Raw genomic sequence first — 72,089 nt, forward strand, 5'->3', positions numbered from 1 at the left:
ATACCTCTATATAGTCCTGTATATAATCACTTACATGGTATACAGAACCCATGTACAGCTGGTATATACCTCTATATAGTCCTGTATATAATCACTTATATGGTATACAGAACCTATGTACAGCTGGTATATATATATATATATATATATATATATATATATACACACCTCTATATAGTCCTGTTTATAATCACTTATATGGTATACAGATCTGTATACAGCTGGTATATACCTCTATATAGTCCTGTATATAATCACTTATATAGTATACAGATCTGTACAGCTGGTATATACCTCGATATAGTCCTGTATATTATCACATGCATGGTATACAGAACCTGTGCACAGCTAGTATATACCTCTATATGGTCCTGTGTATAATCACTTATATGGTATACAGATCTGTACAGCTGGTATATACCTCTATATGGTCCTGTATATAATCACTTACATGGTATACAGATCTGTACAGCTGGTATATACCTCTATATGGTCCTTTATATTATCACTTATATGGTATACAGATATGTACAGCTGGTATATACCTCTCTATGGTCCTTTATATTATCACTTATATGGTATACAGATCTGTACAGCTGGTATATACCTCTATATAGTCCTGTATATAATCACTTATATTATATAGAGAACCTGTGTACAGCTGGTATATACCTCTATATAGTCCTGTATATAATCACTTATATGGTATACAGATCTGTACAGCTGGTATATACCTCTATATGGTCCTGTAAATAATCACTTATATGGTATACAGAACCCATGTACAGCTGGTATATACCTTGACATAGTCCTGTATATTATCACTTACATGGTATACAGGTATACGTTCACTATGGCGGCACATGTCATGGGCCAAAATCGCCATTCCGGCTGCTGCATTGCTGCTAATACAGGGGAACGTGGTCATGTTACAACACACAAGTTCCCACGACACGATATATGCCAGGTATCCAGGGTGGATTTCTGGTTGCAGTCTTGGCAACTTGTGGGACACGACGCAACCGCATTTACAGTAGAAGCGATGCAGCACAATTTTTTGCCATGACATTTTGGGGGTCATTTACTAAGGGGTCAGTGGCGTATAGGCTTAAAGGAGATGTCCGGTGCAGACTTTTCTTATTCCATCCTACCTGGGCTGCAAAAAAAGAGAAAAAAACTGTCACTTACCTTCCTACGTTCCCCCGGAGCTCCGACACCTCGGCCAGTGATAGGCTGTAGCACCATGTGACGTACCAGATTAAGGGAAGTAGGAAGTAGACAGCCCGGCCCGACCGATCAGCTGTTGCGGAGCTCCGGGGGAATGTAGGAAGGTAAGTGAAAGTTTGTTTTCTCTTTTTTTTTTTTTTTGCAGCCCGGGCAGGATGGAATAGGAAAAGTCCGCACCGGACATCTCCTTTAAAGGGAACTCCACTGGAAAACATTTGTTTTTTTAAAATCAAATGATGTTAAACAGATTTGTAAATGACTTCTATTAAAAAATCTTAATCCTTCTAGTACTTATCAGCGGCTGTATGCTCCACAGGAAGTTCTTTTCTTTTTGAATTTCCTTTCTGTCTGACCACAGTCAGGAACTGTCCAGAGAAGGATAGGTTTGCTATGGGGATATGCTCGTACTCTGGACAGTTCCTGACATGGACAGAGGTGTCAGCAGAGAGCACTGTGGTCAGACAGATAGGGAATTCAAAAAGAAAAGAACTTCCTGTGGAGAATATAGCACCTCATAAGTACTGTAAGGATTAAGATTTTTTAATAGAAGTCATTTACAAAACTGTTCAAAACTTTCTGGCACCAGTTGATTTAAAAAATAAAAATGTTTTCCAGCGGAGTACCCCTTTAATAGTCACAGAATTTGCACAAAAATTTTTTTTTTGTGTGTGTGCAAATTTTACAATTCTTTAGCATATACGCAAATTGCGCCAAGGGGGAGGGAATCTGGATGGGGCTTGGCCTTGCATGGAGGTGTTGTGTTGGGGGGGTGTACCCTCTGCTGCCACCTCTGTCTGTGTCAGGAACTGTCCAGAGCAGGAGAGGTTTGTTATGGAGATTTGTTCCTGCTCTGCACAGTTCCTGACACGGACAGAGGTGTCAGCAGAGAACACTGTGGTCAGAATGGAAAGAACTACACAACTTCCTGTGGAGCATACAGCAGCTGATAAGTACTGGAAGGATTAAGATTTTTTTACATAGAAGTAATTTACAAATCTGTAGAACTTTCTGACATCAGTTGATTTGAATTTTTCCCCCCCACTGGAATCCCCCTTTAAAGGGGTACTCTGCCCCTAGACATTTTATCCCCTATCCAAATGGGTTGCATTGAGGGGGCGTGGCTGTGATGTCACGAGCAGGGCATGACCGTGACGTCACAAGTCTCCGCCCCACCTCGCTAGTCATCCGGCACGGAGCGAAGTTCGCTCCGTGCACCGGATGTCTGGGGTGCGCAGGCGAGATTGAGGGGGTCCCCAGCGGTGAGACCCCCCCACAATCAGACATCTTATCCCCTATCCTTTGGATAGGGGATAAGATGTCTAGGGGTGGAGTACCCCTTTAAGGCCGACTTGTGACACCAAAAGTTGCAGAAATCTATGTCAGCTCATAGACGTCTTAGATTTCTGCGCCTGGCACAAGGGCAGCCACTGGATTTACTAAAAGACGCGACCAAAGCGCTGCACATATTAATTTCAAAGGCTAACATATTGCTCTATCTGTACACATGACTGCAGGATCAGACTACATTGAGGTTTGTTTGTAGTCTGTTACCATGGAGACACATAACTCTGCATAGGAGCTGTATACAAAGTGGCAGAAGATTTGTTTCCCAGTTGTCTGTCCCACAGAACATTTTACATTCAGAGAATAAAAATAACTGGATGTGGTGAAGGCCGCTCGAGGCCATGGAGCAAATGCCCTTGTTGCCCCTTTTATACATCAGCCCTGACTGCAATATTGAGAATGAACAGAAATTTCCCACGTAATACTTTGTACCGTACCCTCCAAATTTACAGCCCGGAGCTGCCCTCTGCGTTACAATGGCCCTCATTTACTAAAGTCCAACCGACACTTTTTCTCGGTTATTGCGCCAAAATTTTAGTCGCAACATCTGTGCGACTATTTATGCGACCAAATTTTAGTCCATTTAAATTTTAGACCATTTTAGAAAACACTCGGAGTGGATTTTTTTCACTCTGAAATGGGGATGTTTTCTGCAAAAATGGGCGTTTTACCGACAAAAAACAAAAAATACTCGGAGTACTTCCAAAATCACTCGAGAAAAAGTGTGAGTTTGTCTCCCACAATAACCGACAGCCAAGAGGCCGAGTGAAATTCCAAAAATGGAGCCATTTCTAACAAGGGACTGTTTACCATTGTGTTTTGTGTGAAAGTACCGTATTTTTCGCCCTATAGGATGCACCGGCGCATAAGACGCACCCAATTTATAGGTGCAAAATCTAAAAAAAGAAAGATTTTGAACCCAATAGTGGTCTTCAACCTGCGGACCTCAAGATGTTGCAAAACTACAACTCCCAGCATGCCCGGACAGCCGTTGGCTGTCCGGGCATGCTGGGAGTTGTAGTTTTGCAACATCTGGAGGTCCGCAGATTGAAGACCACTGCATAGGAGGTAATACTCACGTGTCCCCGCCGCTCCGGACCCGTCACCGCTGCCCTGGATGTCGCTCCATCGCTGTCGCCGCGTCCCCGTTGCTCCAGAACGTCTCTGCTACCGGCCGGGTATCCTCGCTCTCCGTCGCCGCCATCACGTCGTTACGCACGCCGACGCACATACGCGACGACGTGATGACGAGGAAGGAGAGCGCCGGCCATACAGGGGATCCCTGAACGGAGAAGACACCGAGGAGGCAGGTAAGGTCCCTCCCGGTGTCCTGCAAGCACTAACCCGGCTATTCAGTCGGGCTGTTCGGGACCGATGCGGTGAAATCGCGGCGGTCCCGAACAGCCCGACTGAACAGCCGGGTTAGTGTCACTTTCCCTTCAGATGCGGCGGTCAGCTTTGATCGCCGTGTCTGAAAGGTTAATACAGCACATCACCGCGATCGGTGATGTCCTGTATTAGCCTCAGGTCCCGCCCGTTGATGGCCGCAGGGACCGCCGCGATAGGGGTGTATTCACCGTATTTTTCGCCGTATAAGACGCACTTTTTCTTCCCCAAAACTGGGGGGAAAAAGTTGGTGCGTCTTATACGGCGAAAAATACGGTAACTTGTTTTGTAACCGGAAAACGTTTTGTACAGTTAAACACTTTTATGAATAAAGTATTTAATGTTTTGGCGATCATTTTTTTACATTTATTTTTTACATTATGACACCTGAATAATTTTAATTAATGAAACTGTTTATAAACGAACCAGTCCAAAACCTTTTGACTCACACAAATACATCTTTATTTATAAATGGTCTTTAACCCCTTAAAGGAGTACTCCGGTGCACACTTTTCTCATGTTATCCCGTCCGGGCTGCAAAATAAAAGAAAACGCACTTTATCTTACCTGCCAACGAGCCCCCGGAGCGCCGGTACAGGTGTTCGGTCCCCGGGCTGTATCCTTCTTACTTCCTGTTAGCCCGACACGTCACACGGAGCTTCAGCCTATCACTGGCCGCAGCGATGTCCCGCCTCCGCTGGTGATAGGCTGAAGCTCCGTGTGACGTTCCGGGCTAACAGGAAGTAAGAAGAATACAGCCCGGGGACCGAACACCTGTACCGGAGCACCGGGGGCTCGTTGGCAGGTAAGATAAAGTGCGTTTTCTTTTATTTTGCAGCCTGGACGGGATAACATGAAAAAAGGGTGCACCGGAGTACTCCTTTAAGGACCCGGGCTTTTTCCATTTTTTCATTTTCAATTTTTCCTCCTTAACTTTAAAAAATCATAACTCTTTAAAATTTTCACCTAAAATTCTATATGATGGCTTATTTTTTGCGTCACTAATTCTACTTTGTAATGACATTAGTCATTTTACCCAAAAATCTACGGTGAAACGGGGAAAAAAATCAATGTGCGACAAAATTGATGAAAAAAACACTATTTTGTAAGTTTTGGGGGGCTTCCGTTTTTACGCAGTACATTTTTCGGCAAAAATGATACCACATCTTTATTCTGTAGGTCCATACGGTTAAAATGATCCCCTACTTATATAGGTTTGATTTTGTATCACTTCAGAAAAAAATCATGATTACATGCAGGAAAATTTATACGTTTAAAATGGTAATCTTTTGACCCCTATAACTTTTTTATTTTTCTGTGTTCAGGGCGCTATGAGGGCTCATTTTTTGCGCCGTGATCTGAAGTTTTTAGCGGTACCATGTTTGTTCTGATCAGACTTTTTGATCACTTTTTATTCACTTTTTAGTGGTATAAAAAGTGATCAAAAATGCGCTATTTTGGACTTTGGAATTTTTTGGCGCGTACGCCATTGAACGTGCGGTTTAAAAAGCGGTATATTTTTACAATTCGGACATTTCCGCACTTGGCGATACCACATATGTTTATTTTTATTTACACTGTGTTTTTTTTATTCTTGGAAATGCCGGGTGATTCAAACTTTTATTAGGGGAAGGGATAATTGAAAGGGTTAATGATTTTTTTTACACTTTTTTAATGCAATATTATAGCTCCTATAGGGGGGGGGGGCTATAATATTGCATGTACTGATCTTTAACACTGATTGATGCATCTCCATAGGAATGGATCAATCAGTGTTTTCGGCGATTGATTGCTCAAGCCTGGATCTCAGGCTTGAAGCATTCAATCGGCGATCGGACTGCAGGAAGGAAGGTAAGAAGACCTCCTCCTGTGCTACAGCTGTTCGGGATGATGCCATTATACCGCGGCGATCCCGAACAGCTCCCTGAGCTAACCGGCACATTTTACTTTCACTTTTAGCCGCGTGGCTCAGCTTTGAGCGCGCGGCTAAAGGGTTAATAGCGCGCGGCACCGCGATCAGTGCCGCGCGCTATTAGAGGCAGGTCCCGGCTTCACTATGACACCGGGCCCGCCGCGATATGATGCGGGGTCACCGTGTGACCCCGCGTTATATCGCAGGACCGGGACCCAGGACGTACTCATACGTCCTGGGTCCTTAAGAGGTTAAGGTCCAAAAAAAAGTTTGTTTTACGTGTTTGGAGTTTGTGCGACACAATTGACTAGTGCGACACAAAAAAAACGTGCGACACAAAAATAACCGACATGTGCGACAGATTAGTAAATAAGCCTGGAAAAAAAATGTAGTGATATAGAAAACACTCCACAATAAACACTCCACTTTAGTAAATGAGGGCCAATGTATCAGAATAGAAATATATCGGGTTATTAATACATTTTCATAATAATAAAGTGCGGCGCTAGGAAACCGCGTATAATCTTTGTGCTTCCATTTCAAGCCTTGATCGCCTTTGAGGGCTTAATGCGCCTCCTATGAGGCAAAGAGCGGCGCTTGAATCGAGGCGAAATCAAACATTTCTGTCCCATAGAGATAGAAGGGAAAAATCTCCAGCAAATGGGGCCCATCGGGACGGCATCAAACGTCGGCTGTTTCCAAAGCGAGATCCCCCCCCCCAGAGTTTGAAGATACAATTAAACGAATGTCTGGTTTGTTGGGTTCGTCTCACTGACAGAGGGGGCAGGGATAAAGAACAGCAGAATGGCGTAACGTGCAGGAGGGGGCGCCGCGAATCAAAGTTCACTCTGTGATCAGGAGGAATCGCTGAGAGGGCGAGGAAGGAGTAATTGGTTTAGTATTTGGAAAACATCACAGAGATTGTATTGGATAAAGCAGTGGGAGGCCTGAAAAAGAGCAACACATGGCGGCACGCTGCGGCCCCTGGTAGGAGGTCGACTCCACGCGTTTCATGCGGCTTTGACAGGTAGTGTGTTCTGGTTGTCACATAAAATCATCACAGGATAATGATGACTGAAGATGCAAGAACAGCTTAAAGGGGTACTCTGTTGCTAGACAACTTTTCCCCTATCCAAAGGATAGGGTATAAGATGTCTGATCATGGGGGTCCGGCCGTTGGGACCCTTGCGATCTCCATGCAAACACCCGGCGTTCTGAACATCATGCTAGGTTCGGGAAGCCGTGGCCGTGATGTCACGCCACGTCCCCTTGTGACATCACACCACGCCCCCTCCATTCATGTCTATGGGAGGGGGCGTGACGACCGTCACGCCCCCTCCCATAGACATGAATGGAGGGGCATGGCGTGACATCACAACCAAGGCCTCCTTGACCACCACGATCTCCGTGCAGACACCCGGCCTTCTGAACATTATGCTAGGTTCGGGAGGCCATGGTAAGGACGTCATGTCACGCCCCTTCCCATAGACATGAATGAAGAGGGCGTGGCGTGAACTCATGAGGGGGTGATACGTGAAGTCAAGACCACGGCATCCTGAAACCAGCGTTCTGAACATAATGTTCAGAACGCCAGGTGTCTGGCGGACGGACCCCCGCGATCAGACATCTCATCCCTTATCCTTTGGATAGGGGATAATATATCTAGCTTAGCAACAAAGTACCCCTTTAAATAGGTGGTCTCCATAATGTCTGCTGCCATGATAGGATTATGTTTACTCCACTGCATCATGGGAACAGGCAACAGGTGCACAATGCAACCAACATGCGATTGCAGATCTGGATGTGACTATGGTAGAAATCTGACGCCTCATAAGAGGTTTTGGGGCAGCTCTGGGTTCAAATATGACCAAGTGCAACATCTGCATGGACATCCGGAATCATTCGATGTTAAGGAAACAAATCCTAAAACATCTTAAATCCTTAGAAAGAAATCCTGGCACAAGTCTAAGAATGAGAATTATTCTTTAGATAAAAGAGGAAGAGCTACAGACCTTACCAAGAGGTAGACCTGGATCACAAAACACATGGCCCCAACTAAAAAATTTGCCAATTTCATCAACAGAAAGGATTTTACAACTCCTGAAAGACGGAAATCCAGTGTAGAGTGCAGCAGAAGATGTTGGTTGTTTCCAGCTGATACCAAAATATGGTATATGTATAAAGAAGATGGGAGGGGTATAAAAAAAAAGGAGAATATATGGGAGGAGCAAGGAAAGAAAACTTACATAAATGTGGTTTAAAAATAGAAAAGGCAACTTAGAGTGTGGGAGAAGATGTTGGTTGTTCACAGTCAGCTGTATACAAAATATGGTACAAGTATAAAGAAGATGGAAAGGATATAAAAGGAGAACATTTATGGTGAGAGCAAGGAGCAAAAACTCACATCATTATTTCTGGAAAAATAAAAATCGAACCTAGAGTGTGGTAGATGATGTTGGTTGTTCCCAGACAGCTGTGTACAAAAATATGATAGAAGTATAAAGAAAATGGGAGAACATTTATGGCGAGAGCAAGGAGAGAAAACTCACAGCAATGTTCTTGGAAAATAGAAAATGCATCTTAGAGTGTGGCAGAAGATGTTGGTTGTTCCCAGCCAGCTGTGCACAAAATATTGTACGTATAATAAGAAGACAGGAAGGATAGACAAGAAGATGATATATGGTAAGAGCCAAGAGAGAAAACTCACATCAATGTGCCTGGAAAAGAGAAAACACAACCTAGAGTGTTGCAGAAGATGTTGGTTGTTCCCAGTCAGCTGTGTTCAAAACATAGTACAAGTATAAAGAAGATGGGAAGGATATAAAGAGGAGAATATACAGAGAGGGAAAGAGAAGAAACTCAATGCAAAGTGTCTAAAAATATAGATAATGGACAACGCAACAAATGAGAAACAACTGGAGAAATGTCAATTTCATTGTGACGGAACTGTAAGAAATGGATGAATAAAATATGATTTATATATAGAAAAGCCAAAAGGGAAATAGCACTAACACTAAAGCCTTAATCAAAAAGAACAGAGTTATGGGGGCTACAAAGAAGCATACGGAATGGGAGTGATGAGTGATGTCACTGATCAGAACTTCTGTCTACAGTTACACAATATACATTTTTATCCTTGGAATCTGAGTCGAGGGGGATTCTCACAATTTGGCGATCCCGGCGGGATGTCAGGTACAGTGTGTGTCTGCGTATTGTATATTTACAATTTACCATAGATCGTTTTCATTGTCAGTTGTTAAAGGGGTACTCCGCTGCTCAGCGTTCGGAACAAACTGTTCCGAATGCAGGAGCCGGCGCCGGGAGCTCGTGACGTCATAACCCCACCCCCTCACGACGTCACACCCCGCCCCCTCAATGCAAGTCTATGGGAGGGGGCGTGGCATCGCCACGCCCCCTCCCATAGACTTGCATTGAGGTGGCGGGGTGTGATGTCATGAGGGGCCTCGGCTATAACGTCACAAGCTCCTGGTGCCGGCTCCAGTGTTCGAAACAGCTTGTTCCAAACGCTGAGCAGCGGAGTAGCCATTTAAGTGAAGAATGCTAAGGTGCTTGTAAAACAATTTGGGGTCTATGGGTTGATATTCACTGATCTGAAATGTATAAAGGTGATTCCTAAAAGAAGAAACGCGGCAGCAGGGGTGAGGTCAACCTCAGCACATCAGCAGTCAATCACTAGGGCATTAAAGCATTTATTAGATTTTTCATTATTTTTTATTACTTATTTATTAATAGAGATGAGAGAATCAGTTCATTCTGAACCGAAATTGCTTTGAATTTCCCCATATGTTTGGGATTCGTCAGAATTTTTTTGAGCAGATCCTGCCATGTTACCATTTGCTGGATGTATGTCACCTAGAGGTAAGCCGTTACTGCTTACTCTCATAACATTGGCTGGGTCAGTCAGTCTGCCAAATTTTAATGGGATATTCCAACCTTTAAAAAACCATATAATATCCTACTGGGGCAGAGGTGGGAGGTGAATAGACAAAAAAAACATACTCACCTTTCCCCAGTCCCCTGCAGCTCCCATTTGCCTCCATCTAGTCCGCCCCTTTTGGCTTCCCAGATAAGGAGGTTGGAGCAGGACCTGCCAGCTCAGCCAATCACTGGTCCAGATAGGACACCACTGCAAGTGATTGGCTGAGCCGGCAGGTTCTGCACTCTTGTCCTGGAAGCGGCAAGAAGACAGAAGATCAGGGGAGGGGACAGAGGTGAACAGGAGCTGCAGGGCATCTAGGTAGGTATAGTACCCCCTTTCCACACCCCACCACAGCAGCGTATTATAATTTTTTTTATTAAAGGTTAGAATATCCCTTTAACTCCATACCTCTAGCAGGAAGGACTCCTGTACTGGACAGGAGTCCCAGCTCTTTTATATAGTTTCCATGGTGCCCTACCATAGAGGAACAGGGAATAAAATAAAAGACAAAATAAGTCCCTGCTCAAAATTAGGAGTCCCTGCTCAAAATTAGGAGTCCCTGCTCAAAATTAGGAGTCCCTGCTCAAAAGAAGGAGCCCCTGCTCAAAAGAAGGAGTCCCTGCTCAAAAGTAGGAGTCCCTGCTCAAAAGTAGGAGTCCCTGCTCAAAAGTAGGAGTCCCTGCTCAAAAGTAGGAGTCCCTGCTCAAAAGTAGGAGTCCCTGCTCAATAGTAGGAGTCCCTGCTCAAAAGTAGGAGTCCCTGCTCAAAAGTAGGAGTCCCTGCTCAATAGTAGGAGTCCCTGCTCAATAGTAGGAGTCCCTGCTCAATAGTGGGAGTCCCTGCTCAAAAGTAGGAGTCCCTGCTCAATAGTGGGAGTCCCTGCTCAAAAGTAGGAGTCCCTGCTCAAAAGTAGGAGTCCCTGCTCAAAAGTAGGAGTCCCTGCCCAAAATAAGGAGTCCCTGCTCAATAGTAGGAGTCCCTGCTCAATAGTAGGAGTCCCTGCTCAAAATAAGGAGTCCCTGCTCAAAATAAGGAGTCCCTGCTCCTGTACGCTTACTGAGTACACTCACACGGTACACAAGCTGAGCGGCGAGGCAAACAATGTATATGACGTCACTCAGTGTATAGAAGCAGGGACTCCTGTCTTTTAAATCTGAATCTAATTCGACAGCAGTTTCGAGCGAGGAGGTGCGCTCATCTCTAGTATTTAATATCTTTTTTACATTTCATTATGACTGTTTACTTGTTTACTGTTCTATATTTTATTATCAGTCGTCCCCTATCCGTCCTTTCTGCCCCCTTCCTTTGGTAGATGGCAGCCACCATAATTCAGCTAATGCAGGTTTGTGCGCAACCCCACAGAGGGGCAGAATTGTCAGCTGCGCTACGGAAACAGTTGCCAAGCAACACCTCACATCAAAGAAACCTGCAGGTGATGAATTCGAGGAAGAACCCAAGTCAAAAAACATCTATTTTTGTAAATTCTCAAAATCATCTACTTCGTGTTTTGCAAAAAAAAAAAAAATTGCGATAAAAAAGAATGTAATTGTAAAATAAAAAGTTTAAAAATGTTTTAGAAAAGTTTTAGACAGGACTTCAGGCCTTATTTTTTCTGCACAGTTTGCTGAAGAAACAAAATCCAAATGATAAAATCCAAATGTACGTTAACATGGTCGGTGCTGAAACAGCAGAAAAATCTGCGCACCTTCCATACAAATGAGTTTATTTTCCCCAAAATTGGTTCATGAGATTAAGAAATGATTAATTCTCCGTGTCACTTCACTTTGCCTTCGCAGAAAATACATTTTCCTAATTTGGTTTTTGCTTTGTTTAGTAGACTCAGAATTTCATAAAAGTAAGAATTTTTCATGGTGTTTCCCAACCAGGTTGCCTCCAGCTGTTGCAAAACTACAACTCCCAGCATGCCCGGACAGCCAAAGGCTAGTGTTTCCCTACCAGTGTGCCTCCAGCTGTTGCAAAACTACAACTCCCAGCATGCCCGGACAGCCAAAGGCTAGTGTTTCCCTACCAGTGTGCCCCCAGTTGTTGCCAAACTACAACTCCCAGCATACTCGGACGGCCTTAGGCTAGTGTTTCCTAAACAGTGTGACTCGTGCTGTTGAAAAACTACAACTCCCAGCATGCCTGGACAACCTTAAGCCAGTGTTCCCAAACCAGTGTGCCTCCAGTTGTTGCCAAACTACAACTCCCAGCATACTCGGACGGCCTTAGGCTAGTGTTACCCTACCAGTGTGCCTCCAGCTGTTGCAAAACTACAACTCCCAGCATGCCCGGACAGCCAACGGCTGTCCGGGCATGCTGGGAGTTGTAGATTTGCAACAGATGGAGACACACTGGTTGGGAAATGTTACCCTAAGTAATTGGATTTTAAAAAGGTTTCATGCAATTACAGGGATCTAGCAGAATTCTGAATGTTGCCCTGGATGAAAAAAACATACAAGCCCAAGCCCCGAGACACAAGTTTTGTCAAGGGTCCTCATTATGATTGGTGTAGCTATAGGGGTCGCAGAGGTCGCAGTTGCAACTGGGCCCACTAAGCTGGGGGACCCAGTCACAACTGCGACCTCGGCGTCCCCTATAGATGTGCCACTGATAATGAGTACCCTTGATGTGGAAATATCAACTAATACCTCATGTTTAACATGTCTACAATTCTTTAATGCTGTTTTGCTTTGTCATTCTGCATTTTTGGTTTGTGTGCACCTATAATACTAAGTAGCTACCCCCCTCATGAATGGTAGGTGTGTGAGTAGCTGTCTATCAATTTTTTTGCACCCCATATAGCATTGTGGCTGATCTGCATCGTGATCCACCTAGGTATCAAGTCTTACAGGCAATGCGAAAAAAAAAAGTGTGCAAATTAGCTCTCCTCAGCGCCACCTATAGGTGTATATCAAAAAGCCAATTAGCTAAAACATAACTTTTTTTATAAACAGCATTAAAACCCTATTAACTATTATCACAAATACCATATGAAAATTATATAATACTCTCCAAATGAAGATGTTATAATGAGTAACCAACAGTTCTCCTGATGTACACACCTACAAATCCCGACGCGTTTCCCCATCTGATATCATACAACGGTTCATCAGGGGATCAAAGAATAATAATATACGGGTAAGGGGAAAAATACATTGACAGACAACAAGAGATACATCAGATAAATACACAGCAACAGAGGGTACGATTAGTTACAAGATGTTAAATGTACACTTAGCACTCCACATAGATCACATTGAAGTGCTGGGCAGATTGCTCGTAGTTCCTTGACTTGAACAACTTTTTAGTCCTCCCAGGGTTAGTAGATTAGTCTTGGATATTGAAAGATGAGAGAAGAAGAAACTGATGTAATCCATCATGTGTGCGAGGGAATCAAATCATCCATATCATATTATTGCTCTCCAATGCAAGTATCCAGCTATGCAAATAACCCCTCAATGTCAAAATGTGCCTCTTAAAGGGTGCCTTTCATTAAAAAAAAAAACTTTTGATGTATTATAGATTAATGTATGCAGAATAACTTTTCAATTGCATGTTATTAAAAAATATGCTTCTTTCTATTTAATTTTCCACTTTGAAAAAAATGACCACTAGGGGTCTCCCTACCAATCCTGGCCGCAAGTCCTTTTTATAGATTTCAGACTCATGCTGGAGTCCTAAATCTCAGACTGCAGCCGGGACACAGACAAGCTCAGCTGGCAGCTCTAAATCTTCTCCTCTCTGTTTACAACTGCATGTGCAGAGAGAAGAAAGATCGGAGCTCAGATAGTAAAATGAATGAGGGCATGCAGTAAGAAAGAGTCAGGAGTATGCCCTGCTGTGCTATGAGCACAGTGCTGGCTCCTGCCTGTCTGACTGACAGGCAGGGAGCAGTGCTGAGCTTGTCTGTGTCCCGGCTGCAGTCTGAGATTTAGGACTCCAACATGAGTCTGTAATCTATAAAAAGGGCTTGAAGCCTGGACTGGTAGGGAGACCCCTAGTGGTCATTTTTTGGAGAAGTGGAAAATTAAATAGAAAGAAGCATATTTTTTAATAACATGCAATTGGAAAGTTATTCTGCATACATTAATCTATAATATATCAAAAGTTGTTTTGATGAAAGGTACCCTTTAACTCAGATAAACACAACATCCTGCTTCCTCTAGTCCAGTGGTCTTCAACCTGTGGACCTCCAGATGTCGCAAAACTACAACTCCCAGCATGCCCGGACAGCCAACGGCTGTCCGGGCATGCTGGGAGTTGTAGTTTTACAACATCTGGAGGTTGGCTGTCCAGGCATGCTGGGAGTTGTAGTTTTGCAACATCTGGGAGGTCCGCAGGTTCAAGACCACTGCTTTAGTCAAATAGATATAGATGGCCCGGAGTTTATTGATTCCACCTACAGAACTATCCCTGCAAATGCAACCGATCCAAAAAGCTGCCCATTAAGATGTCTTATAACAACCTCCAACCTGTATGTACTGTAGATAACGCACATTGCAGTTGCCGATCCCCACTGCAGGTGTTATAGGTGTATATCAGCATAAGTGTGAATGCAGCTTTGGATGTGGCTGGAGTAGAAGATAAGAATTAAAGGGGTATTCCAGGAAAAAACTTTTTTATATATATCAACTGGCTCCAGAAAGTTAAACAGATTTGTAAATTACTTCTATTAAAAAATCGTAATCCTTTCAGTACTTATGAGCTTCTGAAGTTAAGGTTGTTCTTTTCTGTCTATGTGCTCTCTGATGACATGTGTCTCGGGAACCGCCCAGTTTAGAAGAGGTTTGCTATGGGGATTTGCTTCTAAACTGGGCGTTTCCCGAGACAGGTGTCATCAGAGAGCACTTAGACAGAAAAGAACAACCTTAACTTCAGAAGCTCATAAGTACTGAAAGGATTAAGAATTTTTAATAGAAGTAATTTACAAATCTGTTTAACTTTCTGGAGCCAGTTGATATATATATATATAAAAAAGTTTTTTTCCTGGAATACCCCTTTAATATGATAAGTGCATGATACAAGTCAAGTGTTTGCAAAGTCACTGAGGAGTTTATGTAGAGCCGCACTTTAATCAAGGTGTAGTCGTGTCCTATGACCTTGTGCGGAGGCAGCGAGAATATAAAGCGTCTTCTGCATTGACTGGAGAGTAAAAAAAAGAAACTTAAAGGAAATGGAGATGAGGAGCTGTCAAACCAGGTATCCTTCAGCTCTGCATAAGAAGTGGAGGAAATCAGGGCTACCATTGAATTGATGGCTGATCAGAATGCTGGAGGGGTAAACCATGCGCCGCAGCACGGGGGGGGGGGGGGGGGGGGGGGGCGGGCGGCGCCACGCTGAACTTTCAGCAGTGCAAGACGCAAGTTTTTACTATAAGGGCCTCAGAGATAGAAGAGAAAGGTCATTGGCGCCCCAATGCTGCGCCGACTTTACCCGGCAAATGTCAGCTGGCCCGGAGCTGGCGTCAGCACAAAATCCGGCCTGACCGCTTCTTTTTGGCAATGACTGCGGTAATTCCATGTTATTAAGGCATTCGGCAGAAACTTCACCCCATTGGCAGGAGCAGAACCTTGGACCGAGCCCGCGCCGTAAAGTCTGTGAGAAGTGAATATTTTATGGTAATTGGAGCATTCGGAATATGTTAGCGAAGTAGAAAAAGTTATCAATGGTAGAATGATAGGACGCAGGGAGCCGCACGATTACATCATCATGAAGAACAGCGCAGTAATACCTTGCGCCATATTTTATTCACAGAGGAATTGATCAAATAGCATCTATGAGAAACTGCGAGCAGAAATGGCGACTTTTACCCATGCGTTTTCCTGCAGGATAGATATCCCGGTATCGTATTGCATACCGTACCTTGGTTAGGGGTCCCCAAAGTCAGAGTTCCTAGAAACTGTGGGGGTCCGCTTCTTTAGTCATCCCCTAGTCACCGCTTAAATAGTTAATATTCTAGTGAATTATATGTAAATGCTGTATATTATATGTATGCTTACCTTCATAGCGTCGCAGGACCTTAGGTCATGTGATTCGGGTTAGTACTCTATGGTAGGTAAAAGGACCATTGGAGGTTCATGGGTCAGGTGATTACCCATAAGACTTTGTAAAGCTGAGTGACAAATGGTCTGGACCAATCCTAAAACGGCTATCCCCTGCCCATATGAGGGAGCTTCAGCCAATAGACGCTCTCTTGGGTTGCTGACACTTCATGAGGTCAGACCTCCGCAACTTACAACGACTGCTACTAGACCACAGACTGCCGACCTCGGCCTGAAACGAAACAGTGAGTTCTTACAAACTTCCCCGCTACTTCTAGCAAGGACCCTGGACCTAAACATAACCATAAATCCAGTGGATCTGCGCATACTAAATCCTACTAATCGAAAGAACTTACAAAAGTCCCAACCATACGTCAATCTCAGCTGCGCTGTACATAGACTTTGTTATAAGGACTGTTCCTGTTATCCCATGTTACAGAAAATCTTCAGTAAAGTTTCCGAAAGTTTTCAGCAAAGCTCTGGTTGTGGACATTGCATTTATTCTACATCTCCTTATCGCTTTTGGGAAGGGTGGCGATAGGCCAAGCATCACAGTATTAACCCACACCCTGGCGTCACGACTGACAAGAGTTAATTATACCCTTGATATCCCGCACAGCAACACCCCAACTGCCATACACCCCCCCAAGGCACCAAATATGAACCTTGTGGAAAAAGTGCAGAAACTCCATTCCCAAGGCTTTCCTGCAGGACTTCAGCCCTGTCTGTGACTTCTTGATATATTTTCTTTCACTGAACATTTTCAAGAACTCTGTTTGCCGATGAGAATAAAAAACATTCTTGACAATAAGAGGCTTTAATTTCTGCTGTTATTGAGGGTCTATGAGTCCCCTCCATTGTGCACAGCTATTTCTCATACTTTATATTTTAGGGGGTCAGGAACAGAGCAGTTTGCCAGAAGTACACACACAGGGACTTTGTTTCCCTTACTTGTCTGGCCAATCACAGCACAGCACCTACTTCTTACTGCTATGCCATCACATAGAGCTGGTGAAGGGGCACGAGCCTGAACATAATTGGGGATTATTTACACAGCACATTACTATAGATGGAATTTGAGTGGAGGAGGAGTTACTGACAAATTAGGTTTGCCAGGTGCTATGTAAGCAGAATAGAAAACAAAAACAGTACAGAAAGGAAGGGATGACACTAAGCACTGAACTGCTGCTGACAAGCTAAAGAGAAAGGGCACCTTGTATATTCAGGAGTAGATATCTACACAAGGGACAACAGCCAAGAACTTTATGTGTGGTCATAGATGAGAGGGAAACCTTGATTTACCTTTCATGGACAGTTTGGATATTCTGGAGGATGGAGACAGGCTCAGGTTTCAGGAACACACCACTGAGCAGTAGCTTAGCCCTGAAACAATTTCCTGTGTTAAAGAGGTACTCCACTGCCCCAGTGTTCAGAACAATTTGTTCCGAACACTGGGTACGGGCTGTGGAGGTTGTGATGTCACGGCCACGCTCCTCGTGACGTCATGCCACACTCCTTCAATGCAAGTCTATGGGGGGGGGGGTTGGGCAGCTGCCACACCCCCTCCCATAGACTTGCATTGAAGGAGCATGGATGTGACATCATGACCTCCGCAGCCCACAGCCAGCGTTTGAAAAAAAAAGTTCTGAACGCTGGGGCAGTGGAGTACCTATACCCCTTTAAAACGTACCTGTCAAAAAAAGAAAAAAAGTGACATGTTACTCAGGACCCAATCCTGATCATGTGCATATAATTATTATGTGTCTCGGACCTATATATCCAGAGATATAAGCATTTATCTGCTGGTGAGTTACTTTTTCATTGTGCAGGCTGGAGGGGGCGTGTCAGTCTGGGTTGGAGGGGGCGTGTCAGTCTGTCTCCCTCACAGGAGCAAGTCTGGGCAGTCAGCCAATCAGTACTCTCTACTCTGTAACCCTTTCCTCTCTGGTTTTATGCTGTGTCATGTTACACAGAGGAAGATGCTTGTAGCTTGCCTGCAGTAATCAGAAGACATTATGGTGAATTCATAACAGGATAAAATGTATAAATATAAGAATAGATCTTTATAAAATTAGTGCAAGGATTTTTTAGATAAAAGTACAGCATTTTTATGAAAACATGTTCTATCTGTTTTATCTTCTCCTAGTAAAGCTGGATGCTAATCAGCATAGCTGTCACTATGTGTGTCATTCATCTTTCACAGACTCCTGAATGTCTGATCAACTTCTTTGTCATTCAGGAGTCCGAGAAAGCTTTGACTATTTCAGCATGCTGGGAGTTGTAGTTTAGTAACAACTGAAGCTGCAATGTTTGTAAATAACTGTGTTAGAGCAGTGTTGCCTCCAGCTGTTTTAAAACTACAGCTCCCAGCATGTCCACACATCCTTTATCTGTAGTTTTGCATACACAATAGAAATCTCCTATACTGGATACCGGCATGCTTTACGGCCGGTATCCAGTATGCTGTAAAATCTAGACTAGTCTGTCTGGCTAAAAGACAGGCGACCCCTGGTGGTGGTTATTTTGAGCTTGAATTTCAGGTGACATTTTTTTTTTTTTTTAACAGGTGTATATTGTGAAATGTCATATTATAAAGAGTCCTGCAATATATGAAAAGTTTTTAACAATGACAGTGCCTCTTTAAGTCCTTGTCTCTCTGTTACTAAGAAGTGAGACTCCTAGTGGCCAAGACTTTCGAGCATTTTTTCAAGTTGAGGGATCATTTTTGGCTAATGAAGGGGTAAAAGTCTGTTAGGAAAACCCAGAAATGTACTGCCCACTTACAGTATACTTTGGAGTTCAGGACATGATAGGAGTTGTAGTTTTAGAACAGCTGGAGGGCCACACGTGAGGAATATGTATATTTGCATAAAAGGGCTATTTGTTTTTATGCAGAACAGTGCGTGGGAAGGTATGCAATGTCTTAAAGGAACATTTAACAGCTCTGTTTCTATCTTTGCAGATGACACCAAGCTTTGTAGCACGGTACAGTCTATAGAGGATGTGCATAAGTTACAAGATGACTTGGATAGACTAAGTGTCTGGGCATCCACTTGGCAAATGAGGTTCAATGTGGATAAATGTAAAGTTATGCATCTGGGTACTAATAACCTGCATGCATCGTATGTCTTAGGGGGGATTAAACTGGCAGGGTCACTGGTAGAGAAGGATCTGGGTGACTTGTAGATCACAGACTACAGAATAGCATGCAATGTCAGGCTGCTGCTTCCAAAGCCGGCAGGATATTGTCATGTATCAAAAGAGGCATGGACTCGAGGGACAGGGACATAATACTCCCTGTCACGATGCCGGCTGGCAGGTAGTGGACCCTCTGTGCCAGAGAGGGATTGGCGTGGACCGTGCTAGTGGACCGGTTCTAAGCCACTACTGGTATTCACCAGAGCCCGCCGCAAAGCGGGATGGTCTTGCTGCGGCGGTAGTGACCAGGTCGTATCCACTAGCAACGGCTCACCTCTCTGGCTGCTGAAGATAGGCGCGGTACAAGGGAGTAGGCAGAAGCAAGGTCGGACGTAGCAGAAGGTCGGGGCAGGCAGCAAGGATCGTAGTCAGGGGCAACGGCAGAAGGTCTGGAAACACTGGCAAGGGACACACAAGGAACGCTTTCACTGGCACTAAGGCAACAAGATCCGGCAAGGGAGTGCAAGGGAAGTGAGGTAATATAGGGAAGTGCACAGGTGATAACCCTAATTGGAACCACTGCGCCAATCAGCGGCGCAGTGGCCCTTTAAATCGCAGAGACCCGGCGCGCGCGCGCCCTAGGGAGCGGGGCCGCGCGCGCCGGGACAGAACAGACGGGGAGCGAGTCAGGTAGGGGAGCCGGGGTGCGCATCGCGAGCGGGCGCTACCCGCATCGCGAATCGCATCCCGGCTGGCAGCAGTATCGCAGCGCCCCGGGTCAGAGGACGTGACCGGAGCGCTGCAGCGGAGGGGGAGAAGCGAGCGCTCCGGGGAGGAGCGGGAACCCGGAGCGCTCGGCGTAACAGTACCCCCCCCCTTGGGTCTCCCCCTCTTCTTGGAGCCTGAGAACCTGAGGAGCAGACTTTTGTCAAGGATGTTGTCCTCAGGTTCCCAGGATCTCTCTTCAGGACCACAACCCTCCCAGTCTACTAAAAAAAAATTTTTCCCTCTGACCTTTTTGGCAGCCAAAATCTCCTTGACCGAGAAGACGTCCGAGGAGCCGGGAACAGGAGTGGGAGGAACAGATTTGGGAGAAAAACGGTTGAGGATGAGTGGTTTGAGAAGAGAGACGTGAAAGGCATTAGGGATACGAAGAGAAGGAGGAAGAAGAAGTTTATAAGAGACAGGATTAATTTGACACAAAATTTTGAAAGGACCAAGATAGCGTGGTCCCAACTTGTAGCTAGGGACACGGAAGCGGACATATTTAGCGGAGAGCCATACCTTGTCTCCAGGGGAAAAAACGGGGGGAGCTCTTCTTTTCTTATCCGCGAATCTCTTCATGCGTGAAGAAGTCTGTAAGAGAGAATTTTGGGTCTCTCTCCATATAATGGAAAGGTCACGAGAAATTTCATCCACAGCGGGCAGACCAGAGGGCAAGGGGGTAGGGAGGGGGGGAAGAGGGTGACGGCCGTACACCACGAAAAATGGGGATTTGGAGGAAGATTCAGAGACCCTGAAGTTATACGAGAATTCGGCCCATGGAAGGAGATCTGCCCAGTCATCCTGGCGGGAGGAAACAAAATGTCGCAAATAATCACCCAGGATCTGGTTAATTCTTTCTACTTGTCCATTGGACTGGGGATGATATGCAGAGGAAAAATTTAATTTAATCTTGAGTTGTTTACAGAGAGCTCTCCAGAATTTAGACACGAATTGGACCCCTCTATCCGAGACAATCTGCGTAGGCAACCCGTGAAGACGAAAAATGTGTACAAAAAATTGTTTAGCCAACTGAGGCGCAGAAGGAAGACCAGGAAGAGGGATGAAATGTGCCATTTTGGAGAATCGATCAACGACCACCCAAATAACGGTGTTGCCACGGGAAGGGGGTAAATCAGTAATAAAATCCATACCAATCAGAGACCAAGGCTGTTCGGGGACAGGCAGAGGATGAAGAAAACCAGCGGGCTTCTGGCGAGGAGTCTTATCCCGGGCACAGATAGTGCAGGCTCGCACAAAGTCCCCAACGTCCGTCTCCAGAGTCGGCCACCAATAGAAGCGGGAGATGAGTTGCACAGATTTCTTGATGCCCGCATGACCTGCGAGATGGGAGGAGTGACCCCATTTGAGGATTCCGAGGCGTTGGCGTGGAGAAACAAAGGTCTTTCCTGGAGGAGTCTGCCTGATGGAGGCAGGAGAAGTGGAGATCAGGCAGTCAGGTGGAATGATGTGTTGCGGAGGGAGATCAACTTCTGAGGCATCCGAGGAACGAGAGAGAGCATCGGCCCTAATGTTCTTATCGGCAGGACGAAAGTGAATCTCAAAATTAAATCGGGCAAAGAACAGAGACCACCGGGCCTGGCGAGGATTCAGCCGTTGGGCCGACTGGAGGTAGGAGAGGTTCTTGTGGTCGGTGTAGATAATGACAGGAAATCTTGATCCCTCCAGCAGATGCCTCCATTCCTCAAGTGCTAATTTAATGGCTAGAAGCTCTCGATCCCCGATGGAGTAGTTCCTCTCCGCTGGAGAGAAGGTCCTAGAGAAAAAACCACAAGTGACAGCATGCCCGGAAGAATTTTTTTGTAGAAGAACAGCTCCAGCTCCTACTGAGGAGGCATCAACCTCCAATAGGAAGGGTTTGGAAGGGTCAGGTCTGGAGAGCACGGGAGCCGAAGAAAAGGCAGACTTGAGTCGTTTAAAGGAGTCCTCTGCTTGAGGAGGCCAAGACTTGGGATCAGCATTTTTCTTGGTTAAAGCCACGATAGGAGCCACAATGGTAGAAAAATGTGGAATAAATTGCCTGTAATAATTGGCGAACCCCAAAAAGCGTTGGATAGCACGGAGTCCGGAGGGGCGTGGCCAATTTAAGACGGCAGAGAGTTTGTCTGGATCCATCTGTAGTCCCTGGCCAGAGACCAAATATCCTAGAAAAGGAAGAGATTGGCATTCAAACAGACATTTCTCAATTTTGGCATAGAGTTGGTTATCACGAAGTCTCTGAAGAACCATACGGACATGCTGGCGGTGTTCTTCTAGATTGGCAGAAAAAATTAGGATATCGTCCAGATATACCACAACACAGGAGTATAACAGATCACGAAAAATTTCATTGACAAAGTCTTGGAAGACGGCAGGGGCATTGCACAGTCCAAAGGGCATGACCAGATACTCAAAGTGTCCATCTCTGGTGTTAAATGCCGTTTTCCACTCGTCCCCCTCTCTGATGCGGATGAGGTTATAGGCGCCTCTTAAGTCCAATTTAGTGAAGATGTGGGCACCTTGGAGGCGGTCAAAGAGTTCAGAGATGAGGGGTAAGGGGTAGCGGTTCTTAACCGTGATTTTATTAAGACCGCGGTAGTCAATGCAAGGACGTAGGGAGCCATCTTTTTTGGACACAAAGAAAAATCCGGCTCCGGCAGGAGAGGAGGATTTACGGATAAAGCCCTTTTTTAGATTCTCCTGGACGTATTCAGACATGGCAAGAGTCTCTGGGGCAGAGAGAGGATAAATTCTGCCCCGGGGTGGAGTAGTACCCGGGAGGAGGTCGATAGGGCAATCATAAGGCCTGTGAGGAGGTAGAGTCTCAGCTTGTTTTTTGCAGAAAACATCCGCGAAGTCCATATAGGCCTTAGGGAGACCGGTTACTGGAGGAACCACAGAGTTACGGCAAGGGTTATTGGGAACCGGTTTTAGACAGTTCTTGGAACAAGAGGACCCCCAACTCTTGATCTCCCCAGTGGACCAATCCAGGGTTGGGGAATGAAGTTGAAGCCAGGGAAGTCCAAGGAGAATCTCCGAGGTGCAATTGGGGAGGACCAAAAGTTCAATCCTCTCATGATGAGATCCGATGCTCATAAGAAGGGGCTCCGTGCGGAAACGTATGGCACAGTCCAATCTTTCATTATTTACACAATTGATGTAGAGGGGTCTGGCGAGACTGGTCACTGGGATGTTGAACCTGTTGACGAGAGAGGCCAAAATAAAATTTCCTGCAGATCCAGAGTCCAAGAAGGCCACTGTAGAGAAGGAGAAGGCAGAGGCAGACATCCGCACAGGCACAGTAAGACGTGGAGAAGCAGAGTAGACATCAAGGACTGTCTCACCTTTGTGCGGAGTCAGCGTACGTCTTTCCAGGCGGGGAGGACGGATAGGACAATCCCTCAGGAAGTGTTCGGTACTAGCACAGTACAGGCAGAGGTTCTCCATACGGCGTCGTGTCCTCTCTTGAGGTGTCAGGCGAGACCGGTCGACCTGCATAGCCTCCACGGCGGGAGGCACAGGAACAGATTGCAGGGTACCAGAGGAGAGAGGAGCCGAGGAGACGAAACGCCTCGTGCGAACAGAGTCCATATCTTGACGGAGTTCCTGACGCCTTTCAGAAAAACGCATGTCAATGCGAGTGGCTAGGTGAATAAGTTCATGTAAATTAGCAGGAATTTCTCGTGCGGCCAGAACATCTTTAATGTTGCTGGATAGGCCTTTTTTGAAGGTCGCGCAGAGGGCCTCATTATTCCAGGACAATTCTGAAGCAAGTGTACGGAATTGTACGGCATACTCGCCAACGGAAGAATTACCCTGGACCAGGTTCAACAGGGCAGTCTCAGCAGAAGAGGCTCGGGCAGGTTCCTCAAAGACACTTCGGATTTCCGAGAAGAAGGAGTGTACAGAGGCAGTGACGGGGTCATTGCGGTCCCAGAGCGGTGTGGCCCATGACAGGGCTTTTCCGGACAGAAGACTGACTACGAAAGCCACCTTAGACCTTTCAGTGGGAAACAGGTCCGACATCATCTCCAGATGCAGGGAACATTGGGAAAGGAAGCCACGGCAAAACTTAGAGTCCCCATCAAATTTATCCGGCAAGGATAAGCGTATCCCAGGAGCGGCCACTCGCTGCGGAGGAGGTGCAGGAGCTGGCGGAGGAGATGACTGCTGAAGCTGTGGTAGCAACTGTTGTAGCATAACGGTCAGTTGAGACAGCTGTTGGCCTTGTTGCGCAATCTGTTGTGACTGCTGGGCGACCACCGTGGTGAGGTCAGCGACAACTGGCAGAGGAACTTCAGCGGGATCCATGGCCGGATCTACTGTCACGATGCCGGCTGGCAGGTAGTGGACCCTCTGTGCCAGAGAGGGATTGGCGTGGACCGTGCTAGTGGACCGGTTCTAAGCCACTACTGGTATTCACCAGAGCCCGCCGCAAAGCGGGATGGTCTTGCTGCGGCGGTAGTGACCAGGTCGTATCCACTAGCAACGGCTCACCTCTCTGGCTGCTGAAGATAGGCGCGGTACAAGGGAGTAGGCAGAAGCAAGGTCGGACGTAGCAGAAGGTCGGGGCAGGCAGCAAGGATCGTAGTCAGGGGCAACGGCAGAAGGTCTGGAAACACTGGCAAGGGACACACAAGGAACGCTTTCACTGGCACTAAGGCAACAAGATCCGGCAAGGGAGTGCAAGGGAAGTGAGGTAATATAGGGAAGTGCACAGGTGATAACCCTAATTGGAACCACTGCGCCAATCAGCGGCGCAGTGGCCCTTTAAATCGCAGAGACCCGGCGCGCGCGCGCCCTAGGGAGCGGGGCCGCGCGCGCCGGGACAGAACAGACGGGGAGCGAGTCAGGTAGGGGAGCCGGGGTGCGCATCGCGAGCGGGCGCTACCCGCATCGCGAATCGCATCCCGGCTGGCAGCAGGATCGCAGCGCCCCGGGTCAGAGGACGTGACCGGAGCGCTGCAGCGGAGGGGGAGAAGCGAGCGCTCCGGGGAGGAGCGGGAACCCGGAGCGCTCGGCGTAACACTCCCCCTTTATAAAGCATTGGTACAGTCTATAGTGTATAATACTCCCCCTTTATAAAGCATTGGTACGGCCTCACCTGGAATATGCTGTTCAGTTTTGGGCACCTGTCCATAAAAGGGACACTGCGGAGTTGGAAAGGGTGCAGAGACGCGCGACTAAACTAATATGGGGCATGGAACATCTTAGCTATGAGGAGCGATTAAAGGAGTTACAATTGTTTAGTCTTGAGAAGAGACGTTTAAGGGGGGATATGATAAACGTATATAAGTATATTAATGGCCCATACAAAAAATATGGAGAAAAACTGTTCCAGGTTAAACCCCCCCAAAGGACGAGGGGGCACTCCCTCCGTCTGGAGAAGAAAAGGTTTAGTCTCAAGGGGCGACACGCCTTCTTTACCGTGAGGACTGTGAATTTATGGAACGGTCTACCTCAGGAACTGGTCACAGCAGGAACAATTAACAGCTTTAAAACAGGATTAGATACATTCCTGGAACAAAATAAGATTAATGCTTATGAAGAAATATAAAATCTCATCCCTTCCCCAATATCGCGCCACACCCCTACCCCTTAATTCCCTGGTTGAACTTGATGGACATATGTCTTTTTTCGACCGTACTAACTATGTAACTATGTAACTATACACTGATTAATTTCTAGAGGGAGGGGCCTGACACAGAGAATCAAACTGAACACAAAGGAGAAGTAATGATCCTTTCCCTTGACCGATCACAATGTATCAGTTTTCCCGGACTTTCCCTTTAATTGTCTTCCTAAGCGTGCGCTGTGAGATAGGAAAACCGCGAGCCCCACCAGGGACGGATGTGAGCGACCGCGCTGGGGAACGTGTCAGTAAATGATCAGTAAATTCCAGGCACAGAATAGTCACCGGTCATGAAGTTTGTGCGTTCAGGTCTGACCTGGAATATTCAGGATATTCAGGACATGGCCGCCGACGGCTGCGAACACGTTTTTTTTTTCTTTTTCCTCCTCAATTATTTTGCTTTGTTTGAAGCCGCACATTAATAGGACAAGCTCTGAATGCATTATGTGCTCTCCATTAATTGAATAGATCAAAAGCAGCTCATCCCGGGCCCCTCAGGGGAGTCAGGACGGCTTCGGAGGACCTCGCCTGCATAGTTCACCGCAGCGCCGCGCCAGCAGAGACCACGGGCTCCGGCTGTTTTATGCGTTTCAATTTCTCATCTGGTTTTCGGAGTAAGGTGAAAAAAAAAATTATCTGAAAAGGAGAATGAAATCCAGAGGAACGTCGATTGGAATGAAGGCCGAACATCTGACTTAAAGGGGTACTCCGGTGGAAAACTTTTTTTTTTTTAAATGAACTGATGCCAGAAAGTTAAAACAGATTTGCAAATTTCTTCTATTTAAAAATATTAATCCTTTCAGTACTTATTAGCAGCTGCATGCTACATAGGAAATTCTTTTCTTTTTTAATTTCTTTTCTGTCTTGTCCACAGTGCTCTCTGCTGACACCTCTGTCCGTGTCAGGAACTGTCCAGAGCAGCATAGGTTTGCTATGGGGATTTTCTCCTGCTCTGAACAGTTCCTGACACGGGCATCAGGTGTCAGCAGAGAGCACTGTGACAAGACAAAAAAAGAAATTAAAATAGAAAAGAATTTCCTCTGTAGCATACAGCTGCTAATAAGTACTGGAAGAGTGAAGATTTTTTTTAACAGAAATAATTTACAAATCTGTTTAACTTTCTGGCACCAGTTGATTAAAAAAAAAAAAAAAGGGGGTTTGAAGGGGTCCTCCGCTGCTAGACATCTTATTCAAGGATAAGGCATAAGATGTCTCGCGATCTCCTGCAGCACCCAGCGTTCTAAACATACGGCGGGTTCCTGCAGCAGTGGTCGTGACGTCACGGCCACGCCCCCTTGTGACGTACACCACACCCCCTCCGTTCATGTCTATGGGAGGGGGCGTGTCAACACGGAGGGGGGGTGGCAAGACGTCAAGAGGGGGCGTGACTGTGACGTCATGATCACGGCCTCCGGCTCAGAGCTTTATGAACAAAATGTTCAGAACATCGGAGCACTGGAGTACCCCTTTACAGTTACAGCCAGAGCTGCATTCACAACTCTGCAGCTTTTTTTTTTTTTAATCAAATTTTCAAGCTGAGCTTATAAATCCCTGCAGCCATATTTGGTCACTGTCCCTTTAATTGGTGCTTTTATTGCAGCTTTACTGAATTTAGGAATCTTAAGGTACTTTCTAGCTCGTGTATATGTAATGTCTCATGCAGATGTACATGTTCTCAGGTTCTGAAGTTCTCGGTCTAAAGTTAGTGAAAATATTGAACTTGATGCAGTTGGTTCGCTGTGGTGCAATGTGTAAACAAGTGTTTTCCAACTTAGGGTGCCTCCAGCTGTTGCAAAACTACAACTCCCAGCATGCCCAGACAGCCTTCGGCTGTCTGGGCATGCTGGGAGTTGTAGTTTTGCAACAGCTGGATGCACACTGGTTAGGAAACACTGACCAATAACTGTCTGGACATGCTGGGAGTTGTAGTTTTGCAACAGTTGGATGCACACTGGTTGGGAAACACTGACCAATAACTGTCCGGGCATGCTGGGAGTTGTAGTTTTGCAACAGCTGGAGGCACACTGGTTGGGAAACACTGACCAATAACTGTCCGGGCATGCTGGGAGTTGTACTTTTGCAACAGCTGGAGGCACACTGGTTGGGAAACACTGACCAATAACTGTCTGGGCATGCTGGGAGTTGTAGTTTTGCAACAGCTGGATGCACACTGGTTGGGAAACACTGACCAATAACTGTCTGGGCATGCTGGGAGTTGTAGTTTTGCAACAGCTGGATGCACACTGATTGGGAAACACTGATCAATAACTGTCTGGACATGCCGGGAGTTGTAGTTTTGCAACAGCTGGAGGCACACTGGTTGGGAAACACTGACCAATAACTGTCTGGGCATGATGGGAGTTGTAGTTTTGCAACAGCTGGATGCACACTGGTTGGAAAACACTGACCAATAACTGTCTGGGCATGCTGGGAGTTGTAGTTTTGCAACAGCTGGATGCACACTGGTTGGGAAACACTGATCAATAACTGTCTGGACATGCTGGGAGTTGTAGTTTTGCAACAGCTGGAGGCACACTGACTGGGAAACACTGGACTGGAGCATAAGACACAATACAAAGATGAAACAGGATACGATATGTAACTATCAGCTTAAACTGCAACAATGTATTTGAATCCTCTCTGTCTGTTCACTACACATAAAGCTGCTCCCTTGTCTTGGGGGTATCTCATGGCAGCCATATTTCTTTGGTCTGTTAGGGGATGACAAGTCACCATAACACCCCCTGTTACATTCATGCTGGGAGTTGTAGTTTTGCAACAGCTGGAGGCGCTCTGGTTGGTAAACACTGGACTCGAGTATAAGACAGGATAGGAAGATGAAAGGTGATACAATGTTTAACTATCAGAGGAAACCGCAACATTGTATCAGACCCTGTTACACCCCTGTTACATTCATGCTGGCAGTTGTAGTTTTGCAACAGCTGGAGACACACTGTTTGGTAAACACTGATGTAGACTTTAATGTACTCACTAGGTGGTGGTTCTGCGAGATAATACCCAAAAGGATGTATCCTGGGAAATCTTCTTGATGTGGGAATCACATAGCACTAAAGAGAATAATGTAACCAAAGGCTGACAAAGAGATCAATGTATTTAGAGAGGTCCTTGTTCAGCCTTTTTCTCTCTGGCATAGATAATAAACTCTATCATGGAAATGTAGGTACTTGTAGAACTTTTATTGCAGACAGGTTGTACCTAGGTAGAAGACAAATGGCCAATGTGTAATTGTGACTAACAATAGCAGACGTGAGAGATACACACTGCCTAACACAAGCCTAGACTTCTGACTAACAGGTTTTGGGTCCACCCCTTCTCTCGGCATAGGGAGGTTAGAGGGGCACTCTTCTCTAAACATCTTATCCCCTATCCAAAGGATGTTTGATCACAGGGGGTCCCGCTACTTGGGACACCTGTGATCTCCGGGCCGGCAGCTTCCGCGTTCATGATGTCAAGCCACGCCCCCTCCATTCATGTCTATGGGAGAGGGTGTGAGGGCTAGTACATGGCCGTCACGCCTCCTCCCATAGACGTTAATGGAGGGGGCATGGCGGCTGGTATCATCAGTAATCGGGCACGGAGCGGAGTTGGCTCCGTGCACCGAATGACAGGGGTGCTGCAGCGGAGATCGTGGGGGTCCCAAGGGTACCCTTTGGATGGGGGATAAGATGTTTTCAGCGGAGTTCCCTTAAGCTAGGGACTTTGGGTGGAAGAATTATGTGACCAAAGCATCATTCATTTGGGTACAGTAAAATAAGTTTTATTAAACTTTCACTCTTAAATTCCTAATTGTATGCAATAAACAAGGTCCAATGCACAGAAATATATTTACATTAACGCTCCAGTACTTGATACACACTCGGCCTAGGCTTCATACAGCAGTTTTCAGGCGCGCCGTGGCGCTGTGGAGTCATAGCCTTGTTAATCTGACCTTGAAGCTACGAGATTGCAGAAAGGGGTTTATAGCCTAAAACCAATGGGAGCCGAACAGATGGGCCGTCAATTCTATCCTCAACTAACATTGTCCAACATTATGGAGAAGTGTCATAATAGGTACACCCCCTTATTGTCTGCAGTTATCTACTTAACTTGCCCAGAAGATCAGCAAACTAAAGGACATAAAATGTTAATAGCCGGCGGAGTCCCCGCGGAAGCCGCCTTTATTTCTTTTCAGTAATTGGCAAAGAAGAGCAATTGTCCTGAATAAACACACAAAACGTTCTCCCGGGCCTCCGCAATAACACGATTCATGGCCACAGGTCACATGAGGTGCAAGGAAGGGGTTAAAAAAAACTGTATGAGCGCAAGCGCAATGACAGAACTGACATGGGACATAAGTATTGAACACGTCCCCATTGTTTTAACTAAATATATTTCCAAAGGGGCTATTTCCCCCAAATGTTGGTAAGAACCCAAGTAGTCCATACATACAAAGAAACCAAAACAAATAAACTTAGAAATTAAGTTATGTGTAATAATGTGCAATAACTCAGGGGAAAAGTATTGAACACATGAAGAAAGGGAGGAGCAAAAAGGCCTGGAAAGCTAAGACAACAGCTGAAATCTATCAGTCATTAAAAAGCAATCCAGCCCACTGTCAGTGCAAATTACCAACTGATGGTTACAAAAAGGTCTCATTGCCGAGTTGTCACACAAGACACATCTCATGATGGGGAAAAGAAAAGAGCTGTCTCCGGACCTTCACAACCTAAATGTTGTGACGCATAACAATGGCGTTGGTCATTGGTTACAGGCACATTTCTAAGATTCGGAATGTTCCAGTGAGCAAATATGGGGCCATAAAAGGAAGTGGTCAGGTGCTCCTCACAAGACAATGATTCAAAACACAAAGCCAAGGAAACTCTCAAATGGTTTTAAGGACAAAAAAAAAAATAAGGCTGCTAGAATGGCCAATCACCTGACTTATATCCTATAGAAAATTTACGGAAAGAACTTGATCTTGATTCATAGAAGAGACCCACAGAACCTTCAAGATTTCAAGACTTTTTGTGTGGGAAAAGTACCAGAATCCCCTCCGAACAATGCATGTGACTAGTACCTCCATACAGGAGGCTGGAGCCGTCATCACCAATAAAGGCTTCTGTAATTATATATGTGCAGCTGGTATAAGTTATATATATACTGTATATAGTGATATGGACCATGCTGGTATAACCTGGTATATACTGTATATAATATATATGTACAGCTGGTATAAGTAATATATATACTGTATATAGTGATATGGACCATGCTGGTATAACCTGGTATATGCTGTATATAATTATGTATGTACAGCTGGTATAAGTTATATATCTCCTGTATATAGTGATATGGACCATGCTGGTATAACCTGGTATATGCTGTATATAATTATGTATGTACAGCTGGTATAAGTTATATATCTCCTGTATATAGTGATATGGACCACGCTGGTATAATCTGGGTATATACTGTATATAATATATATGTACAGCTGGTATAAGTTATATATATCCTGTATATAGTGATATGGACCATGCTGGTATAACCTGGTATATACTGTATATAATTATATATGTACAGCTGGTATAAGTTATATATCTCCTGTATATAGGGATATGGACCATGCTGGTATAACCTGTTATATACTGTATATAATTATATATGTACAGCTGGTATAAGTTATATATCTCCTGTATATAGTGATATGGACCATGCTGGTATAACCTGGTATATACTGTATATAATATATATGTACAGCTGGTATAAGTTATATATCTCCTGTATATAGTGATATGGACCATGCTGGTATAACCTGGGTATATACTGTATATAATATATATGTACAGCTGGTATAAGTTATATATCTCCTGTATAAAGTGATATGGACCATGCTGGTATAACCTGGTATATACTGTATATAATATATATGTACAGCTGGTATAAGTTATATATCTCCTGTATAAAGTGATATGGACCATGCTGGTATAACTTGCTATATACTGTATATAATATATATGTACAGCTGGTATAAGTTATATATCTCCTGTATATAGTGATATGGACCATTCTGGTATAACCTGGGTATATACTGTATATAATTATATATGTACAGCTGGTATAAGTTATATATCTCCTGTATATGGTGATATGGACCATGCTGGTATAACCCGGGTATATACTGTATATAATTATATATGTACAGCTGGTATAAGTTACATATCTCCTGTATATAGTGATATGGACCATGCTGGTATAACCTGGTATATACTGTATATAATATATATGTACAGCTGGTATAAGTTATATATCTCCTGTATATAGTGATATGGACCATGCTGGTATATCCTGGGTATATACTGTATATAATATATATGTACAGCTGGTATAAAATATATATCTTCTGTATATAGTGATATGGACCATGCTGGTATAACCTGGTATATACTGTATATAATATATATGCACAGCTGATATAAGTTATATATCTCATTTATATAGTGATATGGACCATGCTGGTATAACCCGGGTATATACTGTATATAATTATATATGTACAGCTGGTATACGTTATATATCTCCTGTATATAGTGATATGGACCATGCTGGTATAACCTGGTATATACTGTATATAATTATATATGTACAGCTGGTATAAGTTATATATCTTCTGTATATAGTAATATGGACCATGCTGGTATAACCTGGTATATACTGTATATAATATATATGTACAGCTGGTATAAGTTATATATCTCCTGTATATAGTGATATGGACCATGCTGGTATAACCTGGGTATATACTGTATATAATATATATGTACAGCTGGTATAAGTTATATATCTCCTGTATATAGTGATATCGACCATGCTGGTATAACCTGGGTATATACTGTATATAATATATATGTACAGCTGGTATAAGTTATATATCTCCTGTATATAGTGATATGGACCATGTTGGTATAACCTGGATATATACTGTATATAATATATATGTACAGCTGGTATAAGTTATATATCTCCTGTATATAGTGATATGGACCATGCTGGTATAACCTGGGTATATACTGTATATAATATATATGTACAGCTGGTATAAGTTATATATCTCCTGTATATAGTGATATGGACCATGCTAGTATAACCTGGTATATACTGTATATAATTATATATGTACAGCTGGTATAAGTTATATATCTCCTGTATATAGTGATATGGACCATGCTGGTATAACCTGGTATATACTGTATATAATATATATGTACAGCTGGTATAAGTCATATATCTCCTGTATATAGTGATATGGACCATGCTGGTATAACCTGGTATATACTGTATATAATATATATGTACATCTGGTATAAGTCATATATCTCCTGTATATAGTGATATGGACCATGCTGGTATAACCTGGGTATATACTGTATATAATATATATGTACAGCTGGTATAAGTTATATATCTCCTGTATATAGTGATATGGACCATGCTAGTATAACCTGGTATATACTGTATATAATTATATATGTACAGCTGGTATAAGTTATATATCTCCTGTATATAGTGATATGGACCATGTTGGTATAACCTGGATATATACTGTATATAATATATATGTACAGCTGGTATAAGTTATATATCTCCTGTATATAGTGATATGGACCATGCTGGTATAACCTGGTATATACTGTATATAATATATATGTACAGCTGGTATAAGTTATATATCTCCTGTATATAGTGATATGGACCATGCTGGTATAACCTGGGTATATACTGTATATAATATATATGTACAGCTGGTATAAGTCAGATATCTCCTGTATATAGTGATATGGACCATGCTGGTATAACCTGGTATATACTGTATATAATATATATGTACAGCTGGTATAAGTCATATATCTCCTGTATATAGTGATATGGACCAATCTGGTATAACCTGGGTATATTCTGTATATAATAAGATTGGATCAGTTGCCAATATGTCTGTGTGTAATCTTTGATGTTTGCAGATTGTGCTGATCTGGAGGCGGCGCGGTTGGGATGCGGACGGTGTGACTTCGCCCTTGGGGAGTTGCCTGTAAACCAAGCATCACCTGTTAATTATCGTTCCTCTCAAGTCAAGTTTAGGAAAACACTCGGCACATGGAGGACGCGGGCGCTGGATGCCAGTAAGTCAGCGGCATCTGTGGGGAGATCTCCTGGCACAGATACCATAAATAGGTGTGATGGATTCGCAGCGCAGGATGAGAAGTTCACGTTCCTCTCGCTCTCATATTCAGTTAATTAGCCTTCAGACGAGCGACAAAGGTCACCGCCACAGATTAATAAGTAGAGAGTGATGGCCGGGACATCCCCAATGTGACAGGTGACTGAGCCAGATGCAAAATTGCTCAGAGCAAGCGGAAAAATATAAGAAAATATCAGAATGAGGAAAAAAAAATGACAACAATAGTATCTAATAAAATCTTGATATTCTGTAACTAGAGTGGAACGAGCCGAGCCCCCCAAACCCGTATTAGATCAGCTGCGAGTATAGCTGCGATAGCTGGGAGTACAGCTCAGCCCAGCAACAAGTTAATTAGCATTGCTGTGCAGCGCTAGTTAACTCCTTTAGGGTGGAGTATACATTATACACCCATCTGTATGGCTGTATAATGTATACAGTAAAGAAAGTGATACTTAACATTTAGTCGCTGGTTCAGGCCTCTTCTTGTGTATCTCCACCTCTGGAGATGACATCATGGTGCGGGTGGAGTTACACAAGAAAAGGCCCGGATCAGCGACGAGATGGTAATATCACACTCTTCACTGTATACATTATAAAGCCATATATGTGTGTATAATGTATACACATCCCCCAAGGAGTTAACTAGCGCTACTCAACAGCGCTAAATAACTCCTTCCTCGCCAGGTCGGCACATAGTGTTCAGTCCAGCAAGAGGTTACAGTAAACCGGCAGATTCAGTGGTTTACTGCGACAAAAGACTTAAGTTGTGCTGCACAGCGCAACTTAACCCTTTCATTGCCAGTTTGCGGCGAACTAGTTTGTAGCGAACCGTCAGTGAAAGGGATACGTTGACATCTGTAGATTTAGCAAGACCAAAAACCCAATGAAAAAGGATGAATGAACCCCTCCCGAGATTCATTTTGGGTCAGATTCAGCTCCACATGACCCTAGCCCATTGTACAGCACCCGGCCCATGGAGTGTACGAAGTTAAGTGGCGATGCACTGTGTAGGGTTTATTTCATTGTTTTCTGCAGAGAAATAAACCCATTTGGCTTCTTTACGTTTTTTCTGTCTGGGACTAATATATGGCGCTGTGACCACCTTCGCTCTCCGTCTCCCGATGTAATAGTTCGGTCGTTACTTTGTTTCCGTTTTTTCCTCTTTTATCACTGCTCCTCACTTCTTGGATAATTGAAAAGTCAATGAAATACTATTAAAGATGCGGCGGCTAATCTACCTGCGGATCGTCTGTGCGGAGTCGCACGGATTGAGAGTTTTTGGAAAATTGCTAAAATATTGTTTGGAAATGAGTGATACTGCGCGGCGCGGCGGCCGGTGGAGAGGAATCGTCCGCGCTGCCAGAACATCATCAATATTTTTTTGTTTTTCGCTCAAGCCCGATCTATAACACTTCGATTAATTCTGATGGGCGTCCGATAACTGAGCTGCTCCATCACATTGATAGAGATCTGCAGTTTTGTTCCTGTGTGTCAGAGAATCCAGCGTATGACTCTATCTGCTGCAGGATGGATCGGTTGTGGGGACCAACAACTGGGATTGTAGGAAAAACAAAAATAATGAAAACTGAGGAAAAAATCTCAATAATCGGAGAAAAACAAAACCTGAGGTTTACCCGAAGATAACACCTCAGTCAGCAGCACAAATACACACAATATATACACACAAATATACACACACACGTATACATAAACACACACTATACATACGTATATATATATATATATATACACATAAACATAAAAACACACGATACACACATATATACATACATACATACACACAATATATATACACACACACAATATATATATATACATAAACACACACAATATATACACACAAATATACACACACTATACGTGTGTGTGACACACAAGTATACATAAACACACACAATACATACGTATATATATACATAAACATAAAAACACACGATACACACATATATATACATACATACACACAATATATATATATACATAAACACACACCTAAATGTATCGTGTGTTTTTATGTTTATATATATATATATATAAATATATATATATATCTCTACATAAAAACACACAATACACACATATATACATACACACACACAATATATACATACACACACACACACACACTATAGATTATATATATATATATAAACAAACAACAAAAAATGTGGTCTCAAATGGCTGGAGGTACTCTACCCCAAATGCGGTTGTGCATTTATACTGGGGGAGCAGATCCTGCCCTTGTAGTCCGATGCTAGGGGCGATCCCCAGCATAAAAATGCATACAATGGAGGATGCCTGCAGCGGACTACAAGTGCCACAATAGAATCCTACACCAGATAAACGGTGTGGATATGTAACAATATTAATATTAAACTCCAACATTAATGCGCCTTGAATATCCACCAGGCAGCATTAAGGTAGCACCTGTGAGGCCGGCACCCATAATAGCCAACTCAGGTGGGGCCTGCAGCCTCCCTCCTCCCATTGCATGTGTGCGTAGTAACACTGGAGGGTATCTGGAAGGAAGTTGTGAGCCAGCCGAATGCTGCCGTAATTGCCCACTGGCCCCTGTTCTGTTTATCAAGCACAGGTAGGACTAGCGTTAGGTCTCGCACCAAATTGAGAAACCTTGGCGTTGGTGTGCGGGCTCTGGTGTGTCCTTTATATAAGGATACACTGGCGAATGTCTCAATTTTAACATCAGTGTTGAGGGATAGCTAATGTCACTGTATACATCTACCACAGTAGTGCACCCATATTCTTGTATTGTATATATATATATATATATATATATATATATATATATATACACACACACACACAATGTACATACATATACATGCAAGCACACTACATATATATATACATACATATACATGCAAGCACATTACATTTATATACATACATGCACACTACATACATATACACACACTACATACATTTCCACATATGTAAATCCAAATACACATGATACATTCATATACATACACATTCATGTACACTACACACACACAATAAGAATGTATACCTATTCACACTTGATACATTGGCACATACATACTCACTACATACATAGACATAAACAATATATACATATACACCTACACACACAATACATACATATACTCACTTGACATATTTGTCCACCATCCAGATATAGGTGGCCTCTCATTAATGTTATGTTTTCATTAGACCCTCCTGTCTCTTCATTACACCCTCCTGTCTCTTCATTACACCCTTCTGTCTCTTCATTACACCATCCTGTCTCTTCATTACACCCTTCTGTCTCTTCATTACACCCTCCTGTCTCTTCATTACACCATCCTGTCTCTTCATTACACCCTTCTGTCTCTTCATTACACCCTCCTGTCTCTTCATTACACCCTCCTGTCTCTTCATTACACCCTCCTTTCTCTTCATTACACCCTCCTGTCTCTTCATTACACCCTCCTGTCTCTTCATTACACCCTCCTGTCTCTTCATTACACCCTTCTGTCTCTTCATTACACCCTTCTGTCTCTTCATTACACACTTCTGTCTCTTCATTATACCATCCTGTCTCTTCATTACACACTTCTGTCTCTTCATTACACCCTTCTGTCTCTTCATTACACACTTCTGTCTCTTCATTACACCCTCTTGTCTCGTCATTCAAGTCGTCATTCAAGCCCAGGGGACTACTTGCCGGGCGGCCCGGGAGGACTCTATAACTTCACCATCCCTGGGGGCATAAACGTCCCCCGGGGATGGTGCGGATAATAATTTTAGCATATGTATATATATGTTAGCATTGCCAAGCATTATATATGCTAAAATCTACTGATTGGTTCCCTTTAATACACCCTCCCATTTCTTTATTACACACCCCTCTCTCCAACCATATCTCACCTTGTATCCAGACTAGAGGAGCCCAATAGGATACTAGAGCCTCAATGTATCCCAACTGTATCTCATCTTGTATCCAGGCTAGCGGAGCCCAATAGGATACTAGAGCCCCAATGTATCCCAACTGTATCTCATCTTGTATCCAGACTAGAGGAGCCGATTAGGATACTAGAGCCTCCATGTATCCCAACTGTATCTCACCTTGTATCCAGACTAGAGGAGCCCAATAGGATACTAGAGTTTCCATGTATCCCAACTGTATCTCATCTTGTATCCAGGCTAGCGGAGCCCAATAGGGTACTAGAGCCTCCATGTATCCCAACTGTATCTCATCTTGTATCCAGACTGGAGGAGCCCAATAGGATACTAGAGCCTCCATGTATCTCAACTGTATCTCATCTTGTATCCAGACTAGAGGAGCCCAATAGGTTACCAGAGCAAGCAATGTATCAGTGCAAGCAACATGTAGCATTCTGGGGCCACATTGTCTGCTATACTATAGACAGAGGGGCCAGAAGATTGGGATATATATGGTACCTTGTGATGAGACGGTAGAGATCCCTACCTGGAGACATCTATCCGCCATGACAGATCCTCCTCCCGCTGTCTCAGCCGATCTGGTTGATACAGAAAATACAGAATAATCATCTGGTCTCCGTCGCGGTTCCCTCCAAATCTGATGATAGAACTTCCCCCATGTCATCAATATTTAGCTTATAAATATGAAATGGTATAAGTAACAGAGGATTAGAGAAGCGGGTGGAGAAGAGGATCCGAATACAGTGAGAGCTCGCTCCTCAGCAGTGAAGGATTGTTCAGTGACAGCGCTGCGCTCACAATGGATTTACGTTATTACACTAAAGAGGGTTCACCTACGGCCCATTCCACCGCCTGATCATTCACTTATTTCAAGTTAAAGTCTGAACAGAGATTCTTCTCCGAGCCGCCTGTTCTACCGCATCCTAAATATTCATGACCTGACATTTACTATGTGCATATATAATACCGATAGAGATGGAGGGGAGATACTTCTGGATATGGAGATTACAAGCAGCAGCATTATAGTAGTTATATTCTTGTATATAGGAGCAGTATTATAGTAGTTATATACTTGTATATAGGAGACAGTATTATAGTAGTTATATTCTTGTATATAGGAGCAGTATTATAGTAGTTATATTCTTGCATATAGGAGACAGTATTATAGTAGTTATATTCTTGTATATAGGAGCAGTATTATAGTAGTTATTTTCTTGTATATAGGAGCAGTATTATAGTAGTTATATACTTGTATATAGGAGACAGTATTATAGTAGTTATATTCTTGTATATAGGAGCAGTATTATAGTAGTTATATTCATGTATATAGGAGCAGTATTATAGTAGTTATGTACTTGTATATAGGAGACAGTATTATAGTAGTTATATTCTTGTATATAGGAGCAGTATTATAGTAGTTATATTCATGTATATAGGAGCAGTATTATAGTAGTTATATTCTTGTATATAGGGGCAGTATTATAGTAGTTATATTCTTGTATATAGGAGCAGTATTATAGTAGTCATATACTTGTATATAGGAGACAGTATTATAGTAGTTATATTCTTGTATATAGGAGCAGTATTATAGTAGTTATATTCTTGTATATAGGAGACAGTATTATAGTAGTTATATTCTTGTATATAGGAGCAGTATTATAGTAGTTATATTCTTGTATATAGGAGCAGTATTATAGTGGTTATATTCTTGTATATAGGATCAGTATTATAGTAGTTATATTCTTGTATATAGGAGCAGTATTATAGTAGTTATATTCTTGTATATAGGAGCAGTATTATAGTAGTTATATTCTTGTATATAGGAGCAGTATTATAGTAGTTATATTCATGTATATAGGAGCAGTATCATAGTAGTTATGTACTTGTATATAGGAGACAGTATTATAGTAGTTATATTCTTGTATATAGGAGCAGTATTATAGTAGTTATATTCATGTATATAGGAGCAGTATTATAGTAGTTATATTCTTGTATATAGGGGCAGTATTATAGTAGTTATATTCTTGTATATAGGAGCAGTATTATAGTAGTCATATACTTGTATATAGGAGACAGTATTATAGTAGTTATATTCTTGTATATAGGAGCAGTATTATAGTAGTTATATTCTTGTATATAGGAGACAGTATTATAGTAGTTATATTCTTGTATATAGGAGCAGTATTATAGTAGTTATATTCTTGTATATAGGAGCAGTATTATAGTGGTTATATTCTTGTATATAGGATCAGTATTATAGTAGTTATATTCTTGTATATAGGAGCAGTATTATAGTAGTTATATTCTTGTATATAGGAGCAGTATTATAGTAGTTATATTCTTGTATATAGGAGCAGTATTATAGTAGTTATATACTTGTATAAAGGAGACAGTATTATAGTAGTTATATTCTTGTATATAGGAGCAGTATTATAGTAGTTATATTCTTGTATATAGGAGACAGTATTATAGTAGTTATATTCTTGTATATAGGAGCAGTATTATAGTAGTTATATTCTTGTATATAGGAGGCAGTATTATAGTAGTTATATTCTTGTATATAGGAGCAGTATTATAGTAGTTGTATTCTTGTATATAGGGGGCAGTTTTATAGAACTTATATTCTTGTATATAGGAGCAGTATTATAGTAGTTATATTCTTGTATATAGGAGCAGTATTATAGTAGTTATATTTTTGTATATAGGAGCAGTATTATAGTAGTTATATACTTGTATATAGGCGCAGTATTATAGTAGTTATATTCTTGTATATAGGAGCAGTATTATAGTAGCTATATTCTTGTATATAGGAGCAGTATTATAGTAGCTATATTCTTGTACATAGGTATCTAGTTAATTTCTTTATTATCTTTATCTTACTATAGGAAATCTCTCCCTCCTTATGTAGATGGTAATTTGAATGTTGCCCCCTGGTGGACTTATCGTCCTTGAAGATCTGCCACCACAGGAACCTTCTCTGCTTATACCGTATAAAGCCTTGGGTGTGCTATAAGTGGTGCCACTAGAACAGAAGAGCTGGTTTTTCACTTTGATAAATTACCGCTTTTGACCGAGATAGCGAATTCTGGATTTATTAAAAGGGCCTCTTTGTGGCTCATCGCAAATACTCTCAGAAACCGCATTATCGCTGTAGTCTGCCTTTAATAAATCAATGATTATAAATGGCTTCTATCATCCACAATTGCTGCATGGCACTGAATGCTTTAAGTATGCATTCGCTTTGTGTGTTGGGCTGCGATTAAATTAAATAAAACAGCAGACAGATTAAATTTAGCAACGAGAGACGTAGATGACGGTAACATAAGTGGCGGCTCCAGATAACTGGGGGGGGGGGGGGGGGGGGAATTAGCATAATACTAATGCTGCAGGACTTAAAGGGTTAACCATATGTACATTCGCTTCCCACATCACATATCTCTTTCCAGAAAAAGTTGGGTAACAACAAATTAAGATTCCTAAATCTTAAAGGGGTACTCTGCCCCTCAACATCTTATGCCCTATACAAAGGATAGGGGATAAGATGTCTGATCACAGGGGTCCTGCCGCTGGCATTCTGTGCCGGGCGCTGCTCCCAAGACCGAGATGTTATGTCACGGCTACGCCCCCTCCATTCATGTTTATGGGAGGGGGCGTGACGATGTCACGCCCCCTCCCATAGACATGAATGAAGGGGGTGTGGCGTGACGTCTCAGTCTCGGGAGCAGCGCCCGACACAGAATGCCAGCAGCGGGACCCCTGTGATCAGACCGGAATACCCCTTTAAGCCTCTCCCTAGCTGAGAGGTGATTGGTGACTGAGAAGGGACTTTTCTAGAACTTTCCTGAGCACCTATGGAATACAGTTATAACAATATACAATATGACCTTTAATATTTGCTCTGCCAATACATATATTCTCCAGTAGGTGTCACTAAAGTACCAGAACTACTTTATACATAGCTAAACATAAGTATAGATAACAATTAGTGCAATATTACTAAAAAGGAAGAACAGAATAGGAGGGATTTATCATTGTCCCTTTAAGTCCCGTTATTTTAACTCCTGTTTACCTGAGCGAATGTCATGTATAGTTCTCCCAAATTAATTAAAAAAGTTGCATGTTCTTCATGAGTAGCTAAAAAGCTTAGATCTAATCAAGTTTTAAACTCTGGTCCAGGCTGGAGTGAGAATGTGCAAAAATTTTAGTGATTGCGCAAAAATCGGTGACAATTTTAAATGGTCCAATTCGATAAATCAGCTACTGCTGCAAAAGTAAAAACACATTTGGCTTCACCCTCACTACTTGTGTGATAATTTTACACCCCAAAAAATAAGATAAGACATTGCACAAACAATGTATGCCTTGTCATATAGGAGCAGGGACTCCTGCCATTTGATAGGAGTCCCTGCTCGAGTATAAGGGATTTTCCATAAAATGACTGACCAAACATTCAGACAAGTCCTACTTTTTTGGGAAAATTTTGAGTGGATTCAAGTAGTATTCAATCAATTCTCATCTCTATTTCTAATGAAATTAAGAATGGCAGTTTTATGGTGACAGTCTGAAACGTAAAAAAGTACTCCGGGGACAGAAAATTGTATTAAAATCAACCGGTGCCAGAAAGTTATACAGGTTTGTAAATTACTTCTATTTAAAAATCTTCATCCTTTCAGTACTTATCAGCTGCTGTATGCTCCACAGGAAGTGGTGTAGTTCTTTACAGTCTGACCACAGTGCTCTCTGCTGCCACCTCTGTCCATGTCAGGAACTGTCCAGAGCAGGAGAGGTTTGTTATGGGGATTTGCTTGTACTCGGGACAGTTCCTGACATGGACAGAGGTGTCAGCAGAGAGGACTGTGGTCAGACTGGAAAGAACTACATAACTTCCTGTGGAGCATACAGCAGCTGATAAAGAGCACCTCTTTAACAAAGGCCCCAGATGCCTTCCTGATAAAAAAAAGGCCCCATGTGGAATAAAAGTAATTAAGAAAATAAAATAAAAATTAAAAGTTTTACAGAAGTTGTAAAAATAAATAATATTAACAACAACAAACAAGATCGCGTAAAACAGCGTCAACGAAAATGAAGAGAAAAAAAAGTCTGCTGCATAGTGTAAAGGGTTAATACACCTGGAGTTCTTTCTTCTCCATGTTGGACGCAGCAGGTATTCGGCGATCCGGTCAGACATTGTTGCAGTTTATTGGATATGCCGGGTGACTCAGCCTGTGCGTCCTATTAGATGTAACACGAATTATCTGCACAATAATTTATGAGATGAGCGACCCCGTGTCTGCGCAATTATTAACAAACATCAGACTCACGGCCCAAACCTTATTGGAACAAGCAGCTTCCTGCGTACAGAGTGCGACAACCACCAAGAACACAGTGTCTAATGGAGAGGTCTGCGGCACTCAGCGTGCGCACGTCTGTAACAGAGGAAGGATATAGTCCTGGGATACAGAGGACCGTGGGCAAAAATGCGCAATATTGGTAAAATAGCACCATGCGTGTCAGAAATGCAGCAAAAATTTAAAGGGTAGCTCCCACCAAGTACTATATAATCTAATATGTCCCTACCTAGTAGTAATCTAGCCCTAACCCCCTACCTGGCTTCAAAAAATGTTTTAATCGCTTTAATAGAGCAGATTTAGTGCCTCTAAATCTGCTCTATAAAGCAGGGCAGGAAGCAGCGCTTCCCAACAGGCGCAACGTCACTGATGCCTTGCTGGACGCTTGCTTCCGCCCTCAGATCATCTATGCATGAGTGTTATTTATCTAATAGGGTGCCTCCAGCTGTTTCCCAACTACCACTAGCGGTGTCACAAGAATGCAGAGCGTGGCTCTGTTCCCTGTCAGCTCTCAGGGTACGGGGACAGATTTAAAAGCCTTGCGCGCAGCTAACGTAGTACTGCGCATGCGCAGTACTAAGCAAATAGCGTAGGGCTAACACCAGGCTCCTAGCGCTGCCTACATTAGCCCTACGCTATTTGCGTAGTGCTGCACCAGCACAGTACTACGTTAGCCGCGCGCGAGGCTTTTAAATCTATTCCCGTACCCTGAGAGTCTCAGGGTACGGGAATAGATTTAAAAGCCTCGCGCACACTTCATGACAGTGCCCATTTAATATGTGAACACAGCCCAAGGGAGGTGCATAACAGCCATATATATCCTGATCCCATAGAGATAGCAGCAGCAGTATACAGATAGAGGTGGAGGGGAGGTGTATAACTACTATATCTCCTGATCCCATATAGATAGCAGCAGCAGTATACAGATTAAGCTGGAGGGGAGTTGTATAACTACTATATATCCTAATCCTCTAGAGATAGCAGCAGTATACAGATAGAGCTGGAAGGGAGGTGTATAACTCTGCTATATATCCTGATCCCATTGAGATAGCAGCAGTATACAGATAGAGCAGGAAGAGAGGTGTATAACTGCTATATATCCTGATCCCATAGAGATAGCAGCAGCAATATACAGATAGAGCTGGGGGGGGGGGGGGTCTTGGAGCTAGCAGGAGCGTTGTGATGATGATGTCATCTTGAGTTCACAAGAAGACAGCTGACCCAGGACTGAACACTTCCTCTGACACATTAAACACTGCAATTTTTTTTGTAGGTCAGGCTGGTGACCACATGACACAATTACAGTAATGAAACACATGGATGCAGCTGTGCTGGAATGAATCAGATGGCACTGAGGGATAGTGATGGTGAGTGTGCAGGATATGGGCAAAAAAATGTCGGACACTTCTTAAATTTTTTGATGATGCTTTCTAATACACTGCTTTCCAGACAACAGACACACATTGTGCTGTATATAAAACTTACAATAGAAGTCACTGGCGGCGATCTGCAGCAGTTTGGTTGCCTATACCTGGTCTATACGTTTGGTGTATACATTGTAACATGCATCATTTACAGTAATCCAAAAAGGGTGGGGGAAGGGTTCTCCAGCTCCACAAAGTAAAATTGTAACTTTAATTCATGACGTCTTAAAATCCAAAAAGACAAAAACAAAAGATAAAGTGCTTGTGGGGAGTTAAAAACCCATGTCCACCGACGCATTTTGAACAATGTAGTTCTTACTCATGACATGCCATGATTAAGAACTACATTATTAGAAACGCGTCGGAGTACATGGTTTTTAACGCACCACAAGTGCTTTATGTTTTATTTTATTTTTATTTTAAGATGTCGCCATGATTAAGAACTACATTGTTCGAAACGCGTCGGTGGACGTGGGTTTTCAACTCACCACAAGAGCTTTATATTTGTTTTTGTCTTTTTGGATTTTAAGACGTTGCCATGATAAAGAACTACATTGTTCGAAACGCGTCAGTGGACGTGGGTTTTTTTCTCACCAAAAGCGCTTTATGTTTTGTTTTTGTCTTTTTGGGTTTTAAGACATTGCCATGATTAGGAACTACATTGTTTGAAACGCGTCGGTGAACGTGGGTTTTCAACTCACCACAAGCGATTTATGTTTTTGTCTTTTTTTGATTTTAAGACTTTGCCATGATTAAGAACTACATTGTTCAAAACGCGTCGGTGGACATGGGTTTTTAACGCCCCACAAGCACTTTGTTTTGATTTTGTCTTTTTGGTATTTTAAGACGTTGCCATGATTAGGAACTACATTGTTTGAAACGCGTTGGTGGACGTGGGTTTTTGAACTCACCACAAGCGCTTTATGTTTTGTTTTGTCTTTTTGGATTTTAAGACGTTGCCATGATTAAGAACTACATTGTTCAAAATGCGTTGGTGGATGTGGGTTTTTAACTCACCACAAGCGCTTTATGTTTTGTTTTAGTCTTTTTGGATTTTAAGACGTCGCCATGATTAAGAACTAGATTGTTCGAAACGCGTCGGTGGACGTGGGTTTTTAACTCACCACAAGCACTTAATGTTTTTTTTTGTCTTTTTTGTATTTTAAGACGTTGCTATGATTAAGAATTACATTGTTCGAAACGTGTCGGTGGACGTGGGTTTTTAACTCACCACAAGCATTTTATGTTTTGTTCTTGTCTTTTTTTGATTTTTAAGACATTGCCATGATTAAGAACTACATTGTTCAAAACGCGTCGGTGGACGTGGGTTTTTAACTCACCACAAGCGCTTTATGTTTTGTTTTTGTCATTTTTGGATTTTAAGACGTTGTCATGATTAAGAACTACATTGTTCAAAACGCGTCGGTGGACATGGGTTTTTAACTCACCACAAGCACTTTATGTTTTGTTCTTGTCTTTTTTTGAATTTTAAGATGTTTTCATGATTAAGAACTACATTGTTCGAAACGCATCAGTGGACGGGGGTTTTTAACGCCCCACAAGCGCTTTATGTTTTTTTTTTTTTTTGGTCTTTTTGGATGTTAAGACGTCATGAATTAAAGTTACAATTTTACTTTGCGGAGCTGGAGAACCCTTCCCCACCCTTTTGGATTGCTGTGGTTAACCACGGATGCGGCTTGGCGCGTTTCTCCTGTGCGCCGTTTGTATTTATGAATCTGGTGAGCTGAAGTCTTTTCTTTTTTTTTTTTTTTGGACTGATGCAGCATTTACACTACTATTACTATTGGCTTTGCGGCTGCTACTTCCCTGTCATTTATTTTTATTCACTTTTTACAATGCGCCGTCTGGGTAATTACTCTGTTACTAGGGCAACTAAACTGTCAAATATGGCGACCGACTGCCGAGGAGGAAAAACAAACCAGGCAGCGTTCTGCTCCGCACCCCCTCCCACTAATCTGTGTTATTAAAGGGCAATTACACTAAAAGTAAAAAAAAAAAAATCCTGAGTAAATAGAAGAATGTAAATTGTTTCTTCTTTGGAATTTGTTCTAATTCAACATTTCATATAGTACCTGGCTAAGGTGCCTAAATAATAGTGCCATACCATGTCCAAATAATACTTTCATACAGCTGCCTAAATATTAACGTTATGTAGAACTGACTCCACCATACGCTGCAAAAATATATAGATTGTACAATGTCTAAGTCAGTGTTTTCCAACCAGGGTGCCTCCAGCTGTTGCAAAACTACAACTCCCAGCATGCCCAGACAGCCAACGGCTGTCCGGGCATGCTGGGAGTTGTAGTTTTGCAACAGCTGGAGGCACCCTGGTTAAAAAATACTGGTCTAAGTAATAGTACCACACAATGTAAATCTCACCGTATAGTGGTTTTTAAAAAAAATATTTTATTTTATTATAAATTTAATTAAAATAAAACAATTTAAATAAAATAATACTGTCATACAGTGATTAAATAGTGCCGTAGCTTGGCCAAATAAAAAGTTATATGGAGCTGACCTGAACATTATATAATACAACATAAATCTACAGTACTGCAACCACCATACAGTGCAAAATTATACTGTGTCGTAATAATGTCACACAAGGTAAATATTACCATACAGTGATTAAAGGGTGAAAAACTTTGATTTTTATTTTTTTAATCAACTGGTGCCAGAAAGTTAAACAGATTTGTAAATTACTTCTATTAAAAAAAATCTTAATCCTTCCAGTACTTATTAGCTGCTGAATACTACAGCGGAAATTCTTTTCTTTTTGAAACACAGAGCTCTCTGCAGACAACTTGAGCACAGTGCTCTCTGCTGACATCTCTGTCCATTTTAGGAACTGTCCAGAGTAAAAGGAAATCCCCCCCATAGCAAACATATGCTGTTCTGGACAGTTCCTAAAATGGACAGAGATATCAGCAGAGAGCACTGTGCTCATGATGTCAGCAGAGAGCTCTGTGTCTCAAAAAGAAAAGAATTTCCTCTGTAGTATTCAGCAGCTAATAAGTACAGGAAGGATTACGATTTTTTAATAGAAGTCATTTACAAATCTGTTTAACTTTCTGGCACCAGTTGATTTAAAAAAAAAATAAAAAAAGTTTTTCACCTGAGTGCCCCTTTAAATAACACTGTCAAACTGTGAGGAAATACCTTCCATACATAGTGAAAAAAAAATACCTTTATAGGACTTACTAAATAGTGTTGAGCGGCATAGGCCATATTCGAATTCGCGAATATTAGCGAATATATGGACGAATATTCGTCATATATTCGCGAATATTCGCATATTCGTTATATTCTCGTTTTATTTTCGCATATGCGAACATTCGCGTATGCGAAAATTAACATATGTGAATACTAGCATATACAAAGTTAACATACGTGAAAATTCGCATATGCGAAAATAGTATATGCTAACGTTTCGCATATGCGAATTTCCGCACACCGGTCTCACACAGCAGTATTAGAGCCTTCTTTACACCACACAAGCTGGAAGCAGAGAGGGATGATCACTGTGATGTGTACTGTGAAAAAAAACAAAAAACAAACAAAAAAAAAAAAACGAATATTCGTAATTACGAATATATAGCGCTATATTCGCGAAATTCGCGAATTCGCGAATATGCGATATTCGCGAATAATATTCGAATTGCGAATATTCGCGAGCAACACTATTACTAAATACTGTTACACTACTGCCACCTCCTTTCACTGGAAAATAATATACCGAACAGTGCCTTAGTAGTAATACCACATTATAAGCGAATACCATTATACAGTGCTCAAATAATACAGTCAAACAGTGACCAAATAACAGCGTCATACAGTGAGCAAATAAATATTTTCATACAGTGTCTTAACTCTTTATTATGACAACACCATACACTTAAAATGTAATATACAGTATAGTGCCAAACAGTGCAAATACAGACATGTAGTGCTCAAATAATATCATAATACAGAGACCAAATAGTAGTGTCAGACCTTGGCCAAATAATACTTTCATAGAGTTGCCCAAATAGTAAAGTCATAAAGTGCTGCCACCTAGATGTTATGGAAAATAAATTCACTGTACATTTCCTCAGTAGCAGTGCAAAATAATGCAAATAACCCCATACACTGCTCAAATAATACCATAATACCGTCATGCAGTGACCAAGTAACAGTGCCGTACCTTGACCAAAGAAAAATGTTATAAAGTTGCTTAAATAGGGTTTATATATATATATATATATATATATATATATATATATATAGTGCTGACATTATATACTATATACTGGACTAGGTAGTAGCGCCAAACAATGAAAATACCTCCAGATAGTGCACAAATACCAACATATACTATCTAAATGGCCATTACTACATGAAACTGCAGTATCATTCATATTTAGATTGGTGGTGGTCACAAGCCTTGGTGTGAAGGATTACCTGGATCCCAGGACTTGTGACTACCACCAATCTTAATAGAAATTGTTTTGTGGTTTCATTAAGGCAACCGAATCTACTCCATGTGACTCCTTGATTCCTAAATGTCATATTTGCCCTATTATCCAGCAATACCCGCCCTCCCGTCATAAGAGAATTTAACAAAAATAGATAATTCCACACTCACTCATACACTCCTAGACATACACACTCATACACACATTCATACATGCACACAGTAACTCACACACACTCATACACACAAACTGATACACTCATGGACATACAAACAAACTCATACACTCTGACATGTGCACAAACTCATACACACTCCTACACACAAACTCATACACTCAGACATACGCACAAATTTATATACACACACATGCACACAGTAATTCACACACACTCAAACTCATATACTCAGACATATACACAAACTCATACACTCATAGGCATACGCACAAACTCATACACACACTCATACACACAAACTCATACACTCATAGACATATGCACAAACTTATACACACACACTTATACACACACTCATACACACTCATACACACTCATACATGCACACAGTAATTCCCACACACTCATACACACAAACTCATACACTCATAGACATACCCACAAACTCATATACACACTTATTATACACACAAACTTAAACACACTTTCATACACATGCACACTTATACACACATACACACACTTATTCATACACTCGTACATGCACACAGTAACACACACTCATACACACAAACTCATACACATATAGACATACAAACTCATACACTTATAGACATACAAACTCACACTCATAGATACACACAAACTCACACTCATAGATACACACAAACTCACACTCATAGATACACACAAACTCACACTCATAGACATACACAAAATCTCATACACACAGTCATACGCACACTCATACATGCACACAGTAACTCACAAAGACACTCATACACATATACACACATTCATACACGAACACACAGTATCTCATACACACACTCATACAAATGCACACGTATATACATGCTCATACACATTCACTAATACAAACACACACACTCAGACATACACACAATCATACATGCACACAGTAACTCACACACTCATACACACACTGATAAACCCATAGACATACACACAAACTCATACACTTATTGACATATGCACAAACTTATACACACACTCGTACATGTACACAGTAAGTCACACACACTCATACACACACAAACTTATACACTCATAGACATACAAACTCATACCCTCAGACATGCACATAAACTCATACACACACTCACACACGCACATTTATACACACATACTTATTCACACACTCATACATACACACAAACTCCTACACTTATAGACATCCATACTCATACACTTATAGACATACACACAAACTCATACACTCATAGACATACACACAATCTCATGCCCACTTATATGCACATACTTATACACACACTCATACACACACTAATACATGCACACAGTATCTCATACACATGCACACGTATACACATGCTCATACACCTTCATTAACTAATACACACACACAAACATGCACACTTATACACACTCATACACAGAATTATACGCATATACTCACTAATACACACACACAAACTCATACACATACTTCTGCAACACTTTATTTTTTCTGGAATATTCTCTCCTATAATGTGAGGATGCGCGTCCCATTATACGATATATTACGTGTCGGTGCAGCGAGCCGCTACAGGAGGGATAATAACGGTAGGTTATTTATACACAGAATACATGTTCGGGCTGCACGCTCTATAAGACAAGCCCGCGTGTAATTCCCACTTCGCATATTTAATACAGAGATTGAGTCTGGAGCCAAGAAAATAGCAGAAAAAATGTCATTATAGCCATAAACCCGCAGGAAGGTCACGTTCCCCCCCGAGCACACGTATATATTTTAGCGGAATTAAACGTCACATGACTGAGATTATATCCAGATCTCAAATAACTAAAAGAAACTATTTCAAAGTTAGAAAGTTATTTTTATAAAACTTGACAGAAACAACAATAATAATAATATTAATACCTGCAGAGCGGAGGCACCGGTCACCGTTATTTGCACCATAAATATTTTCATTATTATCTTGTATTTTTCGGTTTTCCTCATTTACTTCTTCACTGATGAACAGGACGGACTCTGCTACATCAGGTTGGGAAAATCCTGAATCTTGAACTTTTCTCCCAGTCTACATTACGTCCTCCACCGCTGATCCGTGACGATTGAATTATACTTGTCTGTCCGTCCCAACTCATTGTTTTATGGTTCCGGTGCAACTAAAATAAAAAAAGAATCATGTTGGCAAACAATCTTTATTAAAAATCTTCTACCGTTTTCTGTATTCAGTGTAACGCCCCACAGGTGTGGGCCCACCATGCCACAAGTGGCAACGACCAGGCTGAGCTGATTAAAGGGGTACTCCACCCCTAGACATCTTATCCTCTATCCAAAGGATAGGGGATCAGATGTGTGATCGCGAGGGTCCTGCCGCTGGGGACCCCGCGATCTCGGCTGCGGCACCCCAGACATCCGGTGCACGGAGAAAACTTCGCTCCTTGCCGGATGACTGGCGATGCGGGGCAGAGGCTCGTGACGTTACAGCCATGCCCCCTCAATGCAAGTCTATGGGAGGGGGCATGACGGCCGTCATGCCCCTTCCCATAGACTTGCCTTGAGGGGGCGTGGCTATGATGTCACAAACAGGGCACGGCCGTGACGTCACAAGCCTCTGGCATTGCACCTGACACTCTAAATTAACGCCGGGTGCAGCAGGGAGATCGCAGGGGTCTTCAGCGGCAGGACCCTCGCGATCAGACATCTTATTCCCTGTCCTTTGGATAGGGGATAAGATGTCTTGGGGCGGAGTACCCATTTAATGTGTTTATGAACCGAGCAGGTACAGAGCCCAAGGGATGAGGAAACAGGCAAGTCCAGGCAGGATCAGGATCAGCAGACAAGTTTCAGGTCAGGCAGGCTACAGCGACCTAGCAGAGCAGGAGGAACAACCAGAATGCAACCTTGCTGAGGCCAGGGACAGCAGGTGTGGCAAACTTATATAAGGAGTTACTGGCTGGGATTGGAGGAGGATCCATTAAGGAGTACGTGCTGGATCTATAAAACTCAGCCAAAGCTCTCAAGCGGCCCCTAGTAGACAGAGTGAAAACTGCAGCAAGAGACACATCAGAGCAGATAGACCAGGAAATACAGCAGACACATGGCACAAAGAATGACGACCGACGCTGGTAAGAACTGGGACACATGGTACACTGGTGGTTGCCAACCAGCAGCATTACACTTAGCTCCCATGCAGATATATGTATCTTTATTAGACTAGGTTTATTTCAGTCTTGTACCTGCTTGTGTATCTACCTAGTAAGAAGAAAAGTGAGCGGGTAAAAAAGGATCAGACTACACAAGGTATAATTGTAGTCTGTTACCATGGAAACACAGATCTGCATAGCAAGTATAGGAGATTGTTAGTGGCTAAGAAATCACTTTTATCTCTTGGAAAATTGCTGAATGAGAGGGGTATAAGGGTTTTACATGAAGGAATTCTCAAAGTGCAGGGATGAGATGAGTCCCTATAGCGAAATGTGGGGGAGTCGCTATCTAAATGAAGCTTATTCCCACCATCAGAGGCAGTAACATAGCTGTAGAGGTCACAAGGGTCGCAGTTGAGACTTTGCACTTTAGCCAGGACCCCCCTACTACTACACAATTTTTTGTTGCCTATAGCAGCATTGATGGGTCACACAGACCCATCCATGCACTACTACTTTTTTCCTAAAACATCACAACTTCCTGAAAAAACACCAAACCCAGAGCAAGCTGTGGAAAACTGAAGGGTGAAAAAAAACCAGCAAAAATAAAAAAATAAATTCCATGTGATTATGCCGTTTCATATTTCCCTATTGACGTAATGGCAAATATAAAAAATAAATGGCAGTATGTTTCCCCTTCTCCCTAGAAAGTGTTAATAAAATGATAATCTATAAGTTATTTGTGTCCACAAAATATGCGAATGGGGCCCAAGTGGATGTTTTGCATCAGGGCCCAAACTGATGTTTTCCATTGGGGCCCAGGAGCTTGTAGCTACGCCCTGGTCAGGGGCATAAGGATTGCATTCACAGTGACTTTGACCGGGATAAGAGGAACACTCCTGGATCTCACCTTGTACAGTATAGATACACTGCACTGTGCTGGAGTCCAACACTGCACCAGCTTGCACTGCACATCACATCTCCATCAAGCAGCAGCAGCATAGCACTCCCATCTCCTGATATCTTGCCTTACTTACATGCACACTACTATGAGGGCAAGACATCTTTCCTGCTGGCTGCTGAATTCCACTGGATGACTGTACGCTGCACCTGCGAGAGCCCAGGGTATAAAGTATGGCAGTTGGGTACACAGCTAGTTGACTATATGCTAGAGGAAGGGAATAATATTCTGTATGCACAGGGAAGGGGACCCCAGCCAAAGTTACCACTGCACACAACCTCCAGTTTGTATTTTACCTACCAATTTTGGATCCATTGATCTAATGAACATCACATCTCCATCAAGCAGCAGCAGCATAGCACTCCCATCTCATATCTTGCCTCCTGTGAATGCTCACAGACAAACAGCTATGAGGGCAAGGCATCTTTCTGGAACAGAGTATGCCGGATGCTGAATCCAACTATAGAACTGCATGCTGCACCTGTGAAAGTCCAGGGTATGTTATAAAGCACAGTAGTCGGGTGCACAACTAGCTGACTATACGCTGAAGAAAGGAGGGGGGGAGGTAATATTTTGTAAGCACAGGGAAGGGGACACAACCAAAATTTATTATGGGACCCATCGAGCTTTTGTTATACCACTGCACACAACCTCCAGATTTTATGCAGATCCAGTATTTTACTTCTACTACTTACCAATTTTGGATCCATTTTATTATGATGGGTCCATCTGATATCCTGATCTTATCCTGTAAACTGGAGTCCAATGCTGCACCAGCTTGCACTGAACATCACCTCTTCACCAAGCAGCAGCAGCATAGTACTCCCATCTCCTCATATCTTGCCTCACTTACATGCACACAGGCACGCTGCTATGAGGGCAATGCGTCTTTTGCACAGAGTATGCTGGCTGCTGAATCCCGCTATCTGCTGCACCTGTGAGAGCCCGGGGTATGTTATAAAGAATGGTACTTGGGTACACAGCTGACTATATGCTAGAGGAGGGAGCAAATATTTTTTTATCCACAGGGAAGGATACCAACATTTGCTATGGGACCCATCGAGCTCTTGTTGCACTGCACACAACCTCAAGTTAATATTTTTCTCTGACTACTTACAACTTTTGGACCCATTGATACAAAGATAGGTCAATTGGAAGAACAGGACTGATATCCTGATCTTATCCTGCAAACTGGGGTGAAGCTGAGGGTAGGGTTGGGGGGTTTCAAGCTTAATATGTTATGTCTTGTACTTAATTATAATTGATAATTAATACGATGCGACAACATTGGTCTACGTCTTTTTACCGGTCAAAGAAAATGGTGACTGAACTTAAAGTGGTACTCCGCCCATAGACATCTTATCCCTTATCCACAGGATCTCCTTGCTGCACCCGGCATTCATTTAGAGCGTTAGGTGCAGCGCCGGAGGCTTGTGACATCATGGCCACGCCCCCTCAATGCAAGTCTATGGGAGGGGGCGTGGTGGCCGTCACGCCCTCTCCCACAGACTTGCATTGAGGGGCCGTGATGTCACGAGCGGGGTGTGGACATGACGTCACAAGCCTCCGGCCCGCATCACTAGTCATCCAGCATGGAGCGGAATTCGCTCCATGCACCGGATGTCTTGGGTGCCGCAGCCGAGATTGTGGGAGTCCCCAGCGGCAGGACCCCTGCGATCAGACATCTTATCCCATATGTTTTGGATAGGGGATAAGATGTCTAGGGGTGAAGTAACCTTTTAATACCAACAAGTTTTTTTTACATATGTGACAACAAGGATGAAAATACCTGACATTGCTATACTACTACCGAACTTCCCAGTTACAGAGCCATCTAGTGGCACGGGACATGCATAACAGACAGTACATAACAGAATAATCTATAGGGGCTCAGCAAAATAATTATTTGGGATCAATCCACATTCGCCCCCGTTGTCTACGCCTTCCCATATCTCCGTCTTTCATTCTTGGTTGGAACATGAGACGTATTAAATCAGCTTTCCAGCCGATGATTGATGTCTGATACCAGGACGTAAACAGGGAACCGCCGCGATGTTCTGATAGGAGAACGCGCGACTACATTCTATTTCCGTGACCGTGATAGCTGAGAAAACATGTCAGCCGGGTCATCAATCTCCTGGCCGAGAAGGAACATGTCCCCCATATCTGGAGAAGATCAAGTCATCTGGTGTCTGATGACCGTCCACGCGGCGCAGGGGGTTGGGATCCATTGGTTTTATGTAAACAAGCGGAGTCTCTTCCTGGAATTGGAGATAATCTCGTAGATGCAGGTTCTCCGGCCGAGGAGAAAACTCAAGATACCAGACAATGAGCGATGAGAACCCCAAGACACATTGAGAAGAATAATGGATCCAATATTCTGTCCTATTTTACCTTTAGTAATTTTTTTTTTTTTATGAGACACGGTTCCAAATTTGGTACAGAGTCACATCATAAAATGATATATCTCTGGTGCCACCACTAGGGGAGCTTGTGAGCTTACTGTAGACTGTGTTATAAACTCAAAGTAAAAATGCATGCAGAGAGCTCCCTCTAGTGGTGGCCGCACACAGCCTGAATTTTATCAATTATGTCTGAGCTGGTGATTTAACATACGGTATATACAGTTTACTTAGCTATATATATATATATATATATATATATATATATATATTTAAGTTAAGAAATTAATGTACACATTTTTTGGGGCTGGTGGAGATTTATTTAAAAAATTTTTTTAAATGCATGCACTATTTCTTCCGTTCTTTCTCCAGTCACAAAATAACGTCCGTTATTAATAAGGGACTATGACGGGTTAAATCGGAGAATGTAAAAATCCCATAGACTATAATGGGATTTTGTAACTCCCGTTTAACGGCCAATTTTCAGGGTTTTCATAACGGAACATATAACGGATCTTTAAAAATTTAAAAATGTATAGTGTGAAAAGAGCCTAAGGCCTCAAAAAGTATAGAGTCCCTCAACATACGATGGTAATCCATTCCAAATGAACGATCGTTAGTTGAGGGATCCGTGCCCTGGATGTTGCGCTCCATCGCTGTCGCCGCGTCCCCATGATGTCCCCGCCGCTCCGGAATGTCTCTGCTGCCCGGGATCGTCGCTCTCACGTCGCCGTCATCACGTCACTACGTACGCCGCTCCTATTGCATGACGGGAAGGCGTGCCCGGCGATGTGATGACACGATGGAGAGCGCCGGCGATGGAGGGGATCCTGAAGAGGACGGTCTGGAGCGCCGGGGACAGGTAAGAGACCATCACCGGAGCACACGGGGCACCGTAAACGGCTATCCGGTGGCAGCTGAAGCAGTCTGCGCTGCCGGATAGCCGTTTATGCGATGGCCCCGACATACAAAAGCATCGTATGTTGATGCTGCCTTCAACATGCGATGGCCTCTGAGAGTGATCGTATGCTGAAATGATTGTATGTCGGGGCCATTGTAGGTCGCGGGGGTCACTGTATTATAATTGCCCCATGGGGCCCTGTTGGCCCAAGTTACACCACTGCCTGTGTTCACCGAAGCTCTGGCATTCTATTCATGCATCAGATCAATAGGACTGTATGGGACTTTGCGGCAGTGCACGGGATGGCAGGAGGGAGGGTAGCGGGTGAAGTCTGGCATCCATGGCTGTAATGTATGGCGTCCTCCCGCAGCAGTTCTGTAACAGTGTTTCTGAGCAGATGGTCCTTATCGTTTACATTGTAATATGCAGATGTTAATTGGCCAATTATAGTTCTATGCGGGAAAATACAAGAGCGAGGAACATACTGATGTTTTGTGGGGAACATCGCTCAACTATAACATCTCTTCATGTGCGCGGTGATATAATAGACCGGGGGCACGGTGATATAATAGACTGGGGGTGCGGTGATATAATAGACCGGGGGCGCGGTGATATAATAGACCGGGGGCGCGGTGATATAATAGACCGGGGCCGCGAGGATATTATTTCATTATTTATTTCATATTTATATGCAATTGTTTTAATGTTGAGTCCACTGTATGTCCTATGTATTTACTATAGTGTTTTATTACTCACCATCCTTTGATGTTTGAATGTGTTATTGTATCAGTGTTTCCCAACCAAGGTGCCTCCAGCTGTTGCCAAACTACAACTCCCAGCATGCCCGGACAGCCTTTGGCTGTCCGGGCATGCTGGAAGTTGTAGTTTTGCAACAGCTCGAGACACCCTGGTTGGGAAACATTGGTCTTTGGCTTTTTTGGGCATGCTGGGAGTTGTAATTTTGCAACAGCTGGAGGCACCCTGGTTGGGCAACATTGGTCTTTGGCTTTCTGGGCATGCTGGGAGTTGTAGTTTTGCAACAGCTGGAGGCTCACAGGTTGAGAAACATTGGCCTTTGGCTGTCCGGGCATGCTGGAAGTTGCAGTTTTGCAACAGCTGGAGACACACTGGTTGAGAAACATTGGCCTTTGGATGTCCAGACAAGCCGGGAGTTGTAGTTTTGCAACAGCTAGAGGCGCCCTGGTTGGGCAACATTGGTCTTTGGCTTTCTGTGCATGCTGGGAGTTGTAGTTTTGCATCAGCTGGAGGCACCCTAGTTGTGAAACACTGTATTGTATAATGACAGTCAGGGGCTTAGCTATAGAGGTAGCAGAGGCAGCAATCGCACCCAGGCCCTGGTGCCTAAAGGGGCCCCCAGAAACACATCTTCTCCATAAAAGACCAGTATTTTAATTGGCATATGGGGCCCTGTTGCAGATTTCGCTTTGGGGCCCAGAAACTACACGGTACACCCATGATGAGGGCTCATACAGGCTCATGTTGTCTGGATCTGTAACAGAGCGTCAACATAGACTGCTGTAGGTGGCGGTCAGTACCTTGCCTCCATGTGACTTTATATTGAAGGTCAGAAACCAAAAGCTGAATGCTGGTTGGGCTGACAGCTTTCCCTCCATATTCCCCTATACATGCGCACACTCCACCCAGTTGAGCGTGCATGTGTTGTCAATTAGGAGAGAAGGAATAGCCGCTGCAAGACTCTTCTGGCACCAATTTATATCCATGGATCAGGACCGCAAAAGGATCAGGTGTTGAAATTCAACAAAGGAACAATGAACCCTTAATGATGTCATCAGTCGGGGGGGGGGGCAGAGTCACAAGCCCCCATGTACATTAAAAAGTTGGCTACTCCTGCTGAAATGGATGGGTTTGGCTAACATCCCGAACATTCACTTGAATCGGCGGAACTAGGCCCGCCCTCGTAAATGCGCCGTCTCCATGGAACATTGAACAGGTTCTGCAGACGCTGGAATCAGGATTTCCACCATGTGCAGCAGAATTTCTGAGCGGAATATTCCAGTGGAATATAGCCTTAAAGGGGTATTCCAGGATTATTTTTTTTATTTAACTATGCTGCAGGGGGTTGTAAAGTTAGTGTAATTCATAATATTGTGTCTGTACCTGTGTTTGATGGCCGGTGGCCTCAAAATTCTGATTGATTTTCACCCCAATATTTATTTTTAACAGCATACAAAATTACTCAAGTCTTGGGTTTTCCCAATTTGCAGTGCGGCCGAGACATGACATCACTAGTCAGGTGTGCAAAGGGAGCCTTTCCTACTTCAATGGGTGGAGCGACCGCTGGGTGGGACAGAAAATATTTTGCAATAGCTGGAGGCACTGGTCTCTGTGATCCTACTTCTTCACCTCTCTATTCCCCCTCGGCCCCCTCTACCCCCAACTCTCCTCCCCCCCCTCTATTTTCCCTTATTTTTCCCCTGTTTCCCATTTCTGTTACCCTACATATACCTCTTTATCCCTGCCCCTTGGTCTTCGATTATAGCATACCAGTATACCTGATGCCTGTCTGGTCTCCTCCAATCAGACATTGTTATGCCTCATCTGATGACTCCTTAGTTGAGACCCCATTACTTGTTGCAGATTGCTTAGCATTGTTACACCGTATTCCCTGGATGCTTATCTCTTCAACTGGTTACACCTTACCATTTGCTAATGTCCCCTGCCTATGCCCTGGGAATGAGACCATGTCAGGTTAACGCTACTGCACTGTATTGAATATTTAATCGAATATTACTACTGTGTTAACTGGTGAGTCTTTGACTCCCTTCTCTTCTCTCATTTTGAGTTACTATTGGTGTATGTTAACTTTCACACAAAACTCTTTGAATAAACTTTGATTTTGGAAAAAAATGAAAACACTGGTCTTTTGAATGGAATGCAGCTCATTTGTGTTTCAATGGGTGGGGTGGCTGATGTGTGGGAGGGAGGAAAGTGACCTCATACTTACAAACAAGGAACTATGGGATGTGTAGTTTGAGAACAAAATCCAATATGAAATAACCAGGTCACAAAAAGCTAGCCACAGTGCTATGGTAATCTCACAACATAGCCATTTATCCCCAAGACAAGCGCAGATCCTTCCTAAGCATGTCCATTACTGTCTGCCAGGTACGTACTAAAGTCACCTTATGGTGGAGAACCCCTTTAAGGCAAATAAAGATTTTCTTCAAAAACTGAATCCATGAACCAAAACTTATACCATGTTCCATACTATGTCATATTCCATCGGTATTCTCCGCTCAACATGCTCCTCCATGTGGCACCATATAGCACAAAGCAAACGTCAACATCATTATTCTTTCCATGAGCCTTGGACCATTTAACCATCTTCTTGACTCCAAACAAATGCATTTCCTTGGAGGAGAGCGATGTTTCGGCAAAGGTGGTTATGATCCAAGGGCTCAGGAGATGGGACGGTCAGGACTGGTACCCCCATTATTGTGTTGATTGTTATCAGCCAAGACAATAGAGTTTGTTACCATTTCATATTCCTTGGCTTAATTCCCCATCTTATTGTTTGCAAACAAATTCTGTTCCTCAGGGGAGGGGCATTTTCAGCACCACTTTTCACAATCCAAAAGCATAGGTAATGGGATTATCTATAACTGGGCTTCCCATTGTTTTATTGGGTTTTGACACTCAGAACAGAAGAGTTCACTCCCTTTTAATGTTCCATTGATTGATTCCCCCATCTGCCTGCATACAAACAGTGTAGCTCCTCAGGGGAAGGGAATTTCTATACTACACTAATAGCTTGGGTGTACCAGGCACTGCTCTGTGTACTACTAATAGTCCCGTAAGGTAGCTCTATGTGCTAATTGTGTCCTCGGGTGCAGACATTCATGAAAGAGCAGAACTTCAGATAATACTGTATAACAAGACGGAAAGAAGTGGCACTCACCCGGACTGTAGTTACAACATGAAGGGGTTTATTCCAACGGAACAGCTGCAAAGGTGTAAGAAATTATAGATCCATTGCGGGGAGTGAGAGCCGGCACAGCTCTCAGACGCGGGGCACACCACTGAAGGCTACTAGTTGCGCGTCTATGACGCGCAACTAGTAGCCTTCAGTGGTGTGCCCCGCGTCTGAGAGATGTTCCGGCTCTCACTCTCCACAATGGATCTATAATTTCTTACACCTTTGCAGCTGTTCCGTTGGAATAAACCTCTTCATGTTGTAACTACAGTCCGGGTGAGTGCCATTTCTTTCCGTCTTGTTATACAGAATTTCTATACTATTTTCAATCACTCAGAAGCAAAGAGAATAGGACCAGCTAAGACTGAACTTCCCTCTCCACATAGTAGCCTCATTTCTAGCTACATGTTGTTGAATTCATTATGTATAATAGAACCTGGTAAATCAGTACCAGGACCGGTTTTAGATGGAGTATTGTAACGCTGCTGGTTGAAAACAACTGGCATACTATATGTTCTTACCAGCATCAGGTGACATCCTCTGAATTCTCTCCTGCTGCTTCAACCTTTGCTGCAGTTTCCACTCTGTCCACTAGGGGCCGCACAAGAATACTGCCTGGAACTTATAGGGACAACGTGCACTTCCTTATGGTTTCCCCCTCCAATCCCTGCTAGGCACTCCCTATATAAAGCAGTTCCACCTGTTCCCTGATGCCTTATCAATAGCATAGTCTCCTGCACAGCTTAGGTCTCTGAGTTATCTTCTGGTCTTCCTGACCTTGCCTCAGTCTCACTCCCTGGAACCTGACCAGTCTCTCCGGAAGCCATCTTGGCCAGCTGTTCTCACAGCTTCTGCTATACACTAGTGATGAGCGGCATATGCCATATTTTTGAATCCGCAAAATTTCACGAATATATGGACAAATGTTCGTCCTTATTTGCAAATTTCGCGTATTCGTTATATTCGATATATATTCACGAATGTACATATTAATGAATGCGTATATTAGCATATGCGCATATTCGCTTATCATTCTCATTGGCCCACAAGCTAAAAGAAGGAATATGCGCATATGCAATTATGCGCATATGCAATTATGTGCATATGTGCATATGCAAATATGCGCATTTGCAAATATGCGCATATACGGGAAAATAAAAATATTCATAATTTCGAATATATAGCCAATATATTCGCAATATTCGCAAATTTGCGATATTCGCCATAAAAATTTGAAATGCGAATATTCGCGCCCAACGCTACTATACACACCTGTTCAGCTCTGCTGCGTCTTACGCCTTCCATACTGTTTGTTTGCCCCGTTCTGCCTGCCCGGCCAGCTGCCACATGTGGCACAATGGGTCCTCACCAGTGGGACGTTACAAGTATTCCAGTGTATTCCGGATTACGAGGATCTGCATTCATTCTCTCTCGCTGGCACCAGTCAGTTGGATTTTTGATGTTGAATTGCACGGGAAAGGTAGAGGGTGATGGTGGCCTTCAGAAGTGAAGGGGTTAAGGCTTAATACATTTCATTAGGAGATGAGAATCGGATCATATTTGCTTTTTTTGTTGCTTCTTACGATTCCTTAATTCACTGCAGAGAACGTGTTTTGCGTCCTCGCTCCTCCGCCCCTATAAACTGATTAGGATCTCATACTTGACACTGGGACGGGCGGCTCGGATTCATCAGGATCTAATGGAGTTGGTTGTGGCTCCGGCGTCACGCTCTAATGTTTTCTTCACACTTGTAAATTACATTTAATTGGAAATCCTCATGACTGTCCATGCAATGTACGGCCCTGCCCGCTCAGCCGACACCGGGAGAATATTCATGGCCGCTTATGAGGAAGCGACGGAGCCTGGTGCCAGGGCAGGACGACCGCGCTTTATTCTGTAGAGCAGTGGTCTTCAACCTGCGGACCTCCAGATGTTGCAAAACTACAACTCCCAGCATGCCCAGAAAGCCAAAGACCAATGTTTCCCAATCAGGGTGCCTCCAGCTGTTGCAAAACTACAACTCCCAACATGCCTGGAAAGCCAAAGACCAATGTTTCCCAACCAGGGTGCCTCCAGCTGTTGCAAAACTACAACTCCCAGCATGCCCAAAAAAGCCAAAGACCAATGTTTCCCAACCAGGGTGCCTCCAGCTGTTGCAAAACTACAACTCCAAGCATGCCCCAAAAAGCCAAAGACCAATGTTTCCCAACCAGGATGCCTCCAGCTGTTGAAAAACTACAGCTCTCAGCATGCCCCAAAAAAAGCCAAAGACCAATGTTTCCCAATCAGGATGCCTCCAGCTGTTGAAAAACTACAGCTCTCAGCATGCCCAAAAAAAGCCAAAGACCAATGTTTCCCAACCAGGGTGCCTCCAGCTGTTGCAAAACTACAACTCCCAGCATGCCCAAAAAAGCCAAAGACCAATGTTTCCCAACCAGGGTGCCTCCAGCTGTTGCAAAACTACAACTCCCAGCATGCCCCAAAAAGCCAAAGACCAATGTTTCCCAACCAGGATGCCTCCAGCTGTTGAAAAACTACAGCTCTCAGCATGCCCAAAAAAAGCCAAAGACCAATGTTTCCCAATCAGGGTGCCTCCAGCTGTTGCAAAACTACAACTCCCAGCATGCCCAAAAAAGCCAAAGACCAATGTTTCACAACCAGGGTGCCTCCAGCTGTTGCAAAACTACAACACCCAGCATGCCCGGACAGCCTTTGGCTGTCCGGGCATGCTGGGAGTTGTAGTTTTGCAACATCTGGAGGTCCGCAGGTTGGAGACCACTGCTGTAGAGGGATGAAGAGCTGATCATCTGGCAATGAGGACGAATCATACAGACCCTGGAGATATCAGACAGCTGTCCACTGGGGCATCTACCATAAGGCCCACCACTGAGCGCTCTCACTATAGTAATTGGTTCTTGTAGCTGCGGGGCCCATTTTGAGTATTTCTATGAGACCCTGAATGATTTTTTCATGTTCCCCTGTGGTCGTTTGTGGATTCTGATGTTTACCACCCAGAGTCGCTCATGCACTGGTTATTGTGCCACCACCCAAGCCTCTGAAATGCTGAGAATGTCTCCTTGCTCCCTCTCTCCTCCTTGTCCCTGCTTGATTGACAGACAGCTGGAAGCCAAGACCTGTTTCAAATCTTATTCTTGCACTGTACATATGTGGTGAGGAACTGTGTGGAAAAGCCTTGTGGGGTGTAGGTTAGTTGGGGTGTTGCTGTTCTAGATACTGAAAGGGCGCTGTTAACCCATGTCACTCGTGACGCCAGGGTGAGGGTTAAATTCCGTAATGTTGCTGGGTCTATCGCCACCTTTCCCAAAAGCGATAGGTGCGTGTGTAATAATTAGATTGTCCACAACCGCTGTTGAACTTAAAACTTGCAGGAACTTTTACTGAAGAATTTCTGAAGCAGACAATAGCAATAACAGTCCAGATAACAAAGTCCATTTATAACTGGGCAGCGATTGACAGTTGGTTGGGATCTCATAGATTCCGTAGCATAGATCCGCTGGATTTAGGGGTGCATTTAGGTCCAGTGATAACGGGGAATTGTAAAATCTAATACTCTCCAGCATAGGCCGCGGCCGCAAGGCTTTGGGCCTAGTTCTTGTCTTTGAAAGTTGCAGAGGTCCTATCTCATCCAGAATCAGCAACCCAAGAGAGAGAATAATGGTGGCCGCTCCCTTCTATGGGCAGGGGTTGGCCGTTTTGGATTGGTCCATAATAACTGTCTCTCACCGTTACATTGCATTGTGGGTGAACACGTGACATGAGAACCACCAAAGGTCCATCAGCAAACCATAGAGTTCTGAACTAAGTCACATGACCCGCAGGTCCTGCGATGCGAACAAGGTAGGAATCTTTAATAGCCATATTTACATGTTTATTCACATACATATTAACTAACTAAGCGGTGACGAGGGGCTTGCTAAGGTAGAGGACCCCCACTGTTCCTAGGGACTCTGTCTTTGGGGACCTCACCACAAGGTAACGTATGAAATACGCTACCGGGACACCACACATACATATTGTGGGCAGGTGTGAGGTTTAAAAACAGGGCTCAGCTTCCAGCTGTCTGTCAATCAAGCAGGGACAAAGAGGGGAGGGGGAGCAAGGAGCCTATCCATCCCTCTGCACTTTATTAATATCCTTTGAGTAGTGAGAGAATTAATGATAAGAACCCTAGTGGTCTAGGGCAGTGAGGGAGTTAATGATAATATCCCAGAGGAAAAAGGAGAGAGACAAAGGGAACCTGAAGAAAGAGAAAGAGAAAGGAGAGAGAAAGAGAAAGAAAAAGAGAGAAAGAAGAAAAGAGAAAGACAAAAGGAGGGAGAAAGTACTACTCTGCCACATTGTATTTAAGAACTGAAGACACTTAAAGGGGTACTCCGCCCCAAGACATCTTATCCCCTATCCAAAGGATGGGGGATGAGATGTCTGATCGCGGGGGTCCCACAGCTGGGACCCCCGTGATCTCTTTGCAGCAGTTTGTTTAGAACGCTGGGTGTGGATGGTGGGGTCGTGACATCATGCCCCCTCACATAGACTTGCATTGAAGGGGCGTGGTATGATGTAACAAAAGGCGTGGCCGTGACCCCACAACCTCCGCCTTCCTCCCCAATGCATTTGAAGCAAAATTTTCCGAACGAAAGTCATAGGAATAGTTTTCTGACTTATGGAGAAATCGTCGACTTCCTCTGCGTCTCCTCCGGTTCCTTCATACTGACAGATGTCGTAGTCTTCATCTCTTTATAAGACTGGAGGCTGCGAACACAGTGTGTGGTGAGGGCAGATGTGGTTACCCTAGGGGCAGATGGCATTAACTCCTTGTATTCGTGACGCCAGGGTGTGGTTTAGCCTATAACCACCTGAAGGTATACCGCTGGATCCTGGGCTATGCACGGGGGCAATAAAGACTCAGACGCCAAGTTACGCACAATGGTAGCTTTACTGAGGGTAGACAGATGGTAAAGTCTATACAGTTCAGCCAGGGACCAAGGAGGTGACTGGTGACTCAGAGACCTTAAGGGCTTGCTGGGACTTGTAGTAGGACTGGACTATTGAATGCAGACCACGCTGACTTGACAGATGACAGGGACTGACTTGACTCATAAAGCTGTGACTTTCTCTTACATAACTTGATGGTGGCTGCAGGACTGGACTTTGAGGTCTCCAACACTCTGGACACACACACTAGACAAGACTGCACTGGACCTCAGCAGAAGAGAGAGAAGCTCCACCCAGGGATTATATGGGGGAGACCAGCAGGGGGCCCATAGGTCATTATATGGGGGAGACTAGCAGGGGGCCCATAGGTCATTATATGGGGGAGACTAGCAGGGTGCCCATAGGTCATTATATGGGGGAGACTAGCAGGGGGCCCATAGGTCATTATATGGGGGAGACTAGCAGGGGGCCCATAGGTCATTATATAGGGGAGACCAGCAGGGGGCCCATAGGTCATTATATGGGGGAGACTGGCAGAGGGCCAATAGGTCATTATATGGGGGAGACTGGCAGGGAGCCCATAGGTCATTATATGGGGGAGACTAGCAGGGAGCCCATAGGTCATGATATGGGGGAGACTAGCAGGGGGCCCATAGGTCATTATATGGGGGAGACTAGCAGGGGGCCCCATAGGTCATTATATGGGGGAGACTAGCAGGAGGCCCATAGGTCATTATATGGGGGAGACTGGCAGGGGGCCCATAGGTCATTATATGGGGGAGACTAGCAGGGGGCCCATAGGTCATTATATGGGGGAGACTAGCAGGGGGCCCATAGGTCACTCTTGGGATCACCTGGTCACTGGCCCCTCCTGGGTAACAATCACATGACATATCACATTACATTTTATAACACTTTACATGGTAAAACATATTTACAATGGGGAAACAAGTGCAGGGGGCCTTGGGGACAATGAAGGAGGCTGCCTGACAGGACAGCAGGAGCACCGGGGTAACACCTCCCGTACTGGGCCACCACAAATGTATTTACTGCAATATGCACAATCTGGTGGCTCCGGCTCCATCCAATTATATTCTTTTTATTTATCCATAAATGACTTATGTGATGTGGGCTGCAAAAACTCACAAGTTACAAATTCATATTTCATACCAGCAATGTGGTGTCATAAATACGTATTTCGGGGGGGATGTTTGGGAAGTTTCTATGTTATTATCCAAGACTCAGTCAATAACACGGAACATTTCCTCTTAAAATAAAGACCCTTCTGTCAAACTGTAAAGACCCCATTAGACTATTTCTTTTAATCCTGCCTTCATGTCCTGGTTTTACCCATCTTGTTGCCACTGACAATTCCACCGCTGAAATTGTTCCACACAAAGAAAGAACCTGTTCCGTGGTGACGGCGCAGTTCCCCACGGTCCTAACGCCAATGTATTTTTCGGCAGCATCCGTCTGACGGAATCTCTGCTTGCGGAATTCCACAAACGGAGATTCCGCAGTGTGAACATACCCTAAAGGGGTACTCGGGGGAAAAACTATTTTTTTAAATCAACTGGGGCCAGAATGTTAAACAGATTTGTAAATTACTTCTATTAAAAAAATCTTAACTCTTCCAGTACCTATCAGCTGCTGTATGCTCCACAGGAAGCATCTTTTCTTTTTGAATGTATTTTCTGTCTGACCGCAGTGCTCTCTGCTGACACCTCTGTCCATGTCAGGAACTGTCCAGAGTAGGAGTAAATCCCCATAGCAAACCTCTCCTGCTCCGGACTATTCCTAAAATGGACAGAGGTGTCAGCAGAGAGCACTGTGGTCAGACTGGAAAGAAACTTAAAAAGAAAATAACTTTCTGTTGAGCATTGGGTGGTTGGGAAACATTAGTCTTTGGCTTTCTGGGAATGCTGGGAGTTGTAGTTTTGCAACAGCTTGAGGCTCACTGGTTGAGAAACATTGGCCTTTGGCTGTCCGGGCATGCTGGGATTGTCATTTTGAAACAGCTGGAGGCACACTGGTTGGGAAACACTGCACTAAGGGGTGAAAAAACTGAAAAAACTGAAACGTAATTCCATTCGGAATTCTGAGAAAAAATTCAGCTTGGAAATTCTGCAAATTTTATTGCACATTTTTATCTATGGGGATTCAACTGTCCCATTCTCACAGCCAAAATTCCGCATTCCGGATTCTGCAGAATTAAAAGACATGGCTTTAAATTTAGCAAAATTTTGTTCAGAGCCCAATTAAAGTAAATAGGACTCCGAATTTGAGCGGAATCTGTGCTTTGAAAGTACTAAAATCCTGCTTGATTTTCATTCAAATTCCACAAAACTGTAAAAAAAAATCTGAGCGGAATTTGAGCGAAATATCAGAAATTCCGCCACGTGAACGTAGCCTGGTGGTTGCATCGTTTGTGTTTTCCCCCTGCCTCTTGGACACTTTAAAGAAGGATGGGCGTTAGGGGTCTAAGATTGTTCTATAAGCCCTAGTGGCCAATCAGAAGTTAAAGGGGTACTCCGCCCCTAGACATCTTATCCCCTTTCCAGAGGATGTCTGATTGCGGGGGTACCGCCGCTGGGGACCCCGCGATCTTGGCTGTGGCGATGACTGGCGATGCAGGGTAGAGGCTCGTGACACGCCCCCTCAATGCAAGTCTATGGGAGGGGGTGTAACGGGCATCACGCCCCCTTCCATAGACTTGCATTGAGGGGGTGTGGACATGACATCACGAGCCTCTGGCGCTGCACCCCACGTTTTAAACGAACGCCAAGAGCAGCAGGGGGATCGTGGGGGTCCCCAGTGGTGGGACCCCCACGATCAGACATCTGATGTCTAGGGGCCCAGTACCCATTTTAAGGAGGGGTCATGTGACAGAATCTGATACAAATTATGCATGGGAATCTACACAATGGCCCTCATTTACTTAGAAAATCGGGTTGTAAGTCTATGTTGCTTTCTTCCCTGGTATTTATTATTATGTCGCATCCTGTTTGTCGCACGTGGGTTTTGTAGGTTTTGGTTTCCAACTCCTCTGAGTTGTCGGGAAAAAATCCACAACAATTCAACATATTCGGGTTGGAAACCTTTATAAATACGTGGGAAAGCTCAGAAATGTCGGGTTACGCCCCTTTTTCGGGTTTGGGAGAATCCACATCGGGTCCGTCGGGAAAAAATGTTGCATCGTGTCGCAGACTGGCGCACGATGTCTGCGACATGGCGCAGACAAAGATGCGCCAAAAAACCCGACAAAAGAAGTCGGGTTTAGAATAGTAAATGAGGGCCAATATCTATTTTATAGAATAAAAATAGCGCAGGCCGTTTCCAATCCATGGCCAAATCCATAGCAATCCCAAAATCTGCGGCAGAAATCCAATATGGAGTCCACAATGGAGTTTTCTTATGAAAACTTAGAGGAAAAGAAGAACTAGACACAATTTTATACTGAGTGCAGGCTAACAAGACATTTTAGGCTCCACCCTTACTTACCAAAGACGGCCCCAGAATTACACATTTGCATAAACCCGCCCCTGAGGTCCAGTTGGCAGTTTGTAATTGTAACCACTACTGTTTTAGCTTCTTTAGGTCACTTCTAGGTGTTCTGTGCTGGTCTTGTATCCTCTCGAGTCAGACAACGCTATAGAAATGCAACATAATCTTTCTCTCCTATCCTCGTAGATTACAGCTAGAAGCCATCAAGCCTAATAATGGATTTTTCATTCAGCTCTTGGGACTCTTCCAAAGCCTCATTTAATCAATCAATCTTTAGACTGACCCCTAACCCCCCAGCCCGCCGCTCTCAGGGGAGACACTTTCCTTCCCACGGGCCCCTCAGATTTAATATTGGTCACATTAGAGATATGATTTGGCCGGAGATACGGACGGACGACGCTCTTGTTTGTAACCGTCCTGTTCAACATGGAAAGAGATGAGAATAGGGGCAGGATATGAGCCCCGGAACAACAGTGACACAATGGAGTAATCAAGAAAAATGTGTATGAATGTAGCAGAGCTGAAGGTGTCATTGGACTGTCCCACAATATAGGTTTATTTGGGACAGTCCAATGTAAGCTTGAGGTAAAAAAAACAGTACCTGGTGGATTTAATGGGTACTCCGGTGGATTTTTTTATTTTTTTATCTTCTGGTGCCAGAAAGTTAAACAGATTTTTAAATTCTATTTAAAAATCTTAATCCTTCCAGTACTTATCAGCTGCAGTATGCTCCAGAGGAAGTTGTGTAGTCCTTTCCAGTCTGACCACAGTGCTCTCTGCCGACACATCTGTCCATATCAGGAACTGTCCAGAGCAGGAGAGGTTTGCTATGGGGATTGGCTCCTACTCTGGACAGTTCCTGACATGGACAGTGGTGTCAGCAGAGAGCACTGTGGTCAGACTCAAAAGAAATTTTAAAAGAAAAGAACTTTCTGTGGATCATACAGCAGCTGATAAGTACTGGAATGATTAAAGGGGTACTCCGGTGAATTTTTTTTAATCAACTGGTACCAGAACGTTATACAGATTTGTAAATTACTTCTATTTGAAAAAATCTTAATCCTTCCAGTACTTATCAGCTGCTGTATGCTCTACAGGAAGTTCTTTTTCAATTTCTTATCTGTCTGACCAAAGTGTTCTCTGCTGCCACCTCTATCTGTCTCAGGAACTACATAGTAGCCGTCACGCCTCCTCCCATAGACATGAATGGAGGGGGTGTGGTGGCTGTAGTTGCCAGTCATCCTGCACAGAGCAGAGTTCGTTCTGTGCACCAGATGACTGGAGTGCCGCAGGGAAGTTCGCGGTGGTCTACAGCCCCCTTTGGATAGGGGATAAGATGTTTCTGGTGGAGTCCCCCTTTAAATTCTATTCCTTGGATGTTGTGCTTTGTATGGACTGTATAGGGGCTTGAGCACCTCCACTATAGTGCTACATATTAGTGGCTGTTGCCCCATCTAACCCCTTTCTGCCTGAATATACAGCAGTGCCAGTTTATTTCTCTTTCTATTGTTATGAATAGATGTAAATTTATGACGAATTCCTGGACTATGAAGAACAGTCTTGTTGCATGTACTGGGAATTTGTCAATAATAAGATTTGGTTCACAGATTTCCATGAAATGCGCAGGGGGTAGAAACCTTACTTATACGTTGCATTAAATTTTTGTTTGATTTTGTACAGCGCTGTATCTATAAGTTGGCCAACAAGGCCCAGGCCTAGGGCGACACTTTATTGGGGGGCAGCAGCCGAGGACAGGATTATTATAATTCATTGTTGGTGGCTGCCACTAACTTTGGACAACACCTAAAATTCGAGTTTGGCTCTTGCAGCCATCATTGGACTAGAACTCGGGACGGATGGCCGCAACAGCCAATGGTGGCCGCCCTTAAAGGGGTACTCCCCTGGAAAACTTTTTTTTTAAATCAACTGGTGCCAGAAAGTTAAACAGATTTGTAAATTACTTCTATTAAAAAATCTTAATCCTTCCAGTACTTATTAGCTGCTGAATACTACAGAGGAAATTGTTTTCTTTTTGGAACACAGAGCTCTCTGCTGACATCATGACCACAGTGCTCTCTGCTGAAATCTCTGTCCATTTTAGGAACTGTCCAGAGCAGCATATGTTTGCTATGGAGATTTTCTCCTACTCTGGACAGTTCTTAAAATGGACAGAGATGTCAACAGAGAGCACTGTGCTCATGATGTCAGCAGAGAGCTCTGTGTTCCAAAAGTTCCTAAAATGGACAGAGGTGTCAGCAGAGAGCACTGTGGTCAGACATAAAGGAAATTCAAAAAGAAAATAAATTCCTGTAGAGCATACAGCAGCTGATAAGTACTGGAAGGATTAATATTTTTTAATAGAAGTAATTTACATACCTGTTTAACTTTCTGGCACCAGTTGATTTACATTTTTTTTCCAGGGGAGAATCCCTTTAATGGGGAAACAGGGCAATTAGCCAATGAGAAGACAGACACATGCTGACTCCAACTTGTCTCTAACCCTGACATGAATGACCCTTTTTCATGATTTTATTTAAATAGATCATTATTTCTTATAATAAGCAATAAAACATTCCAATGGTACACAAACCAACAAAATATACAAATAGGCACATTCTAAAAGGAAAGGGGGAGCATAAAGAGGAAAGGGTGGAGCATAAAGAGGAAAGGGTAGGACAAAAAAGAGGAAGCAGTAATGTAGGAAAAAAACTGCGGTGGCGCTACCAAGGAAGTAATCCGAAGTTGTGGTTATTGGTATAAAGTAAATAATTTATTTATTACAGCATAAAGAAATCAAAGAAAATAAAATAAAGCAAGACACGTTTCGGGAGTCACAGCTCCCTTTCTCAATTGCAGGTGATTGCTGTATGGCAAGGTGACAGGTATGAGGGTTTAAATACATAGAATGGCGCCAAAACCAGGTGAGCTGGTGACGTCATGTGACATGGGTGCCGGGGCCAGGTGTGGACCGGGCAATAGAGACCTACATTTTAAAACATTTTCAATAAAGGAGCATGAAAACCATGTAAAACATGAAAAAATACATAGGTATAGTCTTTTACAGGAGTATTTAGGTGTTTAAACTGAACCGCGAGAAATGTCCGTAGTGGCGACCAATCAGAGAGCTGCCGGTGTCCGTGGGACCAATCAGGAGGCAGTAGGGGGAGGCTGTCATCGCTGTGCAAGGTTGCCGCGGTGGGTTATGAATGGAGACGAGCCTCTTGAAGCTGATTGGTCGCTCGCTGTAAGATGGTATGGGGGTGACCAATCAGGAACGTGCCGTA

At 43.5% G+C, this 72,089-nt stretch overlaps 1 long non-coding RNA gene across 1 annotated transcript; it reads left to right on the plus strand.

Annotated features, from left to right (window-relative positions):
- Positions 1-6,773: 6,773 nt before the first annotated feature.
- On the plus strand, positions 6,774-40,588 carry LOC130283445 (uncharacterized). Its single transcript, XR_008846701.1, has 3 exons — positions 6,774-6,896; positions 33,404-33,562; positions 40,455-40,588. It is a non-coding gene; the product is annotated as an uncharacterized LOC130283445 (long non-coding RNA).
- The last annotated feature ends 31,501 nt before the right edge of the window (positions 40,589-72,089 follow it).

Source organism: Hyla sarda, chromosome 7 (assembly GCF_029499605.1).
Source record: "Hyla sarda isolate aHylSar1 chromosome 7, aHylSar1.hap1, whole genome shotgun sequence".
Taxonomy (NCBI): Eukaryota; Metazoa; Chordata; class Amphibia; order Anura; family Hylidae; genus Hyla; species Hyla sarda.